The sequence below is a fragment of the Hyperolius riggenbachi genome, chromosome 7, assembly GCF_040937935.1.
Source record: "Hyperolius riggenbachi isolate aHypRig1 chromosome 7, aHypRig1.pri, whole genome shotgun sequence".
In the NCBI taxonomy this organism is placed as follows: Eukaryota; Metazoa; Chordata; class Amphibia; order Anura; family Hyperoliidae; genus Hyperolius; species Hyperolius riggenbachi.
Window position 1 is genome coordinate 193180975 of NC_090652.1, and position 72089 is coordinate 193253063.

The window sequence follows — 72089 nt, forward strand, 5'->3', positions numbered from 1 at the left end:
CTCTGCTGCCACACAGTGAATGCTTTGTTGTAGGAAAAAGTGGCGTTAAACTCTAGGGTTCTCTTCGGACAACCGTTGAACACAAAAGGCAAGGCCATCCCTGGGTGGGCTTGAACCACCAACCTTTCAGTTAACAGCTGAATGCGCTAACCAATTGCACCACAGAGACTGTGCATGCAGTTGTACTGTGTTAGTTACTGTACAGAGGGCAGCATCTGTTGTGATCTGTGACTGCCTGTCTGTCACATCTCTGCCTGACCCTATTCATTGTGTCCATGTGTGACAGACTTTGATTGCTGCTGTCGGTCAAAAGCGTTAGTTATCTACTACTAGTCTACTACACTACTACTACTAGGTATTATAGTTATTTGTTTTTACCTATGTACTATTTTACTTAATTTCTACTGTTAGTCGTTGAGTTTATTAGCTTCAGTACTGTGTTAGACTTAGATACTGTACAGGCCACGGGCCAGCATCTGTTGTGATCTGTGACTGCCTGTCTGTCACATCTCTTCCTGACCCTATTGATTGCCACTGTTGGTCACTAGAGTGGGGCCGAACCTCCGATTTTCGGTTCGCGAACTTCGCGGGAAGTTCGGTTCGCCGAAAAGTTCGCGAACCGCAATAGACTTCAATGGGGATGCTAACTTTGAAAAAAAAAATTATGCTGGCCACAAAAGTGATGGAAAAGATGTTTCAAGGGGTCTAACACCTGGACCCCCAGGTGGAGGAGTGGGATACATGCCAAAAGTCCCCGGGAAAAATCTGGATTTGACGCAAAGCAGCGTTTTAAGGGCAGAAATCACATTGAATGCTAAATGACAGGCCTAAAGTGCTTTAAAACATCTTGCATGTGTATACATCAATCAGGTAGTGTAATTAAGGTACTGCTTCACACTGACACACCAAACTCACCGCGTAACGCACCGCAAACAGCTGTTTGTGTAGTGACAGCCGTGCTGGACTGGTGCGCACCATGGCGAGAGTGCAGGTTTTGGTGGCTTTACAGCCCATATGGTCGCCTGGCTGATGTAGCTGAATGACAGAACAGGTATACAGTGGCGGGTTCACTGAACACAACAGGTATGCAGTGGCGGGTTCACTGAACAGGAATACAGTGGTGGGTTCACTGAACAGAACAGGTATGCAGTGGCGGGTTCACAGAACAGGTATGCAGTGGCGGGTTCACTGAACAGGAATACAGTGGCGGGTTCACTGAACAGAACAGATATGCAGTGGCGGGTTCACTGAACAGAACAGGTATGCAGTGGTGGGTTCACAGAACAGGTATGCAGTGGCAGGTTCACTGAACAGGTATACAGTGGCGGGTTCACTGAACAGAACAGGTATACAGTGGTGGGTTCACAGAACAGGTATGCAGTGGCAGGTTCACTGAACAGGTATACAGTGGCGGGTTCACTGAACAGAACAGGTATGCAGTGGCGGGTTCACTGAACAGAACAGGTATGCAGTGGTGGGTTCACAGAACAGGTATGCAGTGGCAGGTTCACTGAACAGGTATACAGTGGCGGGTTCACTGAACAGAACAGGTATACAGTGGTGGGTTCACAGAACAGGTATGCAGTGGCGGGTTCACTGAACAGGAATACAGTGGCGGGTTCACTGAACAGAACAGGTATGCAGTGGCGGGTTCACTGAACAGAACAGGTATGCAGTGGTGGGTTCACAGAACAGGTATGCAGTGGCAGGTTCACTGAACAGGTATACAGTGGCGGGTTCACTGAACAGAACAAGTATACAGTGGCGGGTTCACTGAACAGAACAGGTATGCAGTGGCGGGTTCACTGAACAGTACAGGTATGCAGTGGTGGGTTCACAGAACAGGTATGCAGTGGCGGTTTCACTGAACAGGAATACAGTGGCGGGTTCACTGAACAGAACAGGTATGCAGTGGCGGGTTCACTGAACAGAACAGGTATGCAGTGGTGGGTTCACAGAACAGGTATGCAGTGGCAGGTTCACTGAACAGGTATACAGTGGCGGGTTCACTGAACAGAACAGGTATACAGTGGCGGGTTCACTGAACAGAACAGGTATACAGTGGCGGGTTCACTGAACAGAACAGGTATGCAGTGGCGGGTTCACTGAACAGTACAGGTATGCAGTGGCAGGTTCACTGAACAGGTATACAGTGGCGGGTTCACTGAACAGAACAGGTATGCAGTGGCGGGTTCACTGAACAGGTATGCAGTGGTGGGTTCACTGAACAGGTATACAGTGGCGGGTTCACTGAACAGAACAGGTATACAGTGGCAGGTTCACTGAACAGGTATGCAGTGGTGGGTTCACAGTACAGGTATGCAGTGGTGGGTTCACAGAACAGGTATGCAGTGGTGGGTTCACAGAACAGGTATGCAGTGGCAGGTTCACAGTACAGGTATGCAGTGGTGGGTTCACTGAACAGGTATGCAGTGGTGGGTTCACTGAACAGGTATGCAGTGGTGGTTTCACAGTACAGGTATGCAGTGGTGGGTTCACAGTACAGGTATGCAGTGGTGGGTTCACAGAACAGGTATGCAGTGGCGGGTTCACTGAACAGGTATGCAGTGGTGGGTTCACAGAACAGGTATGCAGTGGTGGGTTCACAGTACAGGTATGCAGTGGTGGGTTCACTGAACAGGTATGCAGTGGTGGGTTCACTGAACAGGTATGCAGTGGTGGGTTCACTGAACAGGTATGCAGTGGTGGGTTCACAGTACAGGTATGCAGTGGTGGGTTCACAGAACAGGTATGCAGCCAGGAACAAGCTAAGCCTAACTAATCTTTCCCTATGAGAGACAGTCTGCAGCAGCTCGCCCTACTCTCACTAACGCAGGCACACGAGTGAGCGTAATGGCCGCCGCTGCCTGCCTTTTATTAGGGGGGGAGTGGCTCCAGGGGCTAGTGTAGCCTAATTGGCTACACTGGGCCTGTTGACTGTGATGTAGAGGGTCAAAGTTGACCCTCATGGTGCATTACGGGGCAAACCGAACTTCCGCAAAAAGTTCGCGAACCACTGAAGTTCGCATTGAACCGTTCGCAGGCGAACCGTTCGGCCCAACTCTATTGGTCACACGCATTAGTTATCGACTACTGTAGACTACACTACTAGTACTGTCTGTCTACTAGTATTTAAAAAAAGGAAAAAAAAATAAACTTTCTTTTTTTTATTTGGTCACTCACTCACCCACCAACCCAGACTCTTTATTAAAGTTTACACCCTTTCCCACCCTTTCTACATATATATTTTTTGTTTTTATTGCTGTATTTGTATAATTGTACGATAACTGGCAGAGGTAGAGGCATCAGCAGGAAAGGCAGCGCCATTGCTAAAGCCACTGGCGGAAGGTCTGTAACTGGTACGCCGCTAGCCACTGACCGCAGAGTTGTGGAAAAGGGAGCAGGGGCGCAGCAGCAGGTTGCGCCCATCTTTGCCTTGGGTTGTTGTCCCCGGCCCATTGCGGAGAGTCAGGCACAGGCTGTGGTGGAAATGATGGTGGAGCAGCAAGCCACCGTTTCCAGCCAGACCTCAAGCGCCAGAGACACCAGTGCCACCACCAGCACTCCGGTCCGCAGCAGCAGCCGCCCTCCACCACCGTTTGAGGTCACGTCGACCCCAGCGGACAGCCTGCCCTCACTGAGTGCGCTCTTGACACCCGGGAAGGCAAGCGACTTGATGGATGTGGATGCACAGCTTGAGGAGGAGATGTTGGGGTGATTATGCAAGGAGGAGGAGGAGGAGTTTGAGGTGGAGGAGGTTCTTGTTGGTGGCGCACAACAGGTGGAATTTCAGAAGGAGGAGGAGGGGCATGTTGCAGGGGATGTTGGGGTAGAGGAGTTGGTTGAGGCGGGCTCAGAGGAGATGTTTGGGGATGATGATTATGACCTGCTGGATCGTCCCTATTAGTGTTGGGCGAACAGTGTTCGCCACTGTTCGGGTTCTGCAGAACATCACCCTGTTCGGGTGATGTTCGAGTTCGGCCGAACACCTGGTGGTGTTCGGCCAAACTGTTCGGGGTTCGCCGAACTACTGAATGCATGGCCGAACAGGGCCCCTGTTCGGCCGAATACTGCCCCCCATAAGGTCGCAGGCATAAGGGGGGAGCATGCCCCGATCGCGGGGGGGTCGGAAATTCCCCCCACCCCCTCCGCTAGCGCTCCCCCCTCTGCCCGCTTCCCCATACAAAAAGTTTGAAACAAGTTCAATAGTACCTGGGCTGGTGGCACTGGCTGGCAGTGGAGTGAGGAGGAGGAGGAGTCCGAGTAGCAGAGTGACGTTGAGGCCGGGCAGCGGGCGGTTCAGCGCTAGTACCCTTGTGGTACTTCCGCCCTTTCTCTGACCTCACGTCCTCTGCATACGAGGGTACGCATCACGCGTACCCTCGTATGCGTCATCACGCAGAGGACGTGAGGTCAGAGAAAGGGCGGAAGTACCACAAGGGTACTAGCGCTGAACCGCCCGCTGCCCGGCCTCAACGTCACTCTGCTACTCGGACTCCTCCTCCTCCTCACTCCACTGCCAGCCAGTGCCACCAGCCCAGGTACTATTGAACTTGTTTCAAACTTTTTGTATGGGGAAGCGGGCAGAGGGGGGAGCGCTAGCGGAGGGGGTGGGGGGAATTTCCGACCCCCCCCCCCGCGACCGGGGCATGCTCCCCCCTTATGCCTGCGACCCCATGGGGCCCCCAAAATGGGCATGTTCGGGGGTCCCATTGACTCCCATTGAGTTCGGCGTTCGGGCCGAACATGCCGAACATCTGGCCCATGTTCGGCCTGTTCGGCCCGAACCCGAACATCCAGGTGTTCGCCCAACACTAGTCCCTATGTGCCACCACCATCAGCACAGTTGGTTGAAGGCAGCTCGTCATCGGAGGAGGAGGCATCTCTGGCGCAGAGTCCAGACAGCAGCAAGGCGGCCAGCACAGGGCGGGGAAGGCAGGAGCCACAGCCTGCTGCTTCAGCAGCTACCACCACCCGCAGCAAACCTCCTCCAAGCAAAGTGAAAAAAAACAGAGCCCTCCAAAGACCAAAAAAATCCCCAGCCCTCAAGCTTGAATGGCAAGTTGAAATCCCCAGTCTGGCGGTTCTTCACTAAGTGCGAAGACGACAAGACCCTTGCAATTTGCCACAGTTGCGGTGTCCTCGTGCCTTCAGACCCACTTGGAGACCAAACATTTTCAGGACCACAGTGAGTTTCTGAAGCTGAAGGACAGTGGCGCAGGCAGTGGTCAGAGCCAGACAGCCACTGCACAGACTTCAGCAGCAGCAGCATCCCACCCTCCTGCTCATCTAGCAGCAGTAGCAGGAGCACAGCAACTCACTGTTCCCCCCCACCCCCGGGCAGCCAGTCCTCAGTGGCCTCATCAGCTCCCTCCACAGTGGCCTCCTCATCCTCCCGTGCAGGCAAGCGCAGCCAGACCCTTCTCAGCAAGTCCTTTGTTGGTGTGACCAAGGTGCTGCCTCCCACCAACAGGCGCATCCGGATGCTGAATGGGTTGCTTGCCTGGGCCATGTGCTCCCAGCTCCTGCCATACTCCTTTGTGCAGGAGGGGAGTGACATGAGTAGAGATGATCGGAAGGTCCTAAATCCGTTTCGCCGAAATTGGCGGATTCCGCCAGCGCTAAATTCCATCGCCATTACATTTCCGCGGAATTTCGCATAATTCCACGGAATTCCGCATTCCGGCGGAAAAATTAAAATAGTCGCAATTGAAACCTCGTTTGTGCTAAATGGTAGCCCATGGGACCTAGAGGCAGTTCCACCATTCATTTTTTTTTTTTTTTTGCAGCAGGAGTTGTCATGTAAACCATGGTGTTCCACGGCGGTCATTATAATTGTGGTTTGGAGCTGCAGGAGTTGTCGCGTAAGCCATGGTGTTCCACGGCCATCATTTACAAGTGTTGTTTGGAGCAGCAGGAGTTGTAGAGGTGGTTTCACATCAGTCTGTATAATTTTTTGGGAGCAGCAGGAGAAGTTTTAGGCCATGGGACCTAGAGGTGGTTTCACAGCAGTCTGTATAATTTTTTGGGAGCAGCAGGAGAAGTTGTAGGCCATGGGACCTAGAGGTGGTTTCACATCAGTCTTTATAATGTTTTGGGAGCAGCAGGAGAAGTTGTAGGCCATGGGACCTAGAGGTGGTTTCACATCAGTCTGTATAATTTTTTTGGGAGCAGCAGGAGAAGTTGTAGGCCATGGGACCTAGAGGTGGTTTCACAGCAGTCTGTATAATTTTTTTGGGAGCAGCAGGAGAAGTTGTAGGCCATGGGACCTAGAGGTGGTTTCACATCAGTCTGTATAATTTTTTTGGGAGCAGCAGGAGAAGTTGTAGGCCATGTGACCTAGAGGTGGCTTCACATCAGTCTGTTGTAATGATCAGTGATGTATCTGATAATCAGAACGAGCTCTATCAGCACAATAGTCAGTATTTTATTCAAAGTGCGATCACACGTGTTTTTAGTGCACAGTAATACACAATAGTGCTAAAGAGTGATAACCCTTTGGTGACAGGGGCTATCACTAACAAAAGAGTGGTCGTACAGGCAAAGTCGGTAACAGATCGGTCAAGCGGTGGTACAGAATTGTAAGGCAAAATCGGAGTGAGTATTCAGGCAAAAATCGGCAACAGATCAGATTGGCAGAGGTACAGAATCGTAATGGTGGCCACTAATGATCCAATCTTTTTCATCCAATCTTACCAAATCTATGTAGTATAAGAGTAAATTGAGTAAATATACTGAATGGATACTTTAGGCAGTTACCTTATATTACATAGAAATGGTAAGATTGGATGAAAAAGATTGTATCATTAGTGGCCAGCTTAAGGCTAAGTCAGAAAGAGTGTTCAGGCAGAAGTCGGCAACAGATCAGACTGGCAGAGGTACAGAATCGATAGGCAGAGAGTAGTCAGAGGTACAGGCAAAATAATAATATTCAAATAACACTAATAATAATAATCCTAAACTAAGTGCAAATCCCCAGGGTCCTGCCGGTTTAAGCACACACTGATCTGACTAAGGTCTGAGAGCTTTCACTGCGAAGTTTCAGCAGCAACAGACAATGAGCTACTAACAACTCCAAGCTTAAATGCAGACAGGCAATTCCAAGCGTCCCGCCCAGAAAACTTCCACCAATCAGTGAGGAGAAACAGCAGGCAGATGTCAGCTGACCGGCCGATCAGCTGACTCGTCTCCTAAGCCCATAAAGGTCCTGCCGCTCCGCGAGCGAGCGTGTCGACCTGAACTGATGCGCAGTAGAGAGACCTGTTCTGCGAGAAGCCGTGAGGGACGCCTGCGATGATGCGTCGACAGCCGTCATGACATCAGACTCAGAAGCGGCGGTCGCGCTGCTCTCCGCCGCTAAGGTAAATCCTTAATTCCTAACACTACCCCCTCCCCCCCTCCCCGAGGCGCGGACTCCGGACACGCCACAAATGGTTTTTCTGGATGTAATGAGTGAAATTGTTGTTTTAATTCCCCAGCATGAAGACGCTTGGCTGGTACCCATGATCTTTCCTCAGGACCATACCCCTTTCAGTGGACCAGATACTGCACAGAATTCAGCACCCTGCAAGAGTCCAGGATCTCCTCAATTTCATACTCTGGCTCCCCATCAATTACTATGGGGGGGGGGGGGGGGAGAGAGGAATCCACATGCACAGCCGGTTTTAACAATGAAACATGAAAAATTTTACACCCCTCATACTGGCTGGAAGAGCTACCCTGTATGCCACCTCATTAATTTTCTCAGTAATGGGATGCGGACCAATGTATCTAGGCCGCAACTTAGCTGAAGGTTGTCTTAAAGGGAAGGTTCAGGGAGGGTGGGTAAAAAATAAAAATCAATTTCCACTTACCTGGGGCTTCCTCCAGCCCGTGGCAGGCAGGAGGTGCCCTCGCCGCCGCTCCGCAGGCTCCCGGTGGTCTCCGGTGGCCGACCCGACCTGGCCAGGCCGGCTGCCAGGTCGGGCTCTTCTGCGCTCCAAGGCCCGGAACTTCTGCGTCCCACGCCGGCGCTCTGACGTTATTGGACGTCCTCCGGGCTCTACTGCGCATGCGCAGTAGTTCTGCGCCTGCGCAGTAGAGCCCGGAGGACGTCCGATGACGTCAGAGCGCCGGCGTGGGACGCAGAAGTTCCGGGCCTTGGAGCGCAGAAGAGCCCGACCTGGCAGCCGGCCTGGCCAGGTCGGGTCGGCCACCGGAGACCACCGGGAGCCTGCGGAGCGGCGGCGAGGGCACCTCCTGCCTGCCACGGGCTGGAGGAAGCCCCAGGTAAGTGGAAATTGATTTTTATTTTTTACCCACCCTCCCTGAACCTTCCCTTTAAAGCAATATGATGGGTGGAGACCCAGACCATGTCTCCTGGAGGGAAAACCCACTCAGGAGATCGCTTTTTCTCAGCTTGCCTTTTTTGAACCACAAAGGCTTTCTCCAGATTGACTTTCACCATAGCCCACATTCTCTTTAAGGACTCCTGCCAACCTTCCAATGCCGGAAAGGGAGAATTGCTCACAGGTAATGGAGAAAATTTAGGTGATCTCCCTGGGCTTGATTCACAAAGCGGTGCTAACTGTTAGCACGCCTGTGAAAACCCCCTTAGCACGTCTAAACAAGCTTTTCACGCATAAAACTTTCCGCGCGCAAAACTTTATGCGCGTAAAACTTTACGCGCATACTGCACAGAGCGCAGGGCGCTCCACGCGAAGTGCCCATTAAAGCCTATGGGACTTAGCGCGCGTAAAACTTTGCGCGCGTAAAAGTTTATGCGCGCAAAGTTAGCGCGCGATCTGATTGAGAAATCCGGTGCTAACCTACTTAGCACCCTGGTTAGCGCGTCTAAAGACTTTAGACGTGCTAAGTAGGTTAGCACCGCTTTGTGAATCAAGCCCCCTGTGACTACCTGAAATGATGAAAAGCCTGAGGACGAGTTTCTAAGATTGTTATTTGCGAATTCTGCGAAAGGAAGGAACTTAACCCACTCATGCTGAGCATCAGCCACATAACATCTAAGAAACTGTTCAAGGGACTGATTCATCCTTTCTGTTTGACCATTCATCTGGGGGTGATAACTAGAAGAAAAGGACAAGATCAAACCCAATGACTGACAGAAAGCTCGCCAAAACTTAGAAATAAACTTAACTCCCCTGTCTGAAACCACATTCACCGGTATCCCATGCAGCTGGAAAATGTAGGTGACAAATAAGTCAACAAGTTCCTGGGCATTGGGAAGTTTTTTCAAGGGCACAAAATGAACCATTTTGCTGAAACGGTCCACTACTACCCAAATAACTGTCTTCCCTTCAGAACTGGGGAGTTCCACCACAAAGTCCATGGAAATGTGAGTCCAAGGCTCCGTAGGTAGGTACCGGTAATGGTTGCAGTGTCCCTGCAGAAACTTGCCTAGAAGCTTTGCTCCGAGCAGGGGCGCCTCTAGCGCCAGGCACTACAGGCAATTGCTTGCAGCGCCGTTCAGGGGGGTAGGCGCAGCAGCGGGTGACACAGCCGTCCGCTGCTACTACCGTTTGTGACAAAACTTTGGTTAAGCACGGATGCACCACATGCTCTGCATTCTCCTCCACCGCCTCTATAAATGCCCCCGGTGGTCCAGCCAATCGATGCAAGCAGCGTTCAAACACACTGCTCTCCCCACGCCTCCGCTCTGCCTCCTCCTCTAGCTTAGGTAGCTGCCCGGCCCTCTATGTATAGAAGCAGACGCACGGGTAAATTGTGTAACCTCGTGCGGTGCCGCCTCTAACTCCGCCCCCCCGCCAGTTTACATACTAGGCATTCCCACGCCTGGTGCTGAGCTCCATCTGCTGCGATGCGTGGCCCCTCGAATCAGCACTCTGGTTCCCATCCTGTGGCCTCTCTGCCGCCTTCCGATGGGTGGAAGTAGGTAGCTCCGCCCACTCAAGTCGATTGCCATCGGCGAAGATAGCAGGTGGATGGGAAGAAGGAGGGACTAGGTAGCCTTGCTCCCCAAGCTGGTCAGCATCAGAGGAGAGCAGGTGAGTGGGAAGGTGAGTAATGGAAGAGATCCTGCCCTCAGCTACTCTCCTCTCTGCAACGCCCATCACCTGTCTGCTCTCCACCAGAGACATGGTAAAAAGCACACACACCCACTACCACCTATTAGCCTGCAACTTCAGCCAGCACCTACTATACCTTGCAACATGCACCCACTATGCTATAGCCTGAACACACCCAGCACCCCTATATCCTGCACCCACACCCAGAACTCGCTATAGCCTACACGCAGAACCCACTACCCCCTATAGCCTGCACCTAGCACCCACTACCCCTTTAGCCTGCATCCACACCCAACACCCACTGTTGCCTACACCTGGCACCCACCACCCCCTATAGCCTGCACCTAGCACCCACTACCCTTATAGCCTGCATCCACATCCAGCACCCACTATGGCCTGCACCTAGCACCCACTACCCCTATAACCTGCATCCACATCCAGCACCCACTATTGCCTGCACCTAGCACCCACTACCCCTATAGCCTGCATCCACATTCAGCACCCACTATTGCCTACACCTAGCACCCACTACCCCCTATAGCCTGCATCCACATCCAGCACCCACTGTTGCCTACACATGGCACCCACTTCCCCCTATCGCCTGCACCCACACCCATGTAATGCTATGTTTTTGGCGTTGCTAAGGCCTCACACTCGACTCACACTAGCACACAGACTAGGTAAATACATAGCTTACGACTTCACACTGTATTAGGATATTTATTCAATTATTTACATTATTTACAGGTATAGCAGTGAATCATGGATAAGTAATAGAGTAAAGAATCAATACATTACCGGATATTGCATCATCACTCCGTATCGGGGGACCAGCGATCGTCAGGAGGCAGCGCATACACAACATCACACAACTCGTCAGTAGTGGAGAGTCCCATCAGAGCAAGGGAAATCTCTCTTTCTTATACTCATAGCTCCACCCATTTTCCCTATTGCATCCTGGGGATGCACAGGCATGAGCCTCGCTATGATTGGATGACTTATAGTCAATATTCTCATGAACAGGACTAGTTCTGGTTAAGTCCCGTGTGAACGTGCAATTCCTGAAACAGTTAATTCAGGGTTACGCGCTTATTGCAACACAATGTTATATAACCATATCACGTGCCACGCATGCTCAGTACTTGTTTGCAGAGGGTATAGTCGACCATCAGCCTATCCACAACTTGGAAGTATGATTCATCCCTCATGCCCACTGCGTGACCGCAGCGCACAGCCGTATGTTTTTATAACTTGCAGTAACCTTGTGTTCTTGCCAATGATTTTCTATGGAGAATGGTCCATCACTACTAAAAGATGCAAAATATGTCCTCTCTACCTACTGACTAGCTTGCTAATGTGTTTCTTACCTAACAGCCAGTCATTCACACAGACTCTTCAGACTTGTATCACAACCCATCACCCATTATAGCTTACACCTAGCACCCACCACCCCATATAGCCTGCAGCAACACCCAGCACCCACTATAGCCTGCACCTAGCATCCACTAGCCCTATAGCCTGCAGCAACACCCAGCACCCACTATAGCCTTCACCTAGCACCCACCACCCCTTATAGCCTGCACCAACACCTAGCACCCACCACCCCTTATAGCCTGCACCAACACCCAGCACCCACTATAGACTGCACCTAGCATCCACTAGCCCTATAGCCTGCAGTAACACCCAGCACCCACTATAGCCTGCACCTAGCACCCACCACCCCTTATAGCCTGCACCAACACCCAGCACCCACTATAGCCTGCACCTAGCACCCACCATCCCTTATAGCCTGCACCAACACCCAGCACCCACTATAGCCTGCACCTAGCATCCACTAGCCCTATAGCCTGCAGCAAAACCTAGCACCCTCTATAGCCTGCACCCAGCACCCACACGCAGAACCCACTACAGCCTGCAGCAACACCCAGCACCCACTATAGCCTGCACCCACACCCAGAACCCACTACAGCCTGCAGCAACACCCAGCACCCTCTATAGCCTGCACCCACACCCAGAACCCACTATAGCCTGCAGCAACACCCAGCACCCTTTATAGCCTGCACCCAGCACTTACAACCCCTATAGTCAGCGCCCACATGCAGCATCCAGCCACCTCTCTCCAGCAGAACTTAGTGACCTCTTTCCACACCCAGCAGCAGCCAGTGACCACTCACCACTGTTAGCAGCACCCAGTTACCTCTCCTCACCCTAGAAGAACCTAATGTCCCCTTCCCACCCACAGCTGTGCCCAGTGAGCTCACTCCACCCTACATAACACCCATGACCTCTACCTCCTTAAGTAGCACTGATATCTTCTGCATCTGCAGCACTATACAGAGTACATAGTCATGTCACTGACTGTCCTCAGAGGAGCTCACACTCTAATCCTACCATAGTCATAGTCTAATGTCCTACCATATTATTATTATGTATTTATATAGCACTGATATCTCCTGCAGCACATTACAGAGTACATAGTCATGTCACTGGCTGTCCTCAAAGGAGATCACAATCTAATCCTACTATAGTCATAGCCTAATGTCCTACCATATTATTATTATGTATTTATATAGCACTGATATCTTCTGCAGCACATTATAGAGTACATAGTCATGTCACTGACTGTCCTCACAGGAGCTCACAATCTAATCCTACCATAGTCATAGGGGTGAGGACGTGTGTCAGAGGAGCTTCTGACTTCCAGCAAAGGGTCTCCGGTGCTGTGGACTGTAGCCGACTTCCTTGCCAGTTCTTCGGGTAGGAGTGGGACTTGAGGCCCCTGCTTAAGGCCTAGGCCTAACAGGGACCTTTCCTGTGCTAGCCAGCTGCTCCGGTGATGGAGCAGCCGGCTCATACCCCCCCTAGCCTGGCTTACCTGGGGACGGGGCACGTGGCTGGCAGATCTGTTGCCAATGATGTTGTCGGGTGGATGACAGCTGTGAACCTCTGCAACACAGAACTTTCAAGTTTGAGATTAAACTTCATCGAGATAAAGCACAGATATGGTGCATCATGGAGTAACAAACTACTTCAAACAGACAAGAGGTTGGTGGAGATAAAACAAAAATATGAGGAACAAAAGCTGCGCCAAAAACAGCTTGAAGAAAATGGTGGGCCCCTAGCGGAGAGCCTGCAGTGCCAAAAAAACGTTCAAGCCTTCAGCACCAATAGAGGGTTAGGACTGTGAAGTGGAGGAGGGAAGTAAAGGAGGAAACACCGAACAAGAGAAAATACAAGCCATTCATGCCCTGGAAAAAGATCTAAAGGCAGACGAGGATGTGATGTTTGTGAGCATGACCCCCGCTCAAAAGGTGTCTGTCGCTCATGCTGGGGTGACCGGAGGTGCTGCTAGTCAAGGTGCCCCTGGGAGCTCTGGTGTGGGCGTAGAGGTACAGCCTCCTCTCCATGCTGCAGCTGTATCATAGTGGAGGAAGTGATGTCAGCAGGGGGAGTCCCGCCTAGTGTTGCACTGATTGGTTTGCAGGGACTGAGTGCTGCCATAGCAACGCTCCAAACACTCACAGCCCTGTGTAATGTGAAGAGGGTGGAGTACTGGCTGGATAGAGTGCTGGTCAAGAGCTCTGCCCCTGACACAGTCGACCAGGGTTCAAACCCCGGCTAGGTCAAGTACCTATTCAGTAAGGAATTCAAGGCAAGACCCCCCCCCCCCCCCCCCCCCAACACTGCAGGGTGGCCTCCTGAATGCCTTGAGTCCAACAGGAGAAAAGGACCACACAAATGTTCTGACTATTATTATTATCATAACAGCCTGTCCAAGCCTCCTGATTGATCACACCAGCGCTCTGCCATTTGTTTGTAAACAGAGTACAAACTGCAGCCCTATGTATACATTGCCCACATAGCAGTGCCTCAGTAAAGCTACACAAATGAGCAGGGAAAGCAGCAGCTCCCATATAGCACAAGTTATGCAGTGTAACACATCTTTGTGCAGATGGTGAAGCTGATGCATGAGCCCAGCCTGCATAATAGAGTATACCTCTCAAGAGGGCAAGGGAAGCTACAGTTCCAATTATACACAGAATATGTGCATCCCAAAAGTGTAATGGGGACCAATAAACATATTTGTGTGGACAGATAGAGTCACTGCGAAGAAACCCCCCGCCTGTATGCCAATGCATAAATACACCTCACAAAGAGGTGGGGAAACAGTAGCTCTAGTGATACATGTAGCAGGGCATCTGGGAATGGGCTCCTTAAGGTATCTGGCAGGGCAAAGAAAGGTGGAAAATTGAGACATGGAAACTTGGGTGGGACATGTATGGACATGGTGGTGCGTGCACAGATGATCATTGTCGTATGACGAAAACAGAAAGAACACACATAGATCACAGGCATGTAAATAAGAAATGCTTAATGGTTAAAATTAACTAACAGGATGTGTCAGGGCCTATCTCCACTACCCCGCAATTTGTGACCTGACCATAACCGCAAATCGCAAGGGACATAAACCCATGGAAACCGCGGCAGCACTCACCATTAGTGCGATCCGATTGCGATGCGATTTTAGTCAAAACGCGATCGCCATCCAGCCGCGTTTTGAATGCGACTGAGCTATACTAAACTGAGTACAGCAGCTCAATCGCATGGTGGAAATGCGATCGCAACCGCAAACAAATGGCAGAGCGCTGGTGTGATCAATCAGGAGGCTTGGACAGGCTGTTATGATAATAATAATAGTCAGAACATTTGTGTGGTCCTTTTCTCCTGTTGGACTCAAGGCGTTCAGGAGGCCACCCTGCAGTGTTGGGGGGGGGGGGGGGGGGGGGGGTCTTGCCTTGAATTCCTTACTGAATAGGTACTTGACCTAGCCGGGGTTTGAACCCTGGTCGACTGTGTCAGGGGCAGAGCTCTTGACCAGCACTCTATCCAGCCAGTACTCCACTCTCTTCACATTACACAGGGCTGTGAGTGTTTGGAGTGTTGCTATGGCAGCACTCAGTCCCTGCAAACCAATCAGTGCAACACTAGGCGGGACTCCCCCTGCTGACATCACTTCCTCCACTATGATACAGCTGCAGCATGGAGAGGAGGCTGTATAACTCCATGCTGTTTACCTGGCCCTGATGTTTAGAGGGTTAAACCTGGGGATGTTTTCTTCTGCCTGAAACATGGATGAGACAGAACTTGATGTGGGTGGATGCACACACAGGTGAGGCTGATACAGCCATTAGTGCTTGTATATAAGAGCAAAGAGTAGCAGGCGCTCCAGCTCCGTCTTGGGCTATATTGCTGTGGGATTTCTTGTGGTGGGGGGGGATACTTTTTATGATTTGTACACTGTGTTCTATTTCCTGACGAAGCTCTTGTTTTATAGAGTGAAACTAGTCCTAGTCGAATGACACTAGCACTGTAAATTGTATATATCACCCATTTCTACCCCAGCTCTATACCTTCTGTGAAGGCATTTGTTTCATGGCTACAATACTACTGTGTAGGAGCATACAGGTTTCTCTGTGATTGATGGCAGTCTCACACTTAGCCTCCATCACAGTTATGTTACCATACTCCTATTTTGCCATGTGCTTTTGCAATTACTTTTAACAGTACTTTGCCGTGGTGGGACTAGCTACACCCCAGTATCCTCTGACTGATTGCCAGCACTGGGGGGGATCAGCAAAGACCTCGCACCTCACAGCAACGTATTTTTATTTCTTTCGTGCATATATATGTGTATCAGTACTTTAGTGAGACTGACAGTTATGACACTTGTGTCAAGTCTCTCCCCATACTTGTATATATGTTTTTTGGAGACCTGTTGATCACTGGTTTACAAGACTACAATCCAGCTGATTGACCAGTGACTCCTCACGTCACTTATTTTGTACATATAGGTTAGGTCCTTTGTTGGGACATAGTTTGTGAGAATGCGGAACTGCAGGATGGTGAGAAAAAAATCTTTTTGTTTATGCAAATAGTGAGGGTGGGGCTATGCGTGCCTCAGATCTCACACAGCAAGAGCTACCCAGTGCTTTGGTGGAAAGTGTCTCACTTTGTAGTAAAGATGTAGGTGTGTTTGGGAAGCAGGAAGAGCTGCCACTTCAAAAAAGTGAGAAAAGTTGTAAACAGAAAAATGTTGCTATGACTGACAACCAGAGTGAGTCCATGGACACGGACAATAATGAGCTATGGAAGTCCTGTCCACCAATTAATGACTGTCCAATGCTCCCTATTGGAGAAGAAGCAGTCAACACTAGTAATGAAGTATCCTTCTCTCATGATGTAATGGGAGAGAGAAAAAAATTAAGCTGTCAGAAACTGCTCCCCCTGTTGGTAGAGAAAGTAAAAAAGATAACAATGTTCTTTCTTCTTCAGAAAAAAAACTGAGAAGTAAAAACATAATGGCTACAACAAGTCTGCAAAACCTGGTAGTGGTTTGTCAGATACTGAGAATATGGAAGAGGAAATTATATGTAGTCCTGATGGTGGGAGTGGGGAAGCTGGGAAAGTTGAAAACGGAAAAAATGATGGTACTTCAGGTGGCCAAGGGGTATCAACTAAAAATTGTCCTGAGAAGAGACTTCCAAAAAGAATTGATGTACTACATGAGATGTTTAGGAGAAATCCCTTCAGAGAACGCAGAGAGAGGGAAAAAGCTAGATGCAGGGAATATAATGAAGATGATTCAGAATCAGATAAAGAGTTTATTGAACCTCCCGAGGTAATTCCAGAAGAGGTTATAACAGAATTCTGCTCCTATGACATGATTTATAGGATTGAAAAAAATAAATTTGTCATTTTAGACAGACACTCAGACGAAGTAATGAGCTACACACTAGAGTGTGGGGGGAATTTCGAGAAGATTCATTCCATAGGAGCAGGAGACCCAGATTGCGGCTTACAGGCCGATTTCAGGGCAGGTAGCCAAAGGTTCATTGTCACAGGAGACAGGATCCTTTGGCATGACCAGTCTGGTAAACAGGTCTTTGGTGAATCCATAATAGGTCTGGGCAAACATGCCCCTGCTGCAATCAAAGAGGCATGTAAGGCGTATATTCCTGTACGGCTTCGTGTTCTGCAGGAAATAGAGAAAGCAGAAAATGCTAAGAAAGTTATTGCTGTAGAACCTGTTGCATCGGAGGTGCCGGAGTTGGAGAGTGTGGTTAGATGTGGAGATTTTCCCCCTCTGGGACCCTCTTCAAATCCTGCAGAACTTTCTCCTCCCAATGCTCAGAATCAAAGGGCACAACCCTTATCTTACGCTGGAGCTACACGGAGTATGCCCAGTGGAAGGAGGGTGCCGGCCCCCCTGGAGACACAGTTGGAAGTTGGCATGCCTGGGAGGAGGAATGTTGTCCGCCTCAAGTGGGAAGGCGAGGGGGTGGTACCCAACAAAAAAGCTTTTGTGGCACTCCTCCTGGGCATGAGAATTAGACCAGTCGATATCTTTGCAATTTTGGCTCCAGGGGACCCTCCTGCTTATTATGATCTAAGTTTCGTGTCACAACATGGGCTGGACTCCTTTATGGAGGAGCGTTTAAAAGACACAGTGAATTCCAAATGGCATGGGTTCACTGTGATCCCATTATCTAGGCAATCATTGCTCAAGAAAGCCCATGTTGTGACAATGAATGAAAGCATTCCTGTTCGTGATGTTGTGGCGTGGGTCCAGCACTTTTCTGACGTAATGGGCCCTCCACAGCGAGTCGTGGATGACCTGGGGATATGGTAGGGGGAACATGAGGTGGCCATCAAGTTACGTGTTAAAGACGGGGTGGTCACCCATATTCCCAGATCATCCTTGATCGGAAAAGACCGTGTCACTGTTTTCTACCCAGGTCAGCCCAGGACTTGCAATCGCTGTGGCAGAAGGGGCCATTTCGCCAGTAGCTGTCCCAACCCAAGGTGCAATCTGTGCCAGGAATTTTGACACTCTGCTAAAGATTGCAAGACCATTAAGTGCAATTTTTGTTTTGAAATGGGTCACCCATATACGGAGTGTCCAAACTCCTGGTGGCAGTTGCCCTTGGAGTTGAGAAAAGCTGTGCTGGCCTCGATGGAAGAGGAAGATTGTGAGTCTGCCCAAGCTATTCCTGATGTTTCTGGTCAGTCAAATTCTCATGTGCCCCCTCCTACGTCAGTCTTATCCCGCCCTTCTGTGTCCTCTTCCTCTGTCCCTCGGGCCGGCGCGGCCACAGCGAAGGCTGGACCCGCGAAGCAATATCACGTCAGGGATGCAGCAGGAGGTGCCATGGGCCCTCCTTCCACTGGGCAACAGCCCAAGCCTCAAAGAGGATCTAGGGGTAGGGGCCCTAAGCCACCTGCACCTTCCACCTCTTCTGAGGTAACCACAGACCCTTCTTCTTCCCGCCCCCACACCCGTTCCCATTCCCTTCCAAGATCCCTTCCCTCTTCCCAACCCAACCTCCAACCTGTCCCTTACCCCCTCCCACCTCTCATCAAGAAAGGCCTTCGACCTCCCTCTGAGGGATCCGTTGACTCCCGGGCAGAGGATTCTCGAGCCCGGGATGATGGGGACCACTTAGAGGGCAGGCTGAAATTTATGAAGAAAAAGGGAGGAAAAAAATCAGTTGACGAGCGGAGGTCTTTAACAAGGGCTGAAGTCAGCCGCAGGAGGTCTGACATCAGACTCTCTAACAGATTCGAAGCCTTGACCTCTGACCAAGGTGAAGGGGTAACCCTTTCTTCAGAGGAAGAGGCTATGGATATAAGTGGGCCACCTCCTGATCAAGGAGGTACTGTCTGCTGTGTATATGTTCTTGGTTTTGTTAATGTTGTGGTTTTATTTTTCTTTTCTGTTTTTGTCTAGGGAAGACAAAGGGAAGCCTCAATTACTCTAATGGCTGCTCCCCCACCACTCATGTTGGCAACGATCAACGTTGCCAGCATTAAAAATCCCCAGGCTCGGAAATTGGCTTTTTCGATTCTGACCAGCTTTGATGCTGATGTTTTTTTTCCTGCAGGAGACTAGACTCACCTCTGTAGCTGACATTTGGTCGGCTGAGAGGGACTGGAGGGCCGGTCCGAGCTTCTGGTCTCTTGCGGGAGAGCCTGGTAGTGGTGTGGCAGTTCTCTTTAGAACTGATATGGCAACATGCCGGCGAGTAATTGAGGTCGAGTTAGGGAGGTGTTTGGTTTTAGACGTCTGTGTGAGGGGGCAAGATCTCCGGCTCATCAACATCTATGCCCACCCCCAGTCTAGGGGGGAGAGGAAACGCCTCTTCACACAGATCAGACCTTTCCTTTTTTGTGCCTAACCAGTAATCCTTGGTGGTGATTTCAACACCGTCACTAGGGCTAGAGACAGGTCAAGTACCAGGGACCGGGTAGACATTGATAGTAGGTACTTAGTTAGACTGGTTAATGAGGCTGATCTGGTGGATGTACACATTCGACATTCACCAGATCTCACGGGTTTCACGTTTACTAGAGGTAGTCATAGGAGTAGATTAGATAGGTTTTTTTGTTTCCGAGGGTCTTACTACTTCAACCCCCAGGTTGTTGGCGGTGGAATTCTCGGATCACCTTATCCTATCGGTGTGCTTGAATACTTCAGATGCTCCTCCCAGGGGTAGGGGTATTTGGAGTATGAATTTGTCCCTGCTGCTGGAAGGAAGGGTAAGACAATCCTTTGAGGAATTTTTTCATGCACAAGTTTCCATCCTGGACTGCTTTAACAGTAGGTCTGAGTGGTGGGAAGTAGTCAAAAAGCGTGTGATTAAATTTTTCAAGGGTCTAGCGTTAAGTAGAAGTATTGATAAGAACATTGCTTACCAGCAACTAAGGGAGAGGTTAAACATTCTCGTTTCTGAGGGCGGAGATCCGGGGGAGATCTCTGAGGTCAAACTTCGCCTCAAGCAACAGCAGTACGACCGGCTGGCTTCTTTGGTTCTGGAGAGGGATCATGGGAAATACCACTCGCCTGACCCTTACCAGAGCTACAAACAAAGTTCAGCGCTTAAGACGGTCAATGGTCTCAGGGATAGATCGGGTTCTCTGGCAAAGTCCAGGTCAGAGATCTTATCTATCGCTAGAGAGTTTTACGCTGACCTGCTTGGTGAGAAGCCACTTGACCAGACGAGGATGGAGGACTTCTTGGCTTCCACACCTGGTTTGGGAAATGTAAATGTTTCTGCTGCAGATTTGATAGGAGAGATTACTGCAGAGGAAGTTGCGAAGGCCATTGGTGGTCTCGCACCAAAAAAGACCCCGGGTCCGGATGGGTTGACGGCCGAATTTTACAAGGCTTTCATATCCATCTTGACCCCTCAATTGGCTGGTGTTTTTAATGACTGCCTTGCCGAGGGCCAGTTACCGCCCTCCATGAGGCAATCTGCGGTTATCCTCTTGTCAAAAGGTTGTGATCCTGAGATGATTGAGAATTGGCGTCCCATCAGCCTTCTCAACATCGACAGGAAGATCCTGGCAAAAGTTTTATTCTGGCGTCTGTCCCAGGTAACGGATGTGCTTTCCTGCCATCAGCACTGTTCTGTTTCGGGTAGGAGCACACTCTCAGCACTATTAGCTGTCCGGGAAGTCCTGGAACGGTGCAGAGCTGAAGGTTGGGGAAAGTACTTGCTGACTTTGGACCAGTCAAAGGCTTTTGATCGAGTCAATCACAAATATCTGTGGCTTCTGCTTTGTGTTTATGGTTTGCCAGGGGGTTTTGTTAATTGGCTGCAGACATTATACAAAGGGGCTGAAAGTTTCATGCTCATTAATGGATGGGTCGGCCAGCCTTTTGAGGTGAGTTCTGGGGTCCGCCAGGGTTGCCCTCTGAGTTCTCTGCTATATGTGTTTGCCATTGACCCCTTCGTGAGGAGGCTAGATGGCAGCACGCTTGGTGGGGTTCCGGTAGGCGTCCCTGGTGTCTTGCCTCTGAAGGTGTTGGCGTATGCTGACGATGTTACTGTAGTGGTCTCAGGGGCAGAAGAGGCGTTGGTGGTTGCCGAAGAGATCACTCGGTACTCGTTGGCATCAGGTTCAAAGATCAATCCAGATAAATGTGAAACTTTCTGGATGGGAAAGGATGGAGAATCCTTTGAACTTCCTGGTTCCTTCCCTGTGCCTAAACCAGAAATAAAAATCCTTGGCATCAGATTCGGCCCAGGTGATTATGGCCTGCGAAATTGGGAGAGCAAACTTAATGATGTCAGCGCAAAAGTAGTACGTTGGAAGAGTTGGAGTTTAACTCTTAGAGAAAGGGTCGACTTGATCAAAATCTATCTGGTTCCAATCATGTTATACGTCAGCTACGTTGCAATTTTGCCAGCATCCCTGTATACCAGGATCAATGGCTTGTTCTTCCAGATGCTCTGGGGGAACAATCTGAACCATGTACGCAGGAACATTACTTTCAGAACTAGGCGGGAGGGTGGCCTAGGGATGGTCAACCCGATTGTCTTTTTCTCTCTGATTTTTATTAAGCACAATGTTGGTAACATGCTTGCAGAGAGCCCGCCTAGTTGGGTTAGTATTTTTCAAGCTTGGTGTGAGCCTTTCCTTGGGAGTTGGAAGAGCGGAGGCCCAGTGAAAAATTTGAGAGCACGTTATGGCTATCTTCCGGCCTACGTTATGCCTTGTATGAAGAAATTATTGCAGTGGGGATTGACTGTGGAAGATATCAGATCGGTCGAGAGGAAAGCCCTCTTGGCTCGGGTGATAGATTCTTACTATCATGACACACTGGCCTTGAGGGATTGCCCAGGCACAATTTTGGAGGAGGGGTTACGAGTGCTTAACTCGCTGCGAATTCCGAATAAATTGTGGGACATTGCCTGGCTTACTTTCCAGGGCAAGCTCTATGTTGGTGGGAACATGAAGTGCAGGAGTGTGATGGAACGTGTTTGTCCTCGACAAGGATGCGGTGTCGAGGAGAGCATGGACCATTTCCTGATGTCGTGTCCCTTCAATGTAGAGGTGTACAAACAGGTGGGTGGGGCCCTCAATATCCCATTTCTGGAGCATCTCAGTTATGCTGAGTGGGCATATAGAGCCTTCAACCAACGCCAGGGTTATGATTTGTGCACTTTATACATAGTCAGTTTAGTGGTTAGGCGCTGCACTTGGTTAGCACGGTGTGATTTAGCCATTAGAAAAACTTGCCTGTCCAGGTAGTGGTGAGCAACATACTCGGTGAGGTTGGGCAGATTAGGTACTTGGAGAGACGTAAACTGGGAAGAGGAGCTTGGGCTCTGGCGTGGCAGAACATCAAGCCTCCTTGACCTGGTGGAGTCTCTCTTGGTGATGGGTCTTTTCTGTCTTACTATTCCACCATAGATTTTGATTATTTTTATACTTATTTTTGAAGATAGGCCGCAAACACAAGGGAGTTATCCCTTTGTGTTCCTGTATATATGTGTTTGGTTGAGGTTTTTATTATTTTCCTTTTCATTTTTTTTCTTGCACCGTCCTGTAACTTTTTTTCTTAAGTTTTGTCTTGTTACTTTGTCTTCAGTCAGTCTTCAGCATTTAATTTTCAGGTCTATCCTTATGGACGTAAAAGCTCCATGGTTTACTGTATGAGTCATTTGAATGTAGTTTTATGTTGGTGGTTTTAGTTGTATGACTGTTGTAATGTAGGTGTTGTCAATTTTCATTTGGTGGTGGTCTGTGTTATCTGCGTTTTTAGGTCCTGTTAGCATGATTGTGTGTGTATGTGTACCTCCTTGACAGGTTTGCCCTATATCAGGTTATGTGTGCATCTGTATATATTGATATATTTGATATTTCTAAGAAAGGTACCCTTCTTTTTTGTTTATATTGAGGAGTTTATGTAACGCATTAATTGATGTGCATACTTTTATTATTTATGTGTATGCTAGTGTATTTTTTTGATTATTTCTTAATAAAATATCACAATCTAATCAAGCGCTGGGCAAACTAGCCAAAATGGGGTAAGCTTTATTGTGATATGCCCACTCCACATGTATGGTCATACATTTGTACTACATATCCCATAATGTTTGTGAAAATTTGTTCTGAAATGAAAACTGCACTTCGGTGCGGGACATATGTATTGCTTTATATGTTGGCCATGATAACTGATCTTGCAATATGAGATATATGATATCTGCATGTATTCTTATATGGTATCCTGATCTGTTCTGGGGATCTGGACATCTGAGCTTGTTCTGTGTCAGACATGATATCTGTTATTACATGGTGCATGGTTTATCGTATGTGCGTTGTGTTTTATTATAGAGTGTGTATATACTTTTTTTTTCGGGGGGGGGGGGGGCGCAAAAAGTTTTCTTGCCTGGAGTGACATCAATGCCAGAGGCACCCCTGGCTCCGAGCACAGACTGAACAGGACATCAAAAACTCCTTGCAGTCATTATTAAGTGACGGCCACCACACACATCGAGAAAACAGTTCCTGGGTTCTGGTTATGCCCGGGTATCCCATATTCTTATGACTGTGAAACAACTGTAAAACATTAAAACGTAGATGAAGTGGCACAAACATGAGATTATCAGGTTTCCCCTCTGGAAAATTTTGTTGATAAGGCTCCAGGGTGGTTGTCAGATCCTCCTGAGGTTCTGTAGCTGCCATCACTACATGCTCAGGTAGAATTTTTACAGGTGAGGAAGGCTGAACTGTCTCAGGATCAAAGCATCGGGACAAAGCGTCTGCTTTGATGTTTTTGTTACCCGGTTTATAAGTTATTATGAATTTGAATCTAGAGAAAAAGAGTGCCCACCGAGCCTGTCTTGGGTTGAGCCTCTTAGCCACTTCAATGTACTCTAAATCCTTATGGTCAGTATAAACCGTGATCAGCGCTGCGTAATATGTTGGTGCTTTATAAATACAATAAATAATAATAATCATCATGTGCTCAGCATCCTCCAACCAATGACGCCATTCCTCAAATGCTATTTTAATTGCCAAGAACACCCTGTTACCGATGTCATAGTTTTTCACTGTTGATGAAAATTTGCGAGAGAAAAAAAGCGCATGGGTGCAATCGTCCCAGAATCCCTGAATGCTGAGACAAAACAGCCCCCACTCCTATCTCAGAGGCATCTACCTCCACAATGAAAGGACAGGTTACATCCACATGTCTGAGGTTAGGGGCAGAACAGAATAGCGTTTTCAACTGAGAAAATGCTGCACAAGCTTCTTCAGACCATTTGTAAACATCTGCCCCTTTCTTTGTCAGGTTAGTGAGAGGGGAAACCACAGTGGAGAACCCTTTGATACATTTTCTATAGTAATTTGCAAATCCCAGGGATCTTTGGAGTGCCTTCAAGCCAGAGGGTTGAGGCCACTCCAACACAGCAGAGACTTTATTGGGGTCCATGGTCAGGCCAGTAGTGGAAATAATGTATCCCAAGAAAGGAACTTCAGAGACTTCAAACAAACACTTTTCAATCTTTGCGTATAAACAGTTTTGTCTTAGTTTATTCAACACAAACTTAACATGCTCTCTGTGTTCCTCAAGATTTTTAGAGAAAATCAAAATGTCGTCCAAATAAACGACTACAAACTTACCTAGTTCATCTCTAAAAATCTCATTCACCAACTCCTGGAACACGGCAGGGGCATTGCACAACCCGAAGGGCATAACCAAATATTCATAATGCCCGTGTAAGGCCCTTCAGAGTACCTGCTCACAAATCAGCTCCAATGCCCCAATCTAACACCACACGCTTCACCCTATGTGGCGCGTCCCCGCTTGAACAGGAGGTGAGGAAGTAACACCTACCTGACTTCGGTTACACCCAGGCCTTAAGTGTGCAAAGTATTGGAGCTGAATGCAGGGTGAGCAGATAAACCTCCAGGCCAAACAAGACACACAGAATATATCGAGTCCAGAACAGTCCACGGTCATACACGTAAGATCAGATATGCAAGGTACAGAGCAGTAGGCAATAAGCAGAGTCTAATAACAATCCGAGTCAGGGCAGGCGGCAGGCAATAACAGAGTCCAGTAACAATCCGAGTCTAGGCAGGCGGCAGGCAAGAGTGGTCGAGGTACAGGCAAAGGTCAAAATCCAGGAATCCAATGATACAGAAGTATAACAGCACCCAGGCAACTAGCAAAAGCTAACGCTATCACGGGCAATGACAGGAAGCACTCAGCAGGCTTATATTCTACATGCAACCAATCAGTGGCCGGCCACATGCACCCAACAGCCAATCACACACAGGCATTAATCAGCTGACAGTGAGGTCAGCTGAAACAGATGACCACAGCAAGCCAACTGACCCACCCAATACTGACCAGCAAACCTTTCTGACAGTATTAGTCATAGCACAGTGGTAAAACTCACCACCTCTGATGTGGGAGACCAGGGTTCAATCCCAGGCAGGGTCAGAATTATTATTTCATATTTAAATAAAACCCCTGCTAAGTGTCAGCTGACTACCTCAGTCGTCGCCTCAGAGCATACTGCGGCCGAGAGGAGCGGATCCTTACAGTACCCCTCCCCTGAGGAGTGGTCTCCGAACACTCCAACCTGGGTTTATCTGGAAATTTGCTATAAAATTCTTTAATTACCTCATCAGCGTGAACATCTTTGGCCGGAACCCAAGATCTCTCCTCTGGTCCATAACCCTTCCAGTCAATGAGAAACTGAAGGGATTTCCCGACAACACAAGAATCTAAAATTCTCTCGACCTCGTACTCCGGATTACCATCAATTTCTACAGGAGGAGGGGGACTGGACTGATCACTCTTTGCTGCAGACTTTAAAAGAGAAACATGAAAAGAATCCACACCCCGAACAGACGAAGGCATCCTAACCCTGTAAGTAACTTTATTGATTTGTTCAATCACTGGGTACGGACCAATAAATTTAGGACCTAACTTAGATGAAGGTTGTCTTAAAGGGATGTTTCGTGTGGACACCCATACCAAATCCCCTGGGGCAAAGACTGGTTCCGGAGTACGATGATGATCAGAAAATTCTTTTTGTCGTTTTGTAGCAACCTCAAGATTAGTTTTTACCTGTTGCCAGACAGATGTCATATGTAAAAACCAATTCTCCAAACTAGGAAGATCAGATGGAGGACCAGAGAGAGAACAGAACTTGGGATTCTGTCCAAAAACAACCTGAAAAGGAGACATTTTAGTAGAAGCATTAATTAAATTATTCATGGCAAATTCTGCGAAAGGTAAATACTCCGACCAATTTTCCTGCTGACTGGCTACAAAACATCGTAAAAACTGTTCCAACGATTGATTCGTTCTTTCTGTCTGACCGTTAGACTCAGGATGGAACCCAGAGGAAAATGACAGAGTAATTCCAATTCGATCACAAAATGCACGCCAAAATCGCGACACGAACTGGACGCCCCTGTCAGATACAATATTCTCAGGTATTCCATGTAATCTGAATATGTTCTCAATAAATAAAATTGCTAGCTCTTTGGCTGTAGGCAGCTTGGCAAGAGGTACAAAGTGACACATTTTGCTAAATCTGTCTACCACTACCCAAACTACGGTGTAACCTTGAGAAGGAGGCAACTCAACAATGAAGTCCATAGAGATTTGAGACCGAGGCTTAGACGGTATGGGTAATGGCAGAAGAGACCCTTGAGGAGATTTACGTACTGCTTTACTCCTGGCACACACAGGACAGGCTTTTACAAATTCCTGAGCATCCCTTCTTAAGGAAGGCCACCAAACATGTCTCTTTAAAAGATCAATAGTTTTAGTCTCCCCAGGATGACCCGCACTCTTGGAATCGTGAAATTGTTGGAGAACCTGCAACCTAAGGTTAAGCGGAACAAACAATTTATCAGACGGTTTTTCTGCAGGAGCTTCACTCTGGCAGGCCCTCAAACTCTCAGAAAGATCAAGAGACAGAGTGATATGTGCAGACACAATACAATGGGAAGGTATAATGGGTGTTTCAGACTTAGACAGCACGCATGACTTCTCAAAACAACGGGATAAGGCGTCTGCCTTGACATTTTTAGAACCCGGTTTGTACGTAATTCTGAAATTAAAACGTGAGAAAAATAATGACCAGCGTGCCTGACGAGGATTCAACCTCTTAGCATTTTCAATATATTCTAAGTTCTTATGGTCGGTGTAAATGGTGACTGGATGCATAGCCCCCTCTAACCAATGACGCCACTCCTCAAAAGCCAGTTTTACACCCAATAGTTCCCTGTTTCCAATATCGTAATTTTGCTCGGCAGCTGAAAACTTTTTAGAAAAAAAAGCACAAGGGTGAAGTAGTTCAGGAGTACCTGCAAATTGACACAAGACAGCTCCCACCCCCCGTTCAGAAGCATCCACTTCAAGGAAAAAAGGGCGCTGCACATCAGGATGCACCAGGATGGGGGCGGAGCAAAAGGCCTCCTTGAGAATTTTGAAGGCCTTAAGAGCAGAAGGTCCCCAATTAGAAGGATCCGCCCCCTTCTTAGTGAGATCAGTCAATGGAGCGACCTTGATGGAAAAACCCTTGATAAATTTCCTATAAAAGTTAGCAAATCCTAAAAATCTCTGTAAGGACTTCAAATCAGTAGGTTGTGGCCACTCCAGGACTGCTGACACTTTAGCTGGATCCATGGCCAAGCCAGAATCAGACATGACATAACCAAGGAAAGAAACTTCATTTTTCTCAAACTCACATTTTTCCAACTTAGCATATAAGGAATTCTCCCTTAATTTTTGAAGAACCTGTTTTACATGCCTACGATGTTCAGGTAATGAAGAAGAAAAAATTAATATGTCATCAAGATACACAACAATAAATCGACCCAAAAATTCACGGAAAATATCATTTACGAAATCCTGGAAAACGGCTGGGGCATTACATAAACCAAATGGCATTACCAAGTATTCATAATGCCCGTCTTTGGTGTTGAAGGCCGTCTTCCACTCATCACCTTGCCTAATCCTGATTAAATTGTAAGCTCCCCTAAGATCCAACTTGGTAAAAATGCGAGCCCCTGCCACCTGAGTAAACAAATCGTCAATAAGAGGTAAAGGATACCGATTTTTTACTGTAATTTTGTTGAGACCCCTGTAATCAATACAGGGTCTAAGACCACCATCCTTTTTTTCTACAAAAAAAAACCCGGCACCTGCTGGAGAGGTCGAAGGACGAATAAATCCCTTCTCCAAATTTTCTTTTATATAATCTTTCATAGCCTGATCCCCAGGACCCGAAAGATTATACAAATGACCACGTGGTGGCATGGTTCCTGGTAAAAGATCAATAGGGCAGTCATAAGACCTGTGGGGAGGTAGTTTGTCAGCAGCCTGTGGACAGAAAACATCAGCATATTCATGATACACATAAGGTAATTTATCATCAATAAGGACTGCATTCAATTGCACATTATTGAGACAATGATTAACACAATGGGATGACCATTTGACTAGTTGTCCTGTCTGCCAATCAATAATAGGATTATGAAGCTTCAACCAAGGGAACCCCAAAATGATTGGACTGGAGGGAATGTTTAGCACAAAAAATTTTAAACGTTCTGAATGAAGTGCCCCAATTTTTATCAAAATGTCTGGCGTGACAGAAATTGGTTGACCGTCCTGTAAAGGTGTATCATCAATGGCAGTCACATATAGTTTTTCAGGCGAGGCTGAAACAGGAATACCGAGCTCCTGGGCCAAAGACAAATCCATAAAGTTACCAGCAGCGCCACAATCAATAAATGCCTGCCCCTGATAATCTTTCTTATCTCCTTTGACACTAATGGGCAATAAGACACGTTCATATATGAGAGGAAATACCTGCTCGCCTAGATGGGTTTCCTCGACCCCACCTAAGCGCCAGGGCCGGATTACCGAGCAGGCAACAAAAGCAGTCGCTTGGAGCCCCATTCAGAGTCAAAGGGGCCCCATTAGCACAAAATCCAGCACTTGCCATCCTGTCAGCGGTGGTTGGATGGTATAATGGTTAAAGGGACTCTGAGCAGTGCAGTAACTATGGAAAGATGCATATCATTTTAAAGCTCTCTTTCTCCTCTTTCCAATGATATCTAAACGGCTGCTCTATGCCTTTTAGTTTTCGATATTTTCGCGATTGAAATCGCGACCACAGGACGACTTTTCTCCAAAGTCAGCGGTGGCTGGATGGTATAATGGTTAAAGGGACTCTGAGCAGTGCAGTAGCTATGGAAAGATTCATATCATTTTAAAGCTCTCTTTCTCCTCTTTCCAATGATATATAAACAGCTGCTCTATGCCTTTTAGTTTTCGATATTTTCGCGATTGAAATCACGGCCACAGGACGACTTTTCTCCAAAGTCAGCAGTGGCTGGATGGTATAATGGTTAAAGGGACTCTGAGCAGTGCAGTAACTATGGAAAGATTCATATCATTTTAAAGCCCTCTTTCTCCTCTTTCCAATGATATACAAACAGCTGCTCTATGCCTTTTAGTTTTCGATATTTTCGCGATCGAAATCGCGGCCACAGGACGACTTTTCTCCAAAGTCAGCGGTGGCTGGATGGTATAATGGTTAAAGGGACTCTGAGCAGTGCAGTAACTATGGAAAGATGCATATCATTTTAAAGCTCTTTTTCTCCTCTTTCCAATGATATACAATTGGCTGCTCTATGCCTTTTAGTTTTTGATATGTTCATGATCGAAATCACAGCCACAGGACGACTTTTCTCCAAAGTTGGCAGCTCGATTCAGCACAATGCAATGAAATATAAGGAACCCAGGGGGATATAATTACAAACATCATGCTGGTAGGTGTGAGGATGTAATGAATTAGTTGTGGGTATGCTTAAAGGCATATCCACAGGCACTGCTTGGAGTCCCTTTAAGGGCTCTGCCGCTGGCACAGGAGACCAGGGTTCGAATCTCAGCTCTGCCTGTTCAGTAAGCCAGCACCTATTCAGTAGGAGACCGTAGGCAAGTCTCTCTAACACTGCTACTGCCTATAGGGCGCATCCTAGTGGCTGCAGCTCTGGCGCTTTGAGTCCACCAGGAGAAAAGCGCGATATAAATGTTATTTGTCTTGTCTTGTCAAATGATGTCGTGCGCTGCTGATTGTCTTCAGAGCCAGGCTCTCCTCCTAGGTCCCCCTCCTGCTACTGTACGCTCTGCCAATGCCCACTCCACCCTCCCTTCCCACAGAGAACCACAGCTGCAGCAAGAATGATAGCAGCAGATGGCAAACGCTCACTCACCTATCCATGATCCAAGCAATAGAGAGCCCGTCATCTGAAACCCATCTGTCTCTTCTACAGTGCAGCCGCTCGCTCTGAACTTCCTGATTCTCAGATCAGACATGAAGTAGGAAGTAGTAATAGTAGTAGTAACAGAGCGGCAGGGCTCCGGATGACGGGACCTCTATTGCTTGGATTGCAATAGGTGAATGTGATTCATCTGGTGCTGTCATTCTCCCCCACTGCGGCTGCCTTCTCTGCTGGACTATCGTATTCACTGGGATGGAGGCTGCATGGTGGCTGTCTCGTTTGGGAGGAAATTGGTTGTTCGGTGGTGGGAGTGGTTATGTAATTCTGTCTGGGGAACGGCTTCCGGTTTGGCGGTGTCCAGAGCTTTCTGCTATTGCCAGGCTGGAGATGCAGGGGGAAAGTGCTGCTGCTGTGATATCTGGCGCCCTCTTCACAGGGGTGCCCCAGCCCCTGAGTGCAAATGTCCCAGCCATTCATCTCTCACTCTGCATTTTGCCGCTGCTATTCCCTGCATTGTGCACCCACAGAGGAAAGCGTGCTGTTGCCCATAGCAACCAGTAGCTCGGCTGCCCGGTGTGTGCGACAAATTGCTGTGCAGCTGCATCTTCTGATTCTATTACGACATGATGGGGGGCCCAAATCAGTTACTTTGCTTAGGGCCCCATTTAGCCTTAATCCGGCTCTGGCGGTGGTCAGCGCTGATAGATGCACTGAGAGGCAGGGCTATAGCCGTTAGCCCTGCCTCACCAGTAAGTGATCCCGGGGCAGAACGGAGGGGATTTGGGAGGTAAGCGACCCCTGTTCAGTGGTGGGATAGCGGCGGTTAAGCAAGGGCACACATGCCCCTGCTATATATAAGACAAAAAGTGAGATTTTTTTTCTTGCTTCAGACTCTGTTTAATGTTCACTTTAAATGAAGTAGAGTCTTTTCTAATCATTTTTTAAAATACTAATAAAAATATTTGTATTTAGACTAAAAAGTTAATCCTTTGTATCCATTTTATGACATACTGTATATGTTTCACAATATATTATGTATTATTTTCAATTACAGCTGGAAATTACAGCAGGGCCTTCTCACCATAGCCAGCGGCGAGTGAGACGGACATCAGGCCGATATGGTAAAAATCTTAAACTTTATAATTAATATCCCATATTAGGTTAACTGAAGTCAGGTCCTGTTTCCATTACGTGCAATGCGGCTACATAGCCGCATACCACCGCGGCTGTCCGGAAACCAATGCACGGTAATGGAACAGTTTCCCTTGCATGTGGGTTTTTTGCCGAGCGGCGCAGTGATCCAAGAATGTGCAGCATGCTACAGATTCTCGCACAACTGCATCCACCTGTACACGTGTCCCCTCTCCTCTATCAGGAGATGCAGAAGTGATGCGAAGGCAAGCAGAAGTGATTTCATAAGACGAGGTAGTTGCATCAGCATCACTACGATAGTGGCAATGGGCACTAAATGTTATTGTGTAAGCTGGGCATTATAGGTTCTTTTTTATTCCCCAAAGAAACCAAACCAAATACATAATATCAATCACATGATTAACTACATTTATTAGTGTAATGGTGGCATTGTTTCATATAAAAAGTATAGTCATTGTATACCAACTGGTTACCCTATTTTCCCCATTTTTTTCTACAGTTTCTCTAGCCACTCACCTGAAGGTGACATCAGAGCTCAGGAGGCTCAGGAGAAAGGTCCGGGCGATCCCCATCCTCCAGAAGCAGGTCCTGGAGCTGCGGGAAAGGTCCGCTCGGCACGAGGAACTAATTGCACGGCTGATGGGCGTCGGGGGGAGACCTGACGCCTAATTTTTATTTACATTTTTTTTTGTTTTATTGTAAATAGTTTTGTTTGTTTTTTTTATAAGAATTGAACTTCATCCCAATCAGTAGCTGATACCCCCTTTTACATGATAAATCTATTCCAAAACAGAACATCAGGGGGCGCTGTATGGCTGATATTGTGGTGATACCCCTCCCACAAGAAACCCCTCCCACAAGAATTTTTTTTTTGGGCAGTTTAATGTCTGTGAACCTGGCTGCATTGTGGGAAATAGCAATTTTCAGCTGTTTCCAACCGCAAAAAAAAAAACATGCAGCAGCTACATCACCTGCCAACAGTTAAATGTTCACTGGAGATGCTATGTTAGCAATATGGCATCAGCTGTAACAAATAAATGTTTTTTTTGTGTAAAGGTTACTATACTCTTGTGTATCTTTTATAGCAGAATAGGACGATCTCACTTCTCACTATACATTTAACTAAAGGATTATTAGGAGCACCATAGTAATACAGTGTTTGACCCCCTTTCGCCTTCAGAAGTGATTTCATTCTACGTGGCATTGATTCAACAAGGTGCTGAAAGCATTCTTTAGAAATGTCGGCACATATTGATAGGAAAGCATCTTGCAGTGGATGGAGATTTGTGGGATGCACATCCAGGGCACAAAGCTCCCGGTTCCATCACATCCCAAAGATGCTCTATTGGGTTGAGATCTGGTGATTGTGGGGGCCATTTTAGTACAATAAACTCATTGTCATGTTCAATAAACCAATTTCAAATGACTGAGGCCTTGTTCACAGTGATCAGTTGCATTGCAGAATAATTCTGCATGTCAACTCACTGCGCATACAGTTCTATGGGCCTGTGCACAGTAATGGATCGCGTAATTCTAACTTGCTGCATGCTGACTTTGTATTTAAGTCTATGTCTAGTCTCCATTGCAGTTCACAGTCATTATAAGGCATGAGTACAGCAACTGACTACTGTGAACCTAGGCTCAAGCTTTGTGACATGTTGCATTATCCTGCTCGAAGTAGCCATCAGAGGATGGCTACATGGTGGTCATGAAGGGATGAACATGGTCAGAAACAATGCTCATGTAGCCTGTGGCATATGCCCATTTGGCACTAATGTGCCTAAACTGTGCCAAGAGAACATCCCCAACACCATTACGCCACCAACAACAGTGTGCATAGTGTTAACAAGGCATGATGGATCCATGTTCTCATTGTGTTTACGCCACATTCTGACTCTGTGGAGGCTCATCACACCTGGTAACACTTTTCAAGTCTTCAACTCTCCAATTTTGGTGAGCGCGTGCAAATATCATCCTCTTTTTGTTATTTGAAGTGGAGATGAGGCAGTGATACATATATCGCGCAAACTAACAGTGGGGGGGGGGGGGGAGCATCGACTCGGTCCGAGTGACCATCACCACCATAATGCAGGAGAAGCAGGCAGTGTACAAAAAAAAAATTCCAGAGGCAGATAGGAACATCGCCTTGGACACAGCGACCATGCTTAAAGGACAACTGTAGTGAGGTATATGGAGGCTGATAAATGTATTTCTTTAAAACAAAACCTGTTGCCTGGCAGCCCTGCTGGTCTATTTGGCTGCAGTAGTATCAGAATCAAAACTGAATCAAGCATGCAGCTAATCTTGTAAAAAAATCTGACACGAATATCAGAAACCCCTGATCTGCTGCATGCTTTTTCAGGGTCTATGGCTAAAAGTATTAGAGGCAGAGGATCAACAGGGCTGCCAGGCAACTGGTATTGCTTAAAAGGAAATAAATATGGCAGCCTCCATATACCTCTCACTACCGTTGTCCTTTAACCCTCTGGGGATAACACAATATAATTTTTTGATAATTTCAAGGTTTCAAATATATATTACTGTGTAATGTGCAAAGGCTTATAGGTTGAAGGACAAGGAAAACCACAGAATCCGGGGATAAATTGTCAGGAAAGGTCACAAACATGGCCAGGGGCATACACCGTACATCAGGTAATTTAGGTACAAAATCGTAAGACTGGGCCAAACCAATAAGAATTCAGGGTCATACACAGGTGAGGTATTGCAGTACACAAGGGGTCAATCACAGGATAGGTAAAGGAAATTCTGAGATCAATACATGCAGCCTCAAAGGTAGTAAAATTACAGGCAAGGTTCAGCAACAAGAAAAGATAATGAGACCACACCCAGCAGCACAGCACCAGCTACATACTATAACAGGCACTGAATCACTGAATGACCATGTTTAAATACAATATTACAAAAACCATGGCTGGCCACACATCATCTCAACCAAGAAGCAGCAGTTTTTTGGATAACATTCTTTAAAACACAGCACCCTGATGGTGGTGAAATCGATGTGAAGAAATATCGGAGTACAAAATGTACAGCGTGGGCGGCTCTAGGGTCGTGAAGGTTGACCTGGGCAGAGAAATATTTGTTGTCCCCTTCAGCCGTCTACGGCGATATGGTATGTTATACATGATACATGACTACATACGTTACAGACATTGTATAGACACATTTTTCTCCTGACATAATTGGAAAATTTTGCTGTATTTTGATACTGCATTTTGCCAGCTTTCGCCGTTTCCACCAGGCACCACGTGGAGGTAGCAGCTATGCCCAGTTTTTTTTTGTTTTTTTTTTAATACGTTTTTTTTTTTTTAATACGGTTTTTTTTTTTTAATAACTTTATTTTTTTGATTCTATGTGCTTAATAAACAACTTAAAACCGGATATATGGTGAAAAAAAACCAGTCAGAAACAACAGTGGGATGCAGCGGCACAGCCTACACCATCACCCTCATTCTAATGACATTTCTGGACTCATTTAACAAACTAATTATCTTAGCAAAAAAGGGGAGCAGCGGCTCAGCCTAGACATAGACCATCACCCTCATTCCCAGGACATTTCTGTCAAAAGTGTGAAAAAAAAATTAATCTTAGCAATGAGAGGGGAGTAGCAACAAAACACTACTATGAAAGACAGCAGCAGGTTTTTGTATAAAATTGTATTCAGCAGAGCACCCTGATGGTGGTAACACTGAGATGAATGACAGCAACAGGCCATAGTTATGGTTTATGTGGTGGTGGTGGTGGGGGGGCAGTGAATCCTGATGGTGGGAACACCGCTGTGACGAACCAACGCTGCTTTTTGGTATATGTATATGGTGATGACAACACCATTATTAAGATCAACAGTTTTTTGGCAAAACATTTTTTCCCACGAGCTTCCTAATGGTGGGAACACTGCTAAGAATAAAAACAGAACTAGCGATGGAGAGGGAACTTAATGTGCACCCATTCTGTCCCTTGATATGACAGGAGGACCCAAGTAGTCACTGGCAATCCAGGACTGGTTCATTTTTAGAAATGTTAGTCTGTTCACCGAATCCGTGGACAAACGGGATCGCTTATTCGTGACCACACCGCCTGCCGCACTGAATGTCCGCTCTGATATGACACTGGAAGGTGGGCATGAAAGGAGTTCAAGGGCATACTGAGCCAGCTCACGAGAGGTATCAAGTCTGGCGGCCCAATACTCCATGGGGTCCTCTGTGCGCATGCTGTCTGATGCACTGAGTGACCCCATATAGTCAGCAACCATACGATGAAGCCGCTGCTCCTGACTTCCTGGTACTGCTGCTGCTGCAGCAGGCTGATCTGAACCATAAAATTGCCTCATGGCACCAAACAGGTCTCCTGGTCTACTGGCTCTGCTTGGCACAGACACCTGCTGCATAGGATGAGTGAGGATAGCTGGGCTTTGAGGCATTGGAAAAGCCGCTAACAGACGCTGGACGAGGGCCTGCTGTAGCTCACCCATCCTCTCCTCCTGCCGGCTGGAAGGAATGAATTGAACAAGCTTACCCTTGCAGCGCGGGTCTAAGAGGGTGGCCAACCAATACTCTTCCCTCTCCTTAATATTGCGTATCCGGGGGTCCCTTTGGAAGCATCTTATCATGTGACCAGCCATTGGGAAGACCAGAGCCTGCTCCTCCACATCCTCCTCCCCACGTGTACTTAAAACTGTAAAATCCTCCTGATGTTCATCTTGCATTACAGTTTCACCCCAACCATGAACCAGAGATGACGCACTACTCTGCTCTCCCTCCTCATCATGCTCAGGCACCTCCAGGAAATCCTCCACAACATCTACATCCTCATCCTCCACCTGTGGCTGAGACTGGCTGCTTTGGAGTGAGTGTTGTTGCTCCATCGCAGCAAGGGCATCCTCTCCAGCTGTCAACAGGCTAGTGAGTGACTCATCCAGAATGAACACAAGAGGGAGCACATTACTAATACTGACTTGCTCACTGCTCACTATCAGAGTAGCCTGATGGAATGGAGCCAAAACATAGCAGAACTGATGGATCATATGCCACTCTTCCCTAGTGATGTATCTGAGTGTTGCACTTGCACCTGATCTCTGGGTGCTTTGCTCCAGGATATACTCAGTTACTACTTTTTTCTGCTCCCATAACCTCTCCAGCATGTGGAGGGTGGAGTTCCACCTTGTTGGACTATCTACCATGAGCCTGTGGGGGGGCAGGCCATGGCGCCGCTGCAATTGAGTGAACAATGTGTTGGCAACTGAGGAATTTTTGAAATGAAGAGCGATACTCCTTGCAGTCTTTACCAAATCACTCAGGCCTGGGTAGGATTGCAAAAATCGCTGAACCACTAGGTTAAGTACATGTGCAAAACAAGGCACATGAGTGATATTGCCATTTCTAAGGGCAGCCTGCAGGTTTGCAGCATTGTCACAAACGACGTGACCAATCTGCAGTCTTCGTGGGGTTAGCCACTTCTGCACCTGTTGCTGTAGCATGGAAAGGATGTTGACTGCAGTAAGTCTGTGTTCCCCAACACTCACAAGCTGGAGCACCGCCTGACAGCGTCGGTGAGCCACATTGGTGTAACAGCGTGCTCGCTTAGCGGGGGTGGGGGTTACAGTACCAGTAGAAACATTGGCACAGGGAAATGCACAACTGTTCCCCTTGACACCACGAGGTGGTGAAACCAGATCACTGACAGGCCCAGGACCGGAACCCTCCTCCTGATTATGGAGGGTGACCCAATGCGCAGTGAATGAGAGGTAATGTCCCTGCCCGTGGCTGCTGCTCCATCCATCCATGGTAAAATGTACCCTGTCACCTATTGAATGATCAAGTGACAGGGTAACATTCTCCAGCGTGTGTTGATACAGAGCAGGGACCCCGGTCTTAGAAAAATAATGGCGACTTGGGATCCGCCATTCTGGTATTCCATACTCAAGTAATTGGCGAATAGCGGACCCCTCCTCCACAATAGAGTAGGGCAGCAGCTGCTGGGCCATAGCCTGTGCCAATAGGCCATTTAGCCTACGGATTCTACGATTGGATGGAAGTGGTGGCCTTGTCGGTCGCATTACCTCGCTGATCAAGGGCTGGGTGCTGCGAGATGATGAGGATCGTGCAATGGAGGAGGAGGAGGTCTGGCCTCTGTTACCTGACTGTGTTGCAGAGGGAAACCTAGTTGGAAGAGGCGGGACAATGTCAGACGCTGGAGAAGAAAGGGAAGGCGTCGGCGAATGGGACTGTACAGTATTACTCTCTTTGCTTTTTCTGCCCTCTAGAACTTCTTGGATAAGGTTATACTGCCTCTTGTGGTAGTTTTTTAGGTGGGAGTGTTGTGCACCTGTTCCCACTTTGACAATTTTTTCCCTCTGCGCATCCTGACACCGCACCCTGGAATAGTACAAATGACAATCAGAGGATCAACGTTTGAGACGGTAAAATATTTCCAAGTTGGTGATTTCTTCTGTGAAGGTTTGTTTAATGAGGTTACAGTCCCAGGCCCTCCAGTATGGGAGAGGGTGCCTTCAGATGAAGGCTCTGTCTGCAGCTGCTGCCTACTGTTTGCTGCACCTACACTACCAGAGGAGACCGTGTGGGCACTAGGCTGAGACGCCATAATACGCCGATGCACTCTCTTCCTCCTCTGCCGATTGGATTCATCAGAACTGGCATCACAGTCAGGGTTATAATTTTCATCCAAGACCTCATCATCACTGTCTCCCTCTTCAGAACCCACCCCCTCATCATGAACACCAAAGGCAGGAACTTGTTGCGGGGAGACTTCCACCGGGTTTAAATTTTGCTCCCTTGACAGCTGCAATGGATTATTGGGTTTGCACGCTATGCTCTCATTATCACCTGCTACGACTGCATGCGTGATGTCAAGGTTAGCATTCTCCTCAACATCAACCTCCAGTAAACTCTGGCCATCAGGCAGATTTATGTCTGCCTGCTGAAGAGCTTCATCCACAAGGTTGGAAATATGGTCATCAAATAACAGTGCAGACTCCTCAGGTACAGGAGTTTTGGGGCCAGCTTTTTGAGCAGGCATGGGTGTGCTACTCATGGTACTGCAGCTGCTAGGTAAATCGTCATTAGGGGACTGGCTACTAGTGTCCCTTGTCACCCAGGCCACAATTTCATCAGCCTGTCTTTCATCAATGCGCTGTGGTGCCTTTGAAGATAAAAAGGACCGCATTAGGTTTAAGCCTCTTTTTGGTGGTTCACCACAACTGCCTGATGCTGAGTGGCCAGCACCTGCTGCAGCTGAGCCGACTCTACCTGCTGATGATGTAACCCTGCCTGCTGTGGACTGTCCCCTGGCTCGTGCAGATTGTACCTTGCCTGTATCAGACCCTCCCCTGCCTGTCACTGATTGTCCCACATTTGATGTGGAGTGTCCCCTGCCTGAGGCTGGCTGATCCCTGCCTGACAAATCACCGAACAGAAATCTTCTAGCAGTACTTCCAGTGCTTATGCCACGATCACCACGTCTTACAGACATGTTACTAAAGTTTTGGGGAGTAGTAACACAGATAGAACTTTATTGTAGGGGATGGGCAACAGTACAATAGAAATTGTTGGAAAAAAATAAAACTAGTAAAATTAAATTAAATAAAACAATTTAAAAAGTACAAAACACGAAAATTAGAAAAAAAAAAAAGGAAAATAAATCCAAATAACTTCCACTGACTCAGTGGAAAAAACAGAACTTACATACAGGGGTTATGTCGTGTCTGCCTGTTACTGACACTTAAAACAAGTACTATCACTGGCTGTTGATGAACACAGACAGAGCCTACCACTGGGTCTGTCTGAAATAGCTGATAAACACTGAAACAAAAAAATCCCAGTCTGAATAATGCCCTAAAATAGTTAAATAAACAAATAAACTTCCTCACAGTCTATAGCAATGACTAAAATAAAGCAAACTGCAAGAAAAGGCAAAGAAATGGTGTATATGAGTTCTGCAATGTGCTCTCTCTCACTCCTTCTCCTAAAGAAACAACAACCCACAAAGTGAAACTAACATGTCTGCCAGATTATATGCTAGGAGGGTGGGTCAAAGTACAATTGGTTGTTTAGGATGTATCTCAAAAGAAGCCTGTAATATGATTGGACAATCTCCAATACCTAGACACTTTCCTGTGTATAGTAATTACTATTGTAAACGAAATTACTTTCATTTTCAAAATTACAACGTATTTCTATTTATAGCTAACAAGTAATTACGAAATTCGCGAAATTACGAAGAAATGCAAAATTACGCTATGGATAAAGCAAAATTACGGTATGGTTTAACGCGAAATTAAGTTATGGTTTAACGCGAAATTACGGTATGGTTTAACGCGAAATTATGTTATGGTTTAACGTGAAATTACGTCATGGTTTAACGTGAAATTACGTTATGAACGAAATGCGAAATTACGCGTTGAAAATTACGCTTACGATATTTTCAATTACGATTTTAATGGCAATTACGCTACCATAATTTCGCATCGTAATCGCAAATTTCGCATGCGTAATTATAGTAACGCGAAATTTCGAAAATGTCAGCTCAACTCTACACATGGAATGATCTTACACCTCGCATGCTGGTAGGGAGATCAACAGCATAAGTGACATTATTAATTTTTCTGGTCACTGGAAAAAGACCTATGAATCTAGGGCCCAGTTTGTGTGACAGTTGTTTCAGAGCCAAATGTCGTGTGGACACCCAGACCAAAACCCCCTGGAGAGAATTCCCACTCTATGGATCGTCTCTTGTCAACCTGTTTCTTTTGGTTCTGAAAAGCCGTCCCCAAATTTCTCTTAACCATCCCCCAAATTTGTTTCAAGGCCCTCTGCCAATCCTCCAAGGCTGGAAATGGAGTAGACGCCACTGGCAATGGGGCACACTTGGGTGACCTTCCCGACACCACCTGAAATGGGGAAAATCCTGAGGAGGAACTTTTCAGATTGTTGTGTGCAAATTCTGCAAACGGAAAAACTTTACCCAGACGGTTTGTGCATCTGCAACATAACATCTAAGAAACTGTTCCAGGGACTGATTGACTCTTTCGGTCTGGCCATTGGTCTGTGGGTGGTAGCCTGATGAAAAAGAAAGATCCATGTCCAACTGATGGCAAAATGCCCTCCAAAACTTAGATACGAATTGGACTCCCCGATCTGACACTACATTTTCCGGAATGCCATGCAGCCGGAAAATGTGCTGGATGAAGAGATCAGCCAATTCCTGGGCTGAGGGGAGTCCTTTCAAGGGGACAAAATGAGCCATCCTACTGAATCTATCTACTACCACCCAAATGACCATCATGCCCTCAGACCTGGGGAGTTCTCCCACAAAATCCATGGACAAATGGGTCCAAGGTTCACTCAGAACTGGTAAAGGCTGCAACGTTCCAACAGGTGCCTGACAGGTGGGTTTGCTCCTGGCACACACTGCACACTCTCTCACAAACTCCTTACAGTCTGTTGCCAAAGACGGCCACCAAGCACATCTAGCAAGCAGGTCCTGAGTTCTGGTGGCCCCAGGATGACCAGCATTCTTGTGAGAATGAAACAGCTGCAACAGTTGTAGGCGAAAAGGCAATGGCACAAACAGAACACCCTCAGGCTTCCCCTCTGGAACATCCTGTTGGTATGGACTCAGAGTAACAGTCCAGTCTTTCCAGGTCTCAGTGGCTGCCAAGACCACCTTCTGAGGTAGAATGGTCTCAGGGGCTGAGGGCTGTGCTGTCACGGGCTCGAAACACCTGTATAAGGCATCGGCCTTGATGTTCTTACTACCAGGGGTATACGTAATTACAAATCTGAATCTCGAAAAGAACAACGACCACAGGGCCTGTCGAGGGCTAAGTCTCTTAGCGTCCTCTATGTACTCTAAATTTTTGTGGTCCGTGTAAACTGTGATGGTATGTTCTGCCCCCTCAAAGGCCAACTTGATGGCTAAAAGTTCCTGGTTGCCGATATCGTAGTTTTTCTCTGCGGGTGAAAACTTACAAGAGAAATAGGCACATGGGTGAAGTTTTCCCTGCAAACCAGAACACTGAAACAATACAGCCCCCACCCCCACCTCTGAGGCATCGACCTCCACGATAAAGGGGAAGGTGATATCTACATGTCTCAATATGGGTGCAGAACAAAACAGTTTTTTAAAGTGGAAAAAGCAGCATGAGCTTCTGCGGACCAGTGGTGAGTATCCGCCCCTTTCTTGGTGAGACTGGTGAGAGGCGAGACCACCGTAGAGTACCCCTTTATGAACCTTCTGTAGTAGTTGGCGAACCCCAGAAATCTCTGGAGTGCCTTCAGTCCCACAGGCTGAGGCTACTCCAAGACAGCAGAAACCTTTCCAGGGTCCATAGAGAGGCCAGAGGTTGAGATAATGTACCCCAGAAAGGCAACAGAGGTCACTTCAAAAATGCATTTTTCCAATTTGGCATACAGCAGATTCCGTCTCAATTTCCGCAGCACAAACTTAACATGTTTCCTATGCTCTGAGAGGTTGGATGAAAAAATCAGTATATCGTCCAGATACACCAAGACGAATTTGCCCAACACCTCCCTGAACACCTCATTAATCAGCTCCTGGAAGACGGCCGGGGCATTACACAACCCGAAGGGCATCACCAGGTACTCGTAATGCCCGTCGGGTGTGTTAAAGGCCGTCTTCCATTCATCACCATCCCTGATACGTACAAGGTTGTATGCACCCCTCAAATCCAGTTTTGAGAAAATGTTTGCGTTGGTGACCTGAGTGAACAAATCGTCAATTAAAGGCAAAGGATAGTGATTTTTCACTGTAATCTTATTTAAGCCCCGATAATCAATGCAGGGATGGAGGCCTCCATCCTTCTTTTTCACGAAAAAGAATCCTGCCCCTGAGGGTGACCGAGAGGGACGAATAAAACCTTTAGCCAAATTTTCTCTGATGTACTCCTGCATAGCTAATTTCTCTGGCCCAGACAAATTATAGAGATGACCTCTAGGGGGCATACAACCAGACCTGAGATCGATGGGACAATCAAAGGGACGGTGGGGAGGAAGTTTATCCGCTGACTTGGGACAAAACACGTCAGCAAATTCTGAGTACTGGCTTGGCAAACCTTCCACCTGAATCTTGGTGTTACCCATGGTTACCTTCGCTATGATGATGGCAATGGGTAGACTCAGTGGTAGAGGCAATGTCCGGATCATCATAAATTATAGCCATAGCTTTAAAAAACTCCTCAACTGATGTTAGGGCCTCATGCCCTGTCTGGAGACTATATGCCCAAGTCTGAGAATCCCCTGTCAGCAGAGTTTTAATAAAAGTAATTCTCTGTGTCTCGGTTCCTGATGAATTAGGCCTTAACTCAAAGTATGACAACACTCGATTTTTAAAATTCTGAAAGTCAGATCTGTGACCAGAAAACCTTTCGGGCACAGGCATACGCAAGTCTGTACCTGGAGGAGATCGCACTGTATTTACAGCCGTCTGAAGGACTTGTAAAGACCCAGACAAAGCGTTGATCTGGGTCTGATCACTGTCCAGCACTCGGATGTAATTCTCCACCAAGGTGGTGAGTGCATCAAGACGGCTGTTATGTGCGTCCATTTTGTTTTTATGTTCTGTAACGATCGGCGTCAGCACGCAGAGAGAATCTGATTATTGGTGATCTGCTGAATCACCAAGAATACAGATGTATACCTGATTATTGATGACCTGCAGAATCACCAATAATACAGATATGACTAACCTCTGGACACCTATATAGTGTGAGTGTTTGGTGCAGCAGTAATGACTTTGAGTAGGACCACCCGAGGAGCAGGCGGCCCTTGGCAGTATGAGGAATATCTCCCTCTGGGTAGTATGAAGACCTTCCAGCAGCCTGAGACTTCCAAGGGGATGGAGCCCCAGGCAGAATAACAGGAAGGCCTATCTCTCTAGAGAGAGTGATGGCTCGCAAGGTCGGGCAGGCTAGGTCGGCAACACACAGGCAGATAAAGTACAGAGACAGTAGACTGATTCAGTAACCGTGGACAGGCAGAGTTTGGCAACAGGAAGGCAGATGTGCTGAGGTACCGAATCAGAAAGCAAGAGCGAGGTCAACAGAGCAAATGGTCATAACAGGTAACAATAAGGCCTAGTCTTGGGTGTGAGGTCCGTGGTCTCGACACCCTGGAACTAGTCTGAAGTATAACACAATAGTAACACAGTGTCCCTAGTCTTGGGTGTGAGGTCTGTGGTCTCAACACCCTGGAACTAGTCTGAAGTATAACACAGTAGTAACACAGTGTGCCTAGTCTTGAGTGTGAGGTCCGTGGTCTCAACACCCTGGAACTAGTCTGAAGTATAACACAGTAGTAACACAGTGTCCCTAGTCTTGGGTGTGAGGTCCGTGCTCTCAACACCCTGGAAGTAGTCTGAAGTATAACGCAGTAGTAACACAGTGTCCCTAGTCTTGGGTGTGAGGTCCGTGGTCTCAACACCCTGGAACTAGTCTGAAGAATAACACAATATTAACACAGTAGTAATCTGGCTCAGTGTGAATTCCCAGGTCCTCCTGGTTCTAACACACTGTGGGATCTGACTATGGTCTGAGTGCTTTCACGTAAGTGTTCGCAACGGCAGACAACTTGAGACTGATCAGCAATAACTATATATAGAGCGGCGCTCCCTGGCGCCACCCAGCGCTGATCAACCAATAGCCGCCCACTCTGAGATCAGCTGACCAACCTGGTCAGCTGATCCCTCTCCGTTTGTCATAAAGGTTCCGCCTCTCCGCACGCGCGCTCGTATTCCTCAATCTGTGTGCACTAGAAGGCCCAGACGCATGCCGCCGCGTGCAAACCGCTGAGCCGAATGCGGAACCAGCCGCCTCTCTGCCAGTCTGCGCGGCGGCTTCTCCGCAATCTATTACGTCCTACTCCTAAGAATCACCTAGTAATTAAAGCTGTAGATGCTCTTCAATGCAGATATAAAGTTTGCCATAACTGCTTCCTGACGTAAGATATTCCAGATTTTTATCACTCTTACTATGAAGGAAGGACCCTAAATAAATAGCTAAAATGTTTCCACCATATGCAGATCATGTCCCCTTGTCCGTTTTACAAACCTAGGCTCATCTGCCAAGCTTTTGTATTGCCCTCTGATGTATTTATACATGCTAATCAGGTCACCTCTCAGTCACCTTTTTTCCACGTTAAATTAGTCCAGTTTGTACAACCTTTATTGGTAAGTGAGAACTTCCATCTATAAGGAACCTGCCTGTCGTAGATATTGTTTCCGCCGAAACCCAGGCAGAATCTGTCACTTCCGGGTCTCGGCGCTTGTTCCCTGCTGATGACGCTGCTGCTGGAACGCAGGCCGCACATCCTGATAGGCAGAGGGCATGTTCCCAGTACGCCCTATGCAGATGTAAACAATAGTCAGCTGACCACGGTCAGCCGACAGCGTGGTGTCGGCTGACATTACAGCTGACACCTAGGTAGGTGTACCGCTGTGTGATTGGATGTGCGGATTGTTGCCGGCCCTGATTGGATGAAAGTTATATTTAAGTCTGCAGAGTGCTCCCAGTCATCGCCCGTGATAAGCATAGCTGTGGCTAGTTGGGTGCGCACTCACATTGTTTGAATTACTGGATCTCGACCTTGGCTTGTATTTGACCATTCTTGTCTGCTGTTACTAACCCTTACTTTGATACCTGGATACTCTTGCTTGCTGCCTGGACTGACCTCTGCCTGTTAACTGGATACTATTGCCTGCTGCCTGGACTGACCTCTGCTTGTTAACTGGACACTCTTGCCTGCCGCCTGGACCGACCTCTGCTTGATAACTGGACACTCTTGCCTGCCGCCTGGACCGACCTCTGTTAACTGGACACTTTTGCCTGCCGCCTGAAGCAGCCTTTGCTTGTTAACTGGATACTCTTGCTTTCTACCTGGACCGACCATTGCTTGTTACTGGATACTCTAGTTATACCTGGACTGACCCTTGCTTGTTGCTTGAATAACCTTGCATGTGGACCTTGCATGAATTCTCTCACGTACTGCCTGGATCATTCACTGCCTGCTCCTGAAACATCTGTCATTACTGACAATCAATGCTGAGGAGCTCATCCTCCTGAATCAAGGTAATAGTCCTGTGTGATACTTATGAACTATTGAACTGTGTTATACTTGCCTCAGTGGGGTTCTGGTGGATATTGTCCTCTCTACTTTAGTCTGTATGCCTTGCACGTTAAGACCTAGGGGTAACCGTAGTCAGGAGACAAATAACGTGTCCTGTTCACGAGGGGGCTTGTGTATAGGTGAAGACCGTGGGCCGGGCTCACAGCCATGGCAATAGATTGGGGCATAGAGACTGATTGGGGACATAACCTGTCAGACCTTACACTATCCCTCTGATTAATTTAGTTGTCCATAAGCAGTAGGGTCATGAGCAGGAGTTATTGTGTAAGTGGAAATGTCAGGTCTTAGAGGTGCTGTAAATATGAAGGCTGAAGAAAATGTAAAACACAAGGGTAACCTGACACCAAGGCAGTGAATGGCATATTTTTGACTCCATAAGATGCAGCTGTCAGGTGTCACTCCAAGCTTTCTCCAGGTCTGTCAAATTCACATACTTCCTAGGCATTCATGGATAGTTGACAGGCTAATAGAACTGTCTTTTAGGACTGGGAGACCACAGATCCTGATATTCTTCAATCAAATTATCTTATCCTGTCCTCACACTTACCTTCCTCCATCTATGCCTAACATTAACCTACCCCCTGCCTTTGCATAACACTAACCTACCCACTATCTACAACTAACACTAACATCACCGCTATTCACCCCTGCTAACTGGAGTTACCAGCTGAATTTCGTCACTGGATTTACTGTCACTAGCCAGAGTTTGGCTATACTATAACTGAGCTCTGATGCTCCAAATTAGCCTCCATAGCCAATATCTGTATTTGTATTGGGGCCAAGGCAGTGGCCAATTTATCAGCTGTGCATTTCACCCAGATTACCTAAACATCCACAAAAAAATGCAGATCCTGTGGTAAATTACCACCAAAGTATCTCAAAGCAAAGTATCTAAAGTGTTCTTACATATAGTTACAAGAAATGAGCTGGCTACAGTGTCACATTGCACTGCCTAATGAAAAGAGCTGTGTAACCTTAGTTAATTCTGTTGAAAGCTTTTGTAAACGTTTCCTTTGTTACTGCACTATGAGGTTTTTTTTTAAATCTGGTGGTGTATTTGTATATTCTGCTGAGTGGATTGAAATGCTGTTGTTTCAAATTAAATGCTAGAACAATTTGTAAAGTCCTAACAGTTTCTGGATCACCTAAGACAAGCAAACTCATATGTATGCCATCTGAAAGTTCCCATGCACAAATGTGTAACATGTTTCAAAATCATATTGAGATAATATGACATGAATTAAGTGAAACACTATACATTTTAAAAACGGGCATCCATGCATAAGAAGAATACCTCTGCAAACATTTTTTTCAGAGTTAAAATTCTTATAATAGTTTATATAGAAATTTGTTTTTTTTAAAATTACCTGGTTAAAAAGTCTAAGGTGAAGTTGAAAGCGTATGGGTAATATTGGACTCCTCTCTCTTTTATTCCTCAATCCTCATATTCACTCCGTATCAAGCTCATATCATTTCCAACTTAAAAACATTTCTCGCATTTGACCTTTTCTTACTTAGGACACAGCTAAAATGTTAATAAATGCTCTTATAATATCTTATCTGCACTATTGTAACATACTACTTTGTGGACCGCCACAGACCGCCACAGCTCCAATTTGTACTGAACTCAGCTGCTGGTCTCATTCATCTTTCTTCTCACTCTTCCTCTGCTGTTCCTTCCTGTCAAGTTCTTTACTGGCTACCAATTAACCAGAGGATCCAGTTTAAACTCTTAACCCTAACTTACAAATTTCCCCACAATCTCTCTCCTTTGTAATTTCCAGATACCAACCTAACCACAATCTCAGATCTGCACATGACCTTCTTTTGTCCTCTTCTAGAATCATCTCCTCGCAATCACGTATACAAGATTTTGCACGTGCTTCACCCCTCCTCTGGAATGCTCTGCCAAAACACATTCGCCACTCTCCAACCTTTGATATGTTTAAATATAACCTTAAAACTCACTTTTCCCGTCAAGCATACGCTTGCCCTCTGGCCAAGTTGTACTCCTACTTGATAACCTAAAACACACTGCCTCTAGGTATGAATATATTATACAATCCACCTCTTCTTCCTCCCCTATCCCTCTAGATTGTAAGCTCCCAAGGGCAGGGCTTTCTCACCCTTTTGCGTCTTGGAATTTGTTACACATTTTATTCATATTACTTTTGTCAATGTAATTACCAATTCTGTATTTTGTACCCGATTCTGTATTTTGTACCAACTCTGTATTTCATATATTGGATTATACCATTGTCTGTATTATTTTGTACCCCATGTTTGTTTCTTACTTTGTACAGCACCATGGAATATGCTGGTGCTTCATAAATCAATCATGGGGCGTGGCTTCCGCGTTGGAGGAGACGGACGCAGCCTAACAGAGTTTCAGAGAGAAAGCTGGCATATCGGCTTACAGCGGCAGTTGCCGGTGCCCTAAGCAATGCAGCAGACAGAGGAGATGATGCTGGAGATGGAGATCTTAAAGAAAAGAAAGCAGGGACTGACAACTCCACGCAAAGTCACAGACTTTTTCCACCCGCGGCAGACAGAGCAGACCCAAGATGGCGCCGGGCTGGAGGGAGACACACAGACCGCACAGACATTCTCGCAGCGTGGTAGAGAACCTCCCATGCACCCCACCAAGAACAACCAGGATGGACAGCAAGATGCAAGCTCACAAAACCTTACACAGGCAGCTGACACATCATTGCATTCCAGCGGTTCTGGAGGTGTGTTTAGCTTCTAAGGGTACAATGGTTAATTTGCATATATTCAGCAGTGTTGCTCTGGGAGACATCTCAAGCTCACTCCAACCTGAATTATCGCAAATTCTTTCTGTTTTAGGAAAACAAACTTTTGTTTTTCTTAACATCTTAGTAAGGGGGCTTTTAGGACCATTGTAGTCCCTTACACACTCCAATGAGTTCTGGGTCACCATGAGCTTGCTGGTTAGTCTGTTACACAGGCAGATGACACATCACTTTCTATAGATGCTTTTCTTACTACTGATACTGCAGCTATGCAATCATTAATCAAGGACATTCTGATTTCATTTAGATCTACTCTTATGGCAGATATTTCTGCATTGACTGCAAGTTTACATACTGAAGTGGCATCTTTGGGGAACAGAACCACAACTGAGGAAGACAAAATGAGCGAACTCATAATAGAACATAATGCTATGGTAGACACCTCTTCTTCCCATACCACTGACATACAATGGCTAAAAGCAAAAGTGGTCGATCAAGAAGACAGAAGCCATCGCAACAACTTAAAATTTATAGGAATCCCAGAACAAGTGCAAATATCTGAGCTCAAACATTTGCAAAACCTTGTTAAATCTGTCCTGCCTGGTATAGATAGAACTCACAATTGATCGCGTGCACCGACTCCCTAAGCCAACTCATCTAGCAGACTCTGTGCCTAGAGATGTAATAGCAAGATTTCTGTTCTACCACGTCAAAGATGGTTTGGTTAATGCTACTCGCAGGGCGGGCTCACTACCAGACCGGTACCAAAACATTCAGATATATGCAGACCTCTCTGTGGCTACTCTTAGTCTCAGGATGGAATTACATCCCTACACTAAAGCTCTCCAGCAATTACAAATACAGTATAAATGGGTCTTTTTTACGAAATTGTTTTTTTCTTACCACAACAGACACTATACAATTACCTCCTGTGATACTAGTTTCAAGATGTTTAAACAACTCCAGATCCCTGTGCAACAAGCGCCTTCTTCTTCATCCTCTGCTGCTGCTAAATCATCAAAAATATCCCAAAGCTGGCAATGACAATTACAGCGCTGATACATTATAGACCTTTCTTTATTGCATATCTACTAAGTGCCCAGCTTTCTCTCTCTCTATGGCTGTAGAGTTAATTACCCCGATAACAATTGTGGGTCTGGAACTTTGTCCCACACTCTTAGCTGAATATGGTACACCATTTCTCAGCTTTCTGTCTCTTCTTATATCTCAGTTATAGTTTAAGCGGTTATATGTTGTTGACTATGTTCATATCCATTAGTGTGTATGACCTCATAATGGCTAGGTGGACCAGAGATAATTTACTTTACAAATATGTCAGTATATTTTGATTACAGTTCTTACAGCTTTCCACTGCCACAATTATATTTAGATGCCCTTAAAGATCACTACTCTTAATGTTCGGGGACTGAATTCTCCCTATAAAGGTGGCCATACACTGGTCGATTTGCCATCAGATTCGACCAACAGATAGATCCCTCTCTGATCGAATCTGATCAGAGAGGGATCGTATGGCCACCTTTACTGCAAACAGATTGTGAACCGATTTCAGCCTGAAACCGTTCACAATCTGTGGTGGTGGTGCTGCCGCTGCTCCCCCCCCCCCCCCCCCGCATACATTACCTGCTCCGCCGGCACGAGTCCCCGCTGTCACTGCTGTCTTCTTCTCCGCTCTGGTCTGGTCTCCGGCATGCTTCACTTCTTCCTGCCCGGCAGAAAGGTTAAACAATAGAGCGCCCTCTACTGTTTAAACTTCCTGCCAGGCAGGAGGAAGTGAAGCATGCCGGAGACCAGACCTGACCAGAGCAGAGAAGACAGCAGTGACAGCGGGGACTCGCGCCGGCCGGAACAGATAATGTATACCTGCTGTATTGCGTCGGTCGTCGGGCATTCGAACGCCGCTATCGACGCACTCCCGACCCGCCGGCAATCGAGAAAAATCTTCCGCACGGATGGATCGTCGGGAATCGACGGGAACGATCGATTTTGGACGGAAATCGATCGTTCTGTCAGCGGTGTGCGCGGCGATTTCACAGCCGAATCAATCACTGTGATCGAATCGGCCGTATATCGGCGGGAAAATCGTTAGGTGTATGGGCCCCTTTAGAAACATCCATTGTGGAATGAAATCAAAATGCAAAAATCACAAATTGTTTTTGCACAAGAAACCCATCTTTTACAAAAGGATACACATTTGTGCTCAAAAATACTATTCCCTACTATATACCATAGTACATTTAAAAAAAAGAAAAGAGGCGTCTGAAAGGTTGTAATAATGTGCTGCTTAAATCACCCCGATATTAAAATATATACAGCACATCACAATTTCTTAAAAATGACATCATTGCTTCAACTAGTCAGCAGCACATTCCTCCAGACAGTGCTTTACAGATACATTAATAATTAACACTCTAGAAGTTCCAGGCACCTGAATACAAAACCTGTATTTCAATACCCAGTTGGTATATTACCATACAAGCCACTGTGACAGAGATCTGAAGACTCAGACCCATTCATGCATTGTTGTTAAAAAACCTGGTCTATTGAGAAATTAACACATGTAACAAAGTCTACCTCTGCCAGTGTTTACAGAATAACAAATCCTATTGTCTCTGCTGTCTGTACCATGTCTATGCTATTGTTTCAAATATTTTCTATGTGCACTCCGGTCTAATCTGGTTTTTCCCTAACATCAGGGTGTATATAAGATTGACCTGTAAATAAAGATTTCAGATGCTGTTCCACCAATTTAAGTGTTTGTGGTTCTGTATCTCCCAGCTGGAGGAGAGGGTATTCACTTGGATTGGGGGAGAACTTTAACCTGGGTTGCAGATTATTCTGCTAAGTCATCTTGTAGCTGCCTCCGCTGAAATTGAGCTAACAGTTTGGTGTCGAGAAGTTGGATCCGCCATATACAGTATCGGGTGAGTAATTCTATTTTTTGATTACCACCCTATACTGTCAGAGCGGATTAATAGAACCCGGAGGGAAAGTGCTTCTGTAGCGCCTCTCCCAGGAATCTGATATTCCTAAAGTAAATAGCGGGTCTGATGCCCCAATTAAGAAAGCAGTACTGTGTGTCTAAGTGAATATTCTCTCTAAACCTTGTATATTGTTGTATAGTCGCTTAAGTGAATTTTAGTTATATAAGATTGCATGTTACTGTATAGATTTGTTAGCTTAGCATAATGGAAAAGTCTCAAAGGTAAGGGGACTCCCAAGGGTTATTTTTGATTTATGATGTATCATATTCTGTGATGCTGTTTAATGCGGATATATAGATTTGTAAGTTTTAGAAAGAATCATGTTCCACAATTTGCTTTGAATCTTATTTCTGACTAACTCTATTTAGGAGTTTCATTTTTTTTTTTCTCGGAGACACTCAGCAGTTGCAGGTGTCTCTCTGGACCAGGACATTTTGAATGGGCATTGCGGCCGCAGGATAACTTTTTTTTATCAGTCCCTCCAAAATGTTCTGGCCTAGCTACTAGATGTTTCTGAGCCTTTTCTTCTAATTACTATAAATGTGTTTGTCTATCTCCTCTCACTGTAGTTTCTGTGGAACTGTGATTTAAATTGCTTGTGTATGACTGGTTGCACTTTTTCAGCTAGGTTGTACTTTACATATGCATCTCTGGACATCTGCTCAGAGTTGTTGCAGGTTTCCACCCCCTCCCTCCATGTATTGGGAGATACTTGTGTTAATGCTTTTGTTTTTTCTCTTTCCTCTTCCCTGAAAAGACTGGGGGCAATGAGGAGAGTGGCAGGAAGCAGAAACGAGAGGAGATCCCAGCTATTTGTTGTTTGTCTGTTTGTGTATGTGTCTGTGCACAGAGAGTATCCAAATATTTTTTTTAGAGTTAGGAATAAACCTCTTAATTTAATTGATCGTTTTTTTCTACAGTCAGAAAAGTCAAAAGCTAAATTATTGTTGGAGTCTAAAATTGATCGTTTTTTTCTACAGTCAGAAAAGTCAAAAGCTAAATTATTGTTGGAGTCTAAAAGGTATGCGGACTGTGGTTATGTAAATGTGCATGTGTTGTCTTTCTTTGTCTACTATAGGAGAGGGTTTGTAAATTGTCTTGAAGCAAGGCAGGTGAGATTGAATGTGTAATTGGTTTTCACCTCATATAATGAATGACCCATGCACAAAGTTGCTGGCCATTGTGATGTTTTGAATTTAGTGTTTTGCAAAGGAAACAATTTATTTCGGGTGAACCAGATGTAACATGTCTTAAAATTTGTAATTTAAAGTTGGTTATAAAAAATTAACATACGAAAAGGCATGTTCCATCTGAAGTTTTTTGTTTTTCATGTGGGTTTTTTTTTGTCAGGTATTTTTGCATATACCTGAGAATTCAAAGCACACAACAGTTTTGCTGTCAATGGGTTAATTGGGTTTGTAAATATTCAAGTAGGAATTGCTTTGAATGAAATGTAATACTTTTAGCTTGAGTTTGCACTCATGCCGATATGAATGTAATGTAGAGAGATTGTGTCCAAAATCATCTTGCTCAAATTACTAGAACTGATGCTCATTCTAGGTTTTCCATTCATATTGCCAAGAATAATGCAAACAATTGTGTGAATGTTTGAATACTTGTATGAAATTAGTGGTGATGAGTCCCTTAAGCAAAGTGACATACTTATATTTTTTTTTCACTTGTAATTGGGTAAAATTCTAACATGCTTTTACAGCAATTTCTTTGTTGGTTTCTGGTCTGTATCTGGTTACAATCTGAGGGGTGTGGGAAACAAACCCTGGTGTTGGTGCATTTGGGGAGGGTTTTGAACAACAGACGTTGACTCCCTGTACCACCCACTGTGCACAGGGTGAGATGGGGGGCCAACTAAACCTGCAAGTGGCTGAATCACACAGCCTCAAAACCCGGCCCACATCAGTGTTCTAACATGCCTGGAGAGGGTGGAGACACATATGTCATGTAAAATACTTATTGGTTGATTTGATTGTAATTGTCTCCATATGTCTGTTTGTATTGACACTGTGCTGTATAAAGCAAGGTCAGAGAAATGTGTTTAAGTGTCAGAACTCTATATTACTAGGATTTACAGAAAGTATGATGTTAGTAAAAGAAATTTGAATAGAGACGAGAATAGAGAGAGTAACCTTTGTCCAAAATATTGTTACATAGCTACGCATGTGGTAAATAGGTTGCACACACCCACTAAGCTGTTTAACTTCTTATTACCATTGAGGACCTCTACATAGCTGCTTTGATCGAGACTGAGCTATCATTTACTTGGCTCATGCAGTTTGACAAACCTTGAACTCTTGTCTGACTCATCTTTACTACTTTGCTTGCACAAGTGTTCTTTATTACCTGTTCGCTTGGAGACCTACCTGTGATATCACCTGATTATGGAATACTTTGGAGATCATCTGATCTGATTCTCCTGCACTGATGCAGCCCTAGAAGGATGACCCTCTGCTGTAAGGATGAGCCCTTCCTGCACCTGCCCTCCTCCTGTGTTGGTGATGGCTGCTTCAAGCCTTTCTTTTGTGTCATCCTTTGGGAAGAACTCCGCCTCTGCTGTTGCAACTGTGAGGTTTCTCAACTGGGATGAGAAGTTGAGTCTGCCCTTCCCTGCCTTCTACAACCTGGCTGCAATTGCTACATCCTTGTTATAAATCTGTTTCCATTTCTTTTGTGGGTGCCCAATGCCATACAATGAAACTGCTAACAAAAAGGCACTGGGTGTATCCACGGTGATTACACGGCCAGCTCTCAACCGCCACTGTCTGTTTGCCCCGAGACAGTGAGAGCTTGGCAGAAAAACATCTGCATTCATCATGAGGGCTTGTGGTGATGAATTCACCATCCTCCTTCACCCTTCAAATGAACAATATTCTACTCTGCAATAATGAACTGACATTTCCTGGACCCACTCGAGGATCATTTTTTTTTTCCAAAATGCATTAAGGAGTTCTAACCTTATGGGTGAGGTGTGGCTTTAGGCAACCTGTTACAGTTTACCACATTCAGTTTTCCATTAAGTTATGCAGGGCTAGATTAGGATGATATACTAGCAAAGCTAACTACTGTTAATTCATCTTGTAGTTGTGTAACCCTTTAAACTGTATATTGTATTTGTGTACCAATGACAACACTAACTCATTGATCTCTAACATACATAGAGCTGTGCATAGTATCTAAGTGATCCCGCCCTTTCCTTTAGAAAAGGTTGGGATCAAAGGTTGGGTTGAAAGGTTGTAATAATGTGCTGCTTAAATCACCCCGATATTAAAATATATACAGCACATCACAATTTCTTAAAAATGACATCATTGCTTCAACTAGTCAGCAGCACATTCCTCCAGACAGTGCTTTACAGATACATTAATAATTAACACTCTAGAAGTTCCAGGCACCTGAATACAAAACCTGTATTTCAATACCCAGTTGGTATATTACCATACAAGCCACTGTGACAGAGATCTGAAGACTCAGACCCATTCATGCATTGTTGTTAAAAAACCTGGTCTATTGAGAAATTAACACATGTAACAAAGTCTACCTCTGCCAGTGTTTACAGAATAACAAATCCTATTGTCTCTGCTGTCTGTACCATGTCTATGCTATTGTTTCAAATATTTTCTATGTGCACTCCGGTCTAATCTGGTTTTTCCCTAACATCAGGGTGTATATAAGATTGACCTGTAAATAAAGATTTCAGATGCTGTTCCACCAATTTAAGTGTTTGTGGTTCTGTATCTCCCAGCTGGAGGAGAGGGTATTCACTTGGATTGGGGGAGAACTTTAACCTGGGTTGCAGATTATTCTGCTAAGTCATCTTGTAGCTGCCTCCGCTGAAATTGAGCTAACAGCGTCATTATTTCATTTCACAAGGATCTCAAGATTGACCCCAATACCGTTATCTCAGACCCAAATGGGAGATGTATTATCTTTGCTGAGGAATTCATCACCTTAGTAGCATTATATGGTCCAAATACAGCCCAAAAGGCCTTTTTACAGAAATGATGCACAAAAATTAAATTGGTGCAACAAGGTCGTCTATTAATAGGCGGGGATTTTATTTCTTGTCCATCTAAACTAGACTCTTCATCCAAATCTCCACACCAAATTATTGATAAACAGATGCACTGGAATGATTTATATGATCCCTGGCGCATATTTCACACCACTGAATGTGATTATACCTTTTATTCAAGCGTACATAGAACCTATTCTAGGATAGACCCAGGGCCGGCCCGCTCATGAGGCGGGGTGAAACTTTTGCCTCAGGCGGCAAATTTCCAGGGGCGGCAGTGCAGCACCCGCCCGTCCGTGGGTGCGGGGAGCCGGCCCGCCGAGCTGGAGGGGTAGCTGGCAGGACGGGGGTATTGGGCCAGCGGCGGGGAGGGGGGTCGGACCCCCCCCCTCCCTCGCCTGGGTCCCCGTCCTCCGCTCCCTTCCAGCCTAAATAGACGCAGCCGAAGTGTAAGAGGCACGGGCGGGGAAGACACTCACCTCCTCCTCGCTCCAGCGTGCGCTCCACTGACATCACTTCCTGCAGGACGCTGCAGGAAGTGACGTCAGTGGAGCGCACGCTAGGAAGAGGTGAGTGTCTTCCCCGCCCGTGCCTCTTACACTTCAGCTGCGTCTATTTAGGCTGGAAGGGAGCGGAGGACGGGGACCCAGGCGAGGGAGGGGGGGGTCCGACCCCCCTCCCCGCCGCTGGCCCAATACCCCCGTCCTGCCAGCTACCCCTCCAGTTCGGCGGCCCCCCAGAGCGCGCCCCCCCCCTCTCGGGGGGGGGGGGGGGGAAGGGGCGGCGGTGGCAATTTTTTTAAAATTTGCCTCAGGCGGCAAAAAGTCTAGGGCCGGCCCTGGATAGACCTATTCCTGACCGATAAAATACTGCTACAGAAGTTGCTGGATTCCTCTATTGGTATTAAAATATGGTCGGACCAGGCTCCAGTAAATATACTAATTGAAGATAAACTGTCTATAGATAAACCTTTCCTGTGGAGACTTAACTTATCATTGCTATTAAATAGCATGTTTACTGAAAAGCTAAATACTGATATTCAAGACTTTATCGAAAGAAACTGCACCCCAGGTATGGGTAATGCTACAGTATGGACAGCTCTGAAAGCATTTTCCAGAGGTATTTTAATCAGACAAAGTGCTTGCGACGAATATTACGGAATGTTGTGCGCAAAATCGCCATCGATTTTCGCATGGTCATGCACAGTTCCTGTCAGTCCTGGGTAAATGCACAATAGATGTCAATTTCCCTCTCTCTTACTGAGAGCAGCAGCCCTCCCCCACATCCTGTGTCAGGAAAGAATGTCACAAGTGGCTAACTCCCCTGCCGAGAAGCCATTTGGTCACCCAGCTCATGTTCCCCAAGCCAGCTCAAACTGGTTGAAATTCACAAAATTCCCTCCCAAACTCATAAGCTTCAGACAAAGAGAACTTTATGTATTAATAATTCAAAATGAGGTTGGCACAGCAAAATTACATTTCCTGATACCTAGGAATCAGTTCTATCCTACACAGGAAGTGCACTTTTCTAGCTATCAGGAATCGGTAGAGAATCCACTTTATCCAGCCTGCGTAGCGCGAATGCGACAGACTAGGCATGTATAGCCTCGTTTAATACAGAGTCGCATGCTGCTTATGAATATGGTCTCGGATTTGCGATGCACCAATCTTGGGCCGAGTCACACAAATTATTAATAATTGGTACATTCCTTGCTCTGAGTCTGTGGGTGGCAATCTGACTGCCAGGAGGTAACCCTGCCTTAAACACACCTACTTTCCAGGTAGTGACCGCCCCAAAACTCAGGTCATTAAAAAGTGTTTGAGGAACTCCGCCTCAGTTCTTCAATTTCCATCGACCAGGGAAGTCCAGACATGTGCTCAAGGAGAACCGGGCGCATGTTGTGTACAAAGGACTTTTAACCTGAATGCCTACCTTTAAACTGGACTATTTTTCTTCATGCTTCAAATGGACTGCTCAGCTAACTAAGTAAGAACTTTCTGATTTTATTCCTTTTTATTTTTAAGCTCTGTGTTTATATGTTAATAGGTGTATATAACTGTATGTAATGCATTTTTGTTATTAAACGTTTTAAAAATCGTTTAGCGGTTATGACCTGTTGCTGAACATACACAATCGTACCTATTCTCCTGAAATCGCTACACTGTGTTTAATAGAGGTGTACACTTATAACCCGTATGCGCGAATCCGGCTCAGATAGTCAGATCTAACCCAGATTCCTGTATACCGCAAAGGGTTAATAGAGCGTTCTCAAAGTCCTAGTAAAACTACAGTAGCGGGCTGTGTAACTCGCTTGGTGGCAGATCTTTCAATTGTATGTGTGTGTGGTGAATCGGTTGGTATCAGAACGCTCCCTTCGCGAGTCAGTTCATCAAATTGCAAACACGGGTTACCCTTCGTGATGAACAAATGACCGTGTAAGAGGATTTCTGACGCTGATCGACTGACCCACCCGCAGACCGGCCTTGCGGTCTGTGACAGTGCTTTTTATTAAGAGAGAGAGAAATAACAAATATGTATACTTGCTAAAACAAATTTGAAGTCCCCAAGAACTAGATAAGTAAAACCCATCTCTCCAATTGGAAAGAGAACTTTTTTAGCTTAGGCATGATCTCTCAGCTATATTGCAATCTAGATACTATATGACTTTATATGACAAAAATCCAAACTCAATTTCTACTCCCAGAATAATAAAGCTGGGTCATACATCGCAAAATTGCTAAAGCAAAAGCAGGTCAAAGCCAAAATTCACTCACTAACTCATCCTGTCACGAAACAAACAATTTCCAATCCCAAACAAATTGCAGATCTCTTCTGTGATTATTATGCAGATCTATACAACTTGAACGATGACACCAATATGGTACAACCCACACATAATCTTATATCTAACTTATTAGAATCTATAGACCTCCCTAAATTGGCCACTTCACAACTAGACCAACTGAATACTCAATTTAGTATTAAAGAGACTCTGTAACCTCAAAAAGATCCCCTGGGGGGTACTCACCTCGGGTGGGGGAAGCCTCCGGATCTTAATGAGGCTTCCCACGCCGTCCTCTGTCCCACGGGGGTCTCGCTGCAGCCCTCCGAACAGCCGGCGACAGACCCGACTGTAAAATCAATATTTACCTTTGCTGGCTCCAGCGGGGGCGCTGTGGCTGCTTTCCGCTCCGAACTACACGGAAATACCCGATCTCAGTCGGGTCCGCTCTACTGCGCAGGCGCCGGAAACTTGCGCCTGCGCAGTAGAGCAGACCCGACGGCGATCGGGTATTTCCATGTAGCTCGGAGCCGACAGCCGTCAGAGCGCCGGCGCAGGAGCCGGGAAGGTAAATAATGACGTCATCTTGTACGGAGGGCTGCAGCGAGACCCCCGTGGGACAGAGGACGGCGTGGGAAGCCTCATTAGGATCCGGAGGCTTCCCCCACCCGAGGTGAGTACCCCCCAGGGGATCTTTTGATGTTACAGATCCTCTTTAAAGTAATAAGCAATGCCATAAAAACCTTGAAACGAAACAAGGCCCCAGGGCCCGATGGCTTTTGCAATGAGTTCTTCTTGACTTTCAATCCAACCTTATCTCCTTTTCTTAGTAAACTATTTAATGAATTTGCAACAACTGGCTCTATTCCAAAAGAATATTTCGAAGCAATAATTACAGTATTGCCCAAGACAGGGAAAAATCCAAGCTCTACATCTAATTATAGACCAATTTCTTTATTAAACACGGACACAAAATTGTACACTAAACTTCGGGCTACAAGATTAATGCAATATACTCCAATTCTATTAAAACATGACCAGGTCGGATTTACAAAAGGAAGACAGGCATCTGATGCAACCAGATGCATGGCCACAAGTCTAAGATATATTGAGCTTTGTAGGACACCTTCACTGCTGTTAACATTAGAAGCAGAGAAGGCGTTCGACAGAGTTCACTGGAAGTTTCTCGAGGCTACATGTAACGATTGTGGAACTTTCTCCGTGATCAGCGCACAACGCGTGCGCTGACACGGCGGAAATCCTCCACAAGCGTATATTTGCAGGCACCCAGCAAAAGGTGCTACGCACCTGTAGAGGGAAATTCCTGTCGGCAGATGGCGCTGGGGAGTGCAGAGGAACCAATCCTCTGTACCTCCACAAATGCCAGACAGGAATTGTACGAAGCGCAGAACGCAATCGCAAGAGAGGCGATTGCGAATGAGAACGAGCAAAGGGACAGGTTGTATGTGTGTGCGCCAATCCAGTCGCCACCCCGCGACCGCGCACACACAACAGCAGATATGAAATAGGAACGCGATCGCGAGAGGTGCGATCGCCAGACGTGACACAAGGCAGATCAGAATAGAATACGAGGGTAGCAAAGGCACAGCAAATAATACAATGAGAAGATGCGGAAAATAACAAACGCTAGCTAACCGCGAACACCGCACTCATTCGCAACAGTGCACGCGGTTATGCGCGGTCTCCACGTGATAAGCACAATAGAGACAAGCACGCCTAACTAACCACCGACAGACAAACATGAAACAAGGGACGCGAACGCTTGCTTAACGGTTACCTCACCGAGCCTCCAGCAAGCGGCCGTAGCAGACAAGACAGACACAAGGAAACAGGGACAAGCGAGAGATAGGATCCACAGCACTAGCGAAAAGTGGCTAGCGAGATCCAGGTACAGAGTAGCAGAACAGAAGGATCCACAGCACTAGCGAAAAGTGGCTAGAGCGATCCCAGGAGACAGAACAGAAGGATCCACAGCGCTAGCGAAAAGTGGCTAGCGCGATCCCAGGAGACAGAACAGAAGGATCCACAGCGCTAGCGAAAAGTGGCTAGCACGATCCAGAGAAGCAGAACAGAAGAGATAGCTGGTAGCAACCGCTGCACCAGCTATGCTCCAAGCTATGCTGGGACAGGACAATCGCAACAGACAAACAAAACAGATAAACAATCCTAACTGCACTAGGGAAATCTGCCTAGCACAGTTTCCAGGAATTACTCTAAGCTGATCTTCAAACCAAGAGCATGGCTGACACCCCACCAGGAGTGTTACATAGGACGAAATCCTTATGAACAGCCAAGCATTGTGGGACACACATAGTACTTATAGTACACACCTCCAATGAATGTGGCCAGGCAATTTGCATGACAACGTATGCAAATTCCTCAGCAAGCGCAAGCTGCAAAACTGACAGAAGCTCTTCTTTCCAGAGTCCTGCAGCATGCAAACCTACATAATGGTCAAAAAGCTGAGCAAATCATCACAGTACCCCCCCCCCCCCCTCCAGGGTCGAATTCCAGACGACCCTCAAAAGTGCTATTAGCAACAGACTCAAACTGAAGACTCATGAAGGTCGGGACAGCCCGACAAAGTCCAATTCCAGAGTCAGTCCACCCGAAACCGACCTCATCGGAAACAGAAGCCACCGAAACATGCCCATCAGCACTACAAGTCTCAGCGTAACACCCATCATGACTGTGGATACCAGAGAAGAAGCCACCGACACCCTCCAGACAATACCCACCACCTTCCAAGGAGTGTCCGAAAATACCAAATCTGCCACAAAACCTGTTCAAAGCGTCCCTTACAACATAAAAGCCACCGTTGATCTTATCCAGGGTACCAAGCAAAATTTCTCCCGGAATCTCCCAGAACCTTTTGAAGCTCCCCGGAGATCTCAAGAGGGCAGAACAATCACCAGGCTCACATGGAGAACTATCAAGAACCCCTATGGAACCAATGACAATTCCAGACTCAGAATTACGAGAACACCCATCAAGATCAAGACTTTCAGGGACCACTTCTGGGCATGCAAGCAGGCAGGCTAAATCAGAACATGTCTCCACCGAGGAAGCATCTGAGTATGCTGGTAACCGAGGCACACTTGGGCTTTCTGGGTCACAGAGCACATTGGGGTACACCAGCACAGGAGAAACCTCAGGACATGTTGGGGAACTGCCAACCTCAGAGTCCGACATGAGGAAACCAAAACCAGGACCGGGTAGAAAATCATCACGAGCAATGGTCTCAAGCACTGGACTTTCAAAAGAAGACTCGGATTCAAATTCGGAAATTTCTGTGACTGCAATATCATCATTGACTACACATGACTGAAGCTCCACCAGAGCTGAAAAGGTAGCCAGCAAGGCAGCAATGCCTACGGAAGAGGGCAACACCTCAGAAGGACTTGGGGGGCAGGAGACATCTCCTACAAGTTCTGCACCCTTTGGGAGGAACTCGGAGACCTCCAGAACATCAAACAAGACCTCAGGAACATCATTTTTCAAGTTTTATAAGAAGGATTCTGTACTATCCATGTTACAGGGCAAAACTGGAACTTTATTTTGTGAACAGGGCAGATGTCCCAGGGAAGGTTCCACCATAAACTGAGACTGAATTTCATCACCATGAGCGGAATGTACAGGAATATTCACTGAACCACACACTGACTCCCCAACTTTAATCTCGCTGCACCCAGAATTCTGCGTAGCAGTCAAACTAGCTTGCAACTCCAAAACTGCAGAAAAACAGGTAAACATAGCAGCAATACCTAGACGAGCCTCTGGGGGGCAGGGCAGGAGATATTGTACAAGGCAATATTGACTCATCCAGAGTACAGGGTGGAGAGTCAGAACTTTCTTCAAAGCAAGAAAGAGACTCCCAAATGTCAGTGTGATTGGACATCATTTTGTTATTCATGGTACAGGGCAGGCTCAGAGAAACTTTCTCTGGACCCAGCAGAGCAGTTTCAGAGTCAGATTCGCAAAACCGAAGCGCTGTCTCACTCTTAGATTCGGCTAACAATGTCAAATCCGAGGAGCCAGAACGCAAAACCTGTGAATCAAAAATCACTTTAGGTTGTGAAACTGACGCTTCCATAGCGCAAACCTCCGATCTGCGGAGCAGACTGCAAGGCATCTAGGACCGAAACACTGGAGCAACTGTCCCCAGGCAACGGGCCCTTACAGGTGTGAACAGGGTGAGACAGAGACTCATTTGCAGAAGAAATAGCAACATCAACAGGATAAACTTTATTAGGCATATTAATTTTACTTTTGACGCTGCATAGTCGAGGAATTTTCCCCATAGCAGGGTCACAGACGGAAGATCTCAGAGATCTGTTTCTAAATGACAAAGGATCCCACACATCCTTGAGGAAACCGGCAGACTCATGCCGATCACAATCTGCAGGAACATGCGAGAAACAGGCATCAGATCGCACAGATTCAAACTGCACACTGTCAGGAGAGAATCCTTCAGGATTCGCACAGGAATCAACCACAGCGGCATACTCATTCATTTCAGTTTGCACAAAGTCAAGACTCTCATGCTTTACCCCAGAAAGGCAGGAACAATCATCCGACAACGATGTCTCTTTATTGGAATCAATTGGTTGGTGTGTGTGCAATTCATCCAAAATCATTTGCCATACATAGATCACCAGATCCACATCATCCTTGTCACATTCATCGGAATCAATCAGAAGGTACATAGAATCGAGACAAGCATTCAAGACATCTTCGCTTTTTGCGATGTAAAAATCGCAAAAGGCTTTCCAATCAAAATCGAGTTCCTCCAGCAAGGCCCCAACATCCCAGGAAGCAAATGGGGGTTCAAACAGGCCAGTATCCAGATAATCTCCATAGGGGTGGAGTTCAGGAACAAGAACAGATTTTTTTAACTGCTTTAATGTAGTGTGCGATCCTACCTATAGCAGGATCCACATAAGCTTTGGATTGGGGCAAAAAACCTGGAAACTGATCAGCAGATGCATTATAAACATCATTATCATACTGCATGGTTTTGCCCATTTCAGACTTGACAGAAATAACCTCTTTATTTGTGGTTGCTATGGGCAACGGATCTTTCCGCTGGGAAGCCTTCCTAGATCTTTTACGTTTAGACTTAGAGGCTTTGGATGGCGGCTTTATGGATAAAAGAGTAGATGGAACAGCTGATTGAGCTGCTGACAACAACTCATTAAGGGGGTATGGTAATTGAGGTAATCTCAGCCAATTGTGAATTAAAAAGGCCAAGAATTCCAGGGGTCTTTGACTCACACATCATAAGCCCACATTGACATTTCGCCCCCCAACAGAATGTAGACCATTTGGGGGGCCCAGGTAGACACTGGGGTGCATTGGAATTCAGGGTTCGCTAACAGTTTCGTACACTCAGACAAAAATTCGTCTGCTGATTCAGGTTCAAGTTTTTTAAATCTCTTAAAGGTACAAGAGCCATATTCGACAAAATCGTACAAATCGGAAATTCCGTCTACACTGGGGTTTTGGGTTGGGCTGGTCATACTGTAACGATTGTGGAACTTTCTCCGTGATCAGCGCACAACGCGTGCGCTGACACGGCGGAAATCCTCCACAAGCTTATATTTGCAGGCACCCAGCAAAAGGTGCTATGCACCTGTAGAGGGAAATTCCTGTCGGCAGATGGCGCTGGGGAGTTCAGAGGAACCAATCCTCTGTAACTCCACAAATGCCAGACAGGAATTGTACGAAGCGCAGAACGCAATTGCAAGAGGGGAGATTGCGAATGAGAACGAGCAAAGGGACAGGTTGTATGTGTGTGCGCCAATCCAGTCGCCACCCCGCGACCGCGTACACACAACAGCAGATATGAAATAGGAACGCGATCGCGAGAGGTGCGATCGCCAGACGTGACACAGGGCAGATCAGAATAGAATACGAGGGTAGCAAAGGCACAGCAAATAATACAATGAGAAGATGCAGAAAATAACAAACGCTAGCTAACCGCGAACACCGCACTCATTCGCAACAGTGCACGCGGTTATGCGCGGTCTCCACGTGATAAGCACAACAGAGACAAGCACGCCTAACTAACCATCGACAGACAAACATGAAACAGGGGACGTGAACGCTTGCTTAACGGTTACCTCACCGAGCCTCCAGCAAGCGGTCGTAGCAGACAAGACAGACACACGAAAACAGGGACAAGCGAGAGATAGGATCCACAGCACTAGCGAAAAGTGGCTAGCGCGATCCAGGTACAGAGTAGCAGAACAGAAGGATCCACAGCACTAGCGAAAAGTGGCTAGCGCGATCCCAGGAGACAGAACAGAAGGATCCACAGCGCTAGCGAAAAGTGGCTAGCGCGATCCAGAGAAGCAGAACAGAAGAGATAGCTGGTAGCAACCGCTGCACCAGCTATGCTCCAAGAACAGAGATCAGAACGACTTCCTATCGACCACCGCTGGGACAGGACAATTGCAATAGACAAACAAAACAGATAAACAATCCTAACTGCACTAGGGAAATCTGCCTAGCACAGTTTCCAGGAATTACTCTAAGCTGATCTTCAAACCAAGAGCATGGCTGACACCCCACCAGGAGTGTTACATAGGACGAAATCCTTATGAACAGCCAAGCATTGTGGGACACACATAGTACTTATAGTACACACATCCAATGAATGTGGCCAGGCAATTTGCATGACAACGTATGCAAATTCCTCAGCAAGCAAAAGCTGCAAAACTGACAGAAGCTCTTCTTTCCAGAGTCCTGCAGCATGCAAACCTACACAATGGTCAAAAAGCTGCCTGCCTGCACAGGCAGCTGAGCAAATCATCACACTACATTGACAAAATGTGTTTTTTCAGGTACAATACTTTCAGCCATCTTGGCACTGAATACTGCCTCATCTGCACGGGTAAATGCAGTAGGTTTCATATCCAAATATTTCTGTATATCCAACGGGACCCGACAGGGATGTCCTCTATCCCCAATTATCTCTTGCTACTAATGGAGACTATTGACCAAAAAATTCGAGCCAACCCGCAGATCGCGGGAGTTAATATAAATGGTACTGAACATCTTATCAGTATGCTTGCAGATGATGTGGCGTTATTGCTAACAAAACCTGAATCTTCGCTACCCCATCTAATAAAAGATTTACAAAACTTCTCAGCAGCCTCCCTTTATAAACTCAACCAACATAAATCATTTGTCATGGGCCTTAATATTTCCCCTGCCACTAAACTCCATCTTAAGACAAAGTATAAATTTTCCTGGGCAGAGGGGGCAGTATCATATCTTGGCATACAATTAACGAGAATATCATCTGATTTATTCAAGTACAATTATAGTCCCCTTTTAGCAGACATACGAAAAGACTGTTCAGCCATGCCGATTCTGGCTCTCATGGTCAGGATGAATAGCGGCCTTTAAATTATTTCTTTTACCTAAAATATTCTATATTCTCCGCACCTTACACATACTAGTACCAACATCTTGGTTTTCTGATGTCAAAAAGTGTATAAGTAATTTTATATGGAATAGGAAAAAAATTCGGACTCCATTTCAAGTCGTGGCTCTTGCGAAATCAGACGGAGGCTTGGGCTTACCTAACATTGAATTATATTATTATGTATCCAATTTAGAGATGGCTAGACATTTGTTAAGCTTGGGGGTGTAATCTCCACAGTCAGCATACAACACATAAGCTGACGTGAAGGAGGTACACACACCAGCACAAGGGATCAGGATATCCCCAGTTTAGTGGAGGAGAGGACTGACTCCAATAGGAGATTGTGGTGCACAGAGCCGGTGCAGATCTGAACAGCCACAAACACTTTCGTAATAACGTCTCAGCGCAAGGTAGCGCTGAGCGCATAAACCAGGACTGAGGAGATCAGGACAGGTAGACAGAATGAACGCTTGCTAGCTAGCGATTACTTAGCGACAGCAAGCGTCCAAAAACCAGACAGACTGGAATGAGGCAGCCAATGCGATGCGGCGATGGCGTGCCTCACAAAGACAGGACAGGAGAGACAGGAAATAGCAGGATCGAGATAGATGAACGTAACACAGATAAATATACAATAAGTATGTTTTCCTAGCGTATTACAATTACAGCTATCAATGAAACTATTCGTAACGTCTGACTAACATATGTATATATTGGCAATGAACCGATATATGACATAAGCAGGAACTCTGACTAAGACTGAAGTAATACAGGGAACAGGACTCAGAAGGATTCGCTATCTCTTCGCAGAGATGAACGCAATCCACAAACAGGACCAGGAACAGGATTCAGAAGGATTCGTTATCTCTTCGCAGAGATGAACGCAATCCACAAACAGGACCAGGAACAGGATAACTAGCTCAGCACGGGTGTTCACGATACGCGCAAACTACCAAAACGTGCTGGAAAACTGACTAGCTGAACACAGGAAATAAACAGTTCGTGTACGTATATATCAGCGACACTGATATATTAACGTAACACGAATACAAGGAAAATAACAAAATGCGCAAGTATGCGTATATATTGGCGATGAACCAATATATGACACAAGACAAGCAAGTAGCAACTTCTAGAACAAGAGCAGAACTAGGAGGACTCGCTGACCCCTTCGCAGGAGTCAGCGCAGTCCACACGGACCAGGAACGAGGTGGGGCACGAGCAGAGTAACAGATAGAGTCTGAAACTATGATAGCCCATGAGGCATTGCAGGAAGCAGTTCTTTATACTGAGGTCATCCAATGGGAGCAGACCTGCAGATTCCCACACAAGTGAATGGTAATTAATCACAGGCTGATAGCAGGAAAAGGCAGACAATGATATGCAGCCTGCAGGAAAGGGACCGCCCCTCCACTGCAGCAGACAATGTTTGTTTACACAAAAGCATATTAAACTGTCATAAACTTCAGAGCGACTGCAGATGGAATCAGCAACTAGTTTAAGTGCAAACCAAACTATGCAAGCAAATGCATGTAATGACATTAGAACTGCTTGGTTTGCAATACCAGTGCAGTCAGCAGTAAACGCTGCAGAAGCGATCATAACAACATTGGTTGATCCAGGCCTTAGAAAAACCTTGGGTTAAACTTGAATCCCAGTTGATGGGTGTTAATCTTAGAGACCTATTAGTAACTTTTTTAATGGGAGCAAAACCGCCCATAACTCATTTCCCATCCATACAAATGTTGTTAAAATCTTGGGAATATTTCATTACACATCGCCCTCTAGAGATGTAGCTAACGGTTCGCCGGCGAACGGTTCCAGGCGAACATTGGGGGCTCGCGTTCGCCTGCGCCAGGTGAACTTTTCCGGAAGTTTGATTCGCCCCATAATGCACTATGAGGGTCAACTTTGACCCTCTGCATCACAGTCAGCAGGCACATTGTAGCCATTCAGGCTACAGTAAGCCCTGGAGCCCCACCCCCCCTTATATAAGGCAGGGTCCGGCGGCCATTACACTCACTCGTGTGCCTGCTAGTGAGAGGAAAGGGACAGCTGCTGCAGACTTGTTCTTGTAGGGACAGATTAGTTAGGTTCTTGGCTGCTTAGTTTGCTCCTGGCTGATTGTTATTGCTTTTCTAGCACCCTAGCAGGCATGGTCGTTATTGCTGAATTCCGATTCCGTGGTAATTCCGTGTTCCGTCGATCCGGAATTCCGCTACCGGGTCATTCCGGCGGTATACGGAGCTGTTCCGCGGAATTCCGTGGAATTCCAACGGTATACGGACTTCAGAAATGTATATTATGCGGACTTCCGTAATTTACGTAAGCGTAACTCAATCCGTTTTTTTTTTCACGTTTACTGATTGTTTTTGGTTTCTTCTGCCTTTTATGATGATATGGAGATTGTTTTAAGAGTGTAAAGTCAATAAAATTGTTGTATATAGTCTCAAATGTGTTAACAGCGTACTTCCGTAAAAAAATTCCGGAATTCCGCCCACGTGCGCTGGGGGCGGAGGTACCGTTGCGGAAGTTCGTCATTCTTTACTTCCAGCCCATGCAGTGTTTGGAGTGGCCCAGTGAGAGTGACCTGAGAGACTGTCTGCACTGCAAACTGTTATTGTGGTAAGTGAGTAGTATACTTTTACATATATGTTTATGATGTGATGAATGCAATTAGTCCATTTTGTTTTAGTTAGAGAAATGTTACCATTTTTGTTTTTGACCCTCCCTGACCTGTACATCATTTGTATATGGCCCTGTTTCCACCATAGCGAATTCGCATGCGACGTCTACATGCACATTTGCTTAGTGTATTGAAGTGGCTGGGGCTGTTTGCACGCGTGCGTCGTGCGTGCTTGATTTGGCGGCGGGCCAAATCTGCACGACGGTATTGCAGATTTTGCGTGCGTCTGGAATCCGTGCGAATCGCCGCTAATGTATTTAATAGGAAAAACGCATGCGTTTTCTTGCATTAGTTTTCCCCCGCGATTTTGCGTGCGATTTCGCACCTTTTCTAATCTTAAACTACCCTGGCAGTGTCATGGTTAATTTGGCAGTGTCCTGGTTAAAATTGCACGCGAAATTGTGGTTAAAACGCATGCAAAATCGCATCCGCATGCGTTTTTATCTGCGGGGGAATGCCGGCAAAATTGTGATGCAACAGTGGAAACTTAGCCGATAGGATATTATCATGTTGCATTTGATGGCGATTTGTGGCATGCACTTTCACGGCATGAAGTTCCCTTCGCGGGCAAGCTGGGCATGTTGGGCCTTTTTTATTTTTCCAGAGCCCATGGTGGAGGAGGGCCGGCAGACCGACACAACAACCCCCACAGAGTACAACCAGATTGGCAGCAGATTTGCCCACAAGTGCACTCAGATTGTTTGCAGATGTGTCCAAAAAAATGCAGTCAGATTGATTGAAACCTGTGCCCACAAGTGCATTCAGATTGGTTGAAAAACATGTGCCCAAATAGCAGTAAGATTGATCCTTGATGTTCCCACAAAGTGCAGTCAGATTGGTCGTAACGTGCGCACAAGTGCAGTCCGATTGGTTGAAACATGTGCCCACAAAATGCAGTAAGATTGTTCGCTGATCTTCCCACAAAGTGCAGTGCTATTTTTGTATGTGCAGATAGGCCGGTTTCCTCCCAGGTTCAGTGGTGCACTAGGATCTGAGTAGATCATAAAATAACAAACAATACTAGCTAAGCTATGTGCAGATAGGCCGTTTTTTCTCCCATTTTTACTCCACTGCACTATGATCTGACTACTAGGTCTGAGTGCTATGTGTGCATTCGCAACAGTAGACAATTGGCAACTGTGAGCGGCGGCCTTATATGTCAGAGTATATTTACAATCCCCGACCATGATCTCCCAGCCAATCTCCGTTATCAGACAGGCATGTCCCGAAGTCAGCTGACCGTCTTGTCAGCTGATATTCCTTCTCAACGCATAAAGAAGACAGCTGCGTTGATCGCGCGCGCGTGTATGCCGAGTCCTCCTATGCAGTGTGGACAAGGCAGAACACCGCACGTCGCCAGCTCCAGATGACACCAACTCTCCCTCCGCGTTCCCAGAGGAGAAAGCAGCGGCAGTGCTGTATTCCGCCACAACGGTAATTTTCTTATTCATTACAGATTCCTAGCCACGTCCGTAATTTCTAGCACTGTAGAAGCATATGAAAGTAGTAGATAATAGATATCCCCTTCCGTAGTAGTGATTTGTAACTATATAAGTAGAGATGTCGCGAACCGCCGATTTTCGGTCCGCGAACTTCCGCGTAAGGTTCGATTAGCGCAAACTTCCACAAACCACAACACACTTCAATGGGGAGGCGAATTGCAAAATGTAAAAAACATTACTATGGCCATAAAAGTGATGCTAAACATCTTTTAAAGGGTCTAACACCTACAACCCCAGGTGGAGGAGCGGGATACATGCCAAAAGTCCCCGGGAAAAATCTGGAATTGACGCAAAGCAGCTTTGTAAGGGCAGAAATCACCTTGAGTGCTAAATGACAGGCCTAAAGTGTTTTAAAACATATTGCATGTGTATACATCAATCAGGTAGTATAATTAATTAGTGTACTGCTTCACACTGACACACCAAACTCACTGTATAACACACTGCAAACAGCTGTTTGTGTATGCAGTATGAATTGCAACGGCTGTCGCATCAACACAAGTGCAGTAATAATGGGTATTACACTACTGATACAGTTAGTAACTGGATGTGGTGGGCCTGGCAGTGGCAGCCAGTATGATTTGCAGCGGCTGTCAGCGGTAGACAAGTGCACTGATAAGGTTGTTACACTGCTAATAGTCACTGGGATGTGTGTGGTGGGCCTAACAGTGGTGGCAGCAGGCAGTATAAATTGCAACAGCTTTGGCAGCCAGCAGTAACACAAGTGCAGTAATATATACAGTTCAATTCAAATCAACATAAAAAAAAAAAAGAGGATTAGTTCGCAAAAGAACTGTTGTGGGGGGCTGTTATAGCGACATCAATTAGCCAGGAGCAACTTAACAAGCAAGGAGCATAACTTATATTTTCCTATGAGAGACAGTCTGCAGCAGCTCGCCCTACACTCACTAAAGCAGGCACACGAGTCAGCGTAATGGCCGCCGCTGCCTGCTTTTTATTAGGGGGGCATTGTCTCCAGGGGATAGCGTAGCCTGATTGGCTACATTGGGCCTGCTGACTGTGATGTAGAGGGTCAAAGTTGACCGTAATGGAGCATTATAGGGTGAATCGAACTTCCTGGATAGTTCGCGTTTCGCCACAATGCCGAACACCCGGAAGTTCGGCTTGAACCGTTCGCCGGCGAACCGTTCGGGACATCTCTATAGATAAGCATTTATACAATAGTCATTGTACAGACTATATTATATAATGCTATGTTGCTGTCTTTGTCTCTAAACAGAAAACTCATAGCAATTAAACATGTTTTGATCAGAAAAATGTTTTCGTATGTGCAAAAACATATTATATTTTTCAATGTTATTTTTCATTGACTTCTAGATGGCTGCTGCTGCTGAAGCCGTTGATGATGGGAGGAGCAGGGCGTCTGCAGCTGAAGCCGCTGACGGTGGGAGGAGCAGGTCGTCCAACACTCGGCGACTAAGAAAGAAGGAGAAAACCTTCATCATTAAAGTAATTTTTTTAATATTTTTCCTTACTGTATTAATCCATGAACCCAAAAACTCATTAATATCAAAGCTGAATATTTTTGGAAGTAGTTTTTATTTTGTTTTTAATTTTTGCGATTTTAGGGGGATATCTGTGTGTGCAGATGACTTTTACTGTGCACAATTATTAGGCAACTTAACAAAAACAAATATATACCCATTTCAATTATTTAATTTTACCTGTGAAACCAATATAACATCTCTCTCCAGTGATAAATACCAGCCCAAACCAGTACTCCACCTCCACTCTGCTGGCATCTGAGTCGGACTGGAGCTCTCTGGCCTTTACCAATCCAGCCACGGGCCCATCCATCTGTCCCTGTGGCCCATCAAGAAGACTCACTCTGATTTCATCAGTCTATAAAACCTTAGGACAATGAGTCTTGATATATTTCTTGGCCCAGCCTTTATTTTTCCAGGCGCTTCTTGCGACCCTGTTGACTATTTTGAATGAAACGCTTGATTGTTCGATGATCACGCTTCAGAAGCTTTGTAATTGTACGAGTGCTGCATCCCTCAGCAAAATATCTCATCGATTTTGGACATTTCTGAGCCTGTCAAGTACTTCTTTTGACCGATTTTGACAAAGGAAAGGCAGTTACCTAATAATTATGCACACCTGATACAGGGTTTTGATGTCATTACACCACACCCCTTCTAATTACAGACAGAGATGCACATCACCTAATATGCTTAATTGGTAGTAGGCTTTTGAACCTATACAGTTTGGAGTAAGACAACATGCATGAGGCCTCTTTTCCACGAACTGTTGATAGGCAGTGAAATGCCTTTCAAACTCTCACAACCGCTCGCTGACGCTTGGTAAGTGCTCCCTGCTGGCTGCTGCCTGGCAACTGCTCACTGCTGCCTGGTAACTGCTTGCTGAGCACACAGCTCAACAGTTCGTGGTAAAGAGGTCTAA

The 72089-nt window shown here is 46.3% G+C and overlaps 1 long non-coding RNA gene across 1 annotated transcript; it reads left to right on the forward strand.

Moving 5' to 3' along the window:
• The first annotated feature begins 15068 nt into the window (after positions 1–15068).
• Positions 15069–32275, forward strand: LOC137525739 (uncharacterized). The gene is made up of 3 exons (XR_011022987.1): positions 15069–15195; positions 31186–31252; positions 31783–32275. It is a non-coding gene; the product is annotated as an uncharacterized lncRNA (long non-coding RNA).
• The last annotated feature ends 39814 nt before the right edge of the window (positions 32276–72089 follow it).